The 51,105-nt window shown below is 60.5% G+C and overlaps 3 protein-coding genes across 4 annotated transcripts; 2 read left to right on the top strand and 1 right to left on the bottom strand.

Annotated features, from left to right (window-relative positions):
• Positions 1–11,044: 11,044 nt before the first annotated feature.
• Positions 11,045–13,852, top strand: LOC117888432 (galactoside 2-alpha-L-fucosyltransferase 2-like). Its single transcript, XM_034791795.1, has 2 exons — positions 11,045–11,251; positions 12,703–13,852. Exon 2 carries the CDS (start codon positions 12,738–12,740, stop codon positions 13,785–13,787), a length of 1,050 nt encoding a protein of 349 aa, XP_034647686.1. The 5' UTR covers positions 11,045–11,251; positions 12,703–12,737; the 3' UTR covers positions 13,788–13,852.
• A 988-nt stretch (positions 13,853–14,840) lies between these two features.
• ALDH16A1 (aldehyde dehydrogenase 16 family member A1) lies at positions 14,841–34,222 on the bottom strand. Its single transcript, XM_034791782.1, has 17 exons — positions 34,001–34,222; positions 32,378–32,480; positions 31,837–31,963; positions 31,405–31,583; positions 30,878–30,955; positions 30,237–30,421; positions 29,735–29,887; positions 28,874–29,071; positions 28,414–28,512; positions 27,834–27,970; positions 26,509–26,614; positions 26,266–26,426; positions 23,805–23,972; positions 19,919–20,123; positions 19,389–19,574; positions 15,967–16,092; positions 14,841–15,081 (listed from the first exon to the last, which is right to left on the bottom strand). The coding sequence occupies exons 1-17, from the start codon at positions 34,205–34,207 to the stop codon at positions 14,908–14,910; spliced, it is 2,592 nt and encodes an 863-aa protein (XP_034647673.1). The 5' UTR covers positions 34,208–34,222; the 3' UTR covers positions 14,841–14,907.
• A 231-nt stretch (positions 34,223–34,453) lies between these two features.
• Positions 34,454–40,311, top strand: PIH1D1 (PIH1 domain containing 1). 2 transcript variants are annotated; one of them, XM_034791793.1, is made up of 10 exons: positions 34,454–34,558; positions 35,091–35,196; positions 35,779–35,845; positions 35,936–36,121; positions 36,517–36,578; positions 36,724–36,808; positions 37,204–37,300; positions 38,293–38,383; positions 38,856–38,999; positions 39,863–40,311. In XM_034791793.1, exons 2-10 carry the CDS (start codon positions 35,113–35,115, stop codon positions 39,908–39,910), a joined length of 864 nt encoding a protein of 287 aa, XP_034647684.1. In that variant the 5' UTR covers positions 34,454–34,558; positions 35,091–35,112; the 3' UTR covers positions 39,911–40,311. The 2 variants fall into 2 exon arrangements, with proteins under 2 accessions (XP_034647684.1, XP_034647685.1); XM_034791794.1 differs by lacking the exon at positions 34,454–34,558 and adding an exon at positions 34,626–34,647.
• The last annotated feature ends 10,794 nt before the right edge of the window (positions 40,312–51,105 follow it).

The raw sequence follows: 51,105 nt of genomic DNA on the forward strand, positions 1-51,105 counted from the left end.
CCAGAGCTAAGCTGGTAGTTAAGCTTAGAAGTTTTCATGCAGGCCCCCACATTTGTACCCTAAAGTTCAAAGTGGGGATACAGCCTTGACATGGTGGTAGCGGTGGGATCATTTTAAACCCAAAAGCCAGTGAGATTTTTTTTTTCCTTCTAGCTGCTTGGAAAGCCGAGCTGGAGATAGATGCATATCTTATCTCTCCTTGCCTGAAGGCAGAGGTGTTAAGTTTTTTTAACAAGGTCTTTTGTTAAGAGAAGTGTTCAAATGAGCAAACAAAGGTAGAGGGAATTTACAAGCTGAATTGTTTTTTTTTTCTTTTTACATCCTCGGGAGTAGCTAGTTAGAAAGTCTCTGTTAACTCAGCAGCAGCCAGAGCTGAGAGCTTCCCAGTTTCAGTCAACTGCAGAGGGGGGTGACCCAGCACAAGAAAACAGGAAAATGACTACCAAAGAAGAAAAAGCCAAAGAGGAGGCCCACAAGAGAGCTATGGAGCTGAAAGAAAAAGAGATGGAGCTGAGAGAAAGAGAAGAAAAAGCCAAAGAGGAGGCCCACAAGAGAGAGATGGAGCTGAAAGAAAAAGAGATGGAGGAGAGAGAAAAAGAAAGGAAGCATGAACTGGAAGTAGCAAAGGCTAAGCAGGATGCACCAGCCAATGCTAACAACCCCCCTCCAGGTACCACTTCCCATCCCAGAAAATTCCCACCTACAAGGCAGGCGATGATACTGAGGCCTTCTAAGAAAATTTTGAAAGGGCCTGCCTGGGATACAGCATCACTGCAGACCAGTACATGGTAGAGCTGAGGCCGCAGCTCAGTGGACCCTTAGCAGAGGTGGCGGCTGAAATGCCTAAGGAACACATGAACAGTTATGAACTTTTTAAAAACAAGGCCAGACTCAGAATGGGGCTAACCCCCGAGCATGCCCGTCGGCGGCTCAGAGCCCTAAAGTGGAAACCCGATGTGTCATTTACCCGTCATGCCTACCACATTGACAAAAATTGTGATGCCCGGGTATCAGGAGCAAATGTTAAATCTCTGGAAGATCTGCTTTCCCTAGTAAAAATGGAGCAGTTTTTAGAGGGTGTTCCTGAGGAAATAGAAAGGTACATCCTAGATAGGAAGCCCAAAACTGTAACTGAGGCGGGGGAGATTGGAGCCCAATGGGTGGAGGTGGCAGAAAAGAAAAAAACTAGTAGCAGTTGGAGCGAATACCAGAAGGGGCAAGCCGAAACCAAACCTTACCGCCGGGGACAACCCAAAACCCCACCTACATTCCAAGGGAAACCCCAGATGCCTTCTCACCCCACCACACCAGTCTCCACCAACCAACCTCGTCCCGGTGATACCTTAGCAGGGCGATGTTTTAAATGTAATGAACTGGGACATATAAAGGCTCACTGCCCCAAGAACCCCAACCGATTACAGTTCATTACACCCCAATCACACCAAAGATCCCCAGACCCAGATGCCTCTCTCATACCCTCGGAGCGAAGGGAAACCTTGAGAGTGGGCGGAAGGAAGGTTACCGCTTGGAGGGACACTGGGGCTCAAGTGTCAACTATCCACCAATCCCTAGTGGACCCCAAACTCATCAACCCGGAGGCTCCAGTGACAATTCAACCCTTCGTGTCACAGTCTGTAACCTTGCCTACAGCCACGTTGCATGTCCAGTACAAGGGCTGGTCAGGAATGTGGACTTTTGCAGTCTATGACAATTATCCCATTCCCATGCTGCTGGTGGAAGACTTGGCCAACCATGTGAAGCTAGCCAAGAGGGTGGGAATAGTCACCCGCAGCCAGGCTAAGCAAGCTTTCACCCCCATCCCTGTTCCTGAGCCGTTCACCAGGGCCCCATCTGTGTTACCGGAGACCCAGACAAAGGTGGTGGAACCGGATCCCCTGCCAACGACTGCAACAGCTGTAGTGGATCCAATCCCAGAGACCCAGCCAAAGCCAGTCCCAGAACTGGAACTGGCAACGCAACCAGCACCAGAACCAGCATCACAACCAGCGCCAGAACCATTGCCAGCACTGAGTCCAGCGCTTGCAAACCCGTCTACAACTCCAATGCCAGAGGGCACCAGCGAGCCTGAACTGGCAGAAGCAGCAGATAACCCTACCCAAGAGGCTCAGCCAGAGCCTGAGATACCACATAGTGCACCAGTGGACAGCGGTTCACAGTCAATGGAAACAGCCCCAGCACCTGCATCACTTCCAGAGGGACCAAGCCCCAGTCCACAGTCCAAGGAGGAACTGATGTCTCCAGCATCAAGGGAACAGTTCCAGGCTGAGCAGGAAGCAGATGACAGCCTTCAGAAAGCTTGGGCGGCGGCGCGGAGCACCCCACCGCCTCTCAGCTCTTCTAACCGATCCCGGTTTGTTGTAGAACAAGGACTTTTATACAAGGAGACTCTTTCTGGTGGGCACCAGGGAGACTGGCATCCTCAAAGACAGTTGGTAATTCCCACTAAGTATCGGGTAAAGCTCTTGGGCTTAGCTCATGATCATCCCGGTGGCCATTCTGGGGTGAACAGGACCAAGGACCGGTTGGGGAAGTCCTTCCACTGGGAGGGAATGGGCAAGGACGTTGCTAATTATGTCCGGTCTTGTGAGGTGTGCCAACGAGTGGGAAAGCCCCAAGACCAGGTTAAAGCCCCTCTCCAGCCACTACCCATAATTGAGGTCCCATTTCAGCGCGTAGCTGTGGATATTCTGGGTCCTTTCCCAAAGAAGACACCCAGAGGAAAGCAGTACGTACTGACTTTCCTGGATTTTGCTACCCGATGGCCGGAAGCAGGACCCTTAAGCAACACCAGGGCTAAAAGTGTGTGTCAGGCATTAACAGACATTTTTGCCTGGGTAGGTTGGCCCTCCGACATCCTTACAGATTCGGGAACTAACTTCCTGGCAGGGACCATGGAAAACCTGTGGGGAGCTCATGGGGTGAATCACTTGGTTGCCACCCCTTACCACCATCAAACCAATGGCCTGGTGGAGAGGTTTAATGGAACTTTGGGGGCCATGATACGTAAATTCGTAAATAAACACTCCAATAATTGGGACCTAGTGTTGCAGCAGTTGCTTTTTGCCTGCAGGGCTGTATCACATCCCAGTTTAGGGTTTTCACCATTTGAACTTGTGTATGGCCGTGAGGTTAAGGGGCCATTACAGTTGGTGAAGCAGCAATGGGAGGGGTTTACGCCTTCTCCAGGAACTAACATTCTAGACTTTGTAAGCAACCTACAAAGCACCCTCCGACACTCTTTAGCCCTTGCTAAAGAAAACCTAAAGGATGCTCAGGAAGAGCAAAAGGCCTGGTATGATAAACATTCCAGAGAACGGTCCTTCAAAGTAGGAGACCAAGTCATGGTCTTAAAGGCGCTCCAGGCCCATAAAATGGAAGCATCGTGGGAAGGACCATTCATGGTCCAGGAGCGCCTAGGAGCTGTTAACTATCTCATAGCCTCCCCCACCTCCAACATAAAGCCTAAGGTATACCATGTTAATTCTCTTAAGCCCTTTTATTCCAGAGAATTAAACGTTTGCCAGTTTACAGCCTAGGAAACAGATGACACGGAGTGGCCTGAAGGTGTCTACTACGAAGGAAAAAAGGATGGTGGTGTAGAAGAGGTGAACCTCTCCACAACCGTTGGACGTCTGCAGCGACAGCAGATCAAGGAGCTCTGCACAAGCTTTGCACCAATTTTCTCAGCCACTCCAGGACGGACCGAACGGGCATACCACTCCATTGACACAGGTAATGCTCACCCAATTAGAGCCCCACCCTACCGGGAATCACCTCATGCCAAAACTGCTATACAAAGGGAGATCCAGGACATGCTACAGATGGGTATAATCCGCCCCTCTAATAGTGCATGGGCATCTCCAGTGGTTCTAGTTCCAAAACCAGATGGGGAAATACGCTTTTGCGTAGACTACCGTAAGCTAAATGCTGTAACTCGTCCTGACAACTATCCAATGCCACGCACAGATGAGCTATTGGAGAAATTGGGACATGCCCAATTCATCTCTACTTTGGACTTAACCAAGGGGTACTGGCAAGTACCACTAGATGAACCCGCTAAGGAAAGGTCAGCCTTCATCACCCAGGCAGGGGTGTATGAATTCAATGTACTCCCTTTCGGGTTTCGAAATGCACCTGCCACCTTCCAAAGACTTGTAAATGGTCTCCTAGCGGGATTGGGAGAATCTGCAGTCACCTACCTCGATGATGTGGCCATTTTTTCTGATTCATGGGCAGAGCACCTGGAGCACCTGGAAAAAGTTTTCGAGCGCATCCAGCAGGCAGGACTAACTGTTAAGGCTAAAAAGTGTCAAATAGGCCAAAACAGAGTGACTTACCTGGGGCACCAGGTGGGTCAAGGAACTATAAATCCCCTACAGGCCAAAGTGGATGCTATCCAAAAGTGGCCGGTTCCAAAGTCTAAGAAACAGGTCCAATCCTTCTTAGGCTTGGCCGGATATTATAGGCGATTTGTACCCCACTACAGCCAAATCGCCGCCCCGCTGACAAACCTAACCAGAAAGAAACAGCCAAATGCAGTTCGGTGGACTGATGAGTGTCAAAAGGCCTTTAATCAGCTTAAGGCAACACTCATGTCTGACCCTGTGCTAAGGGCCCCAGACTTTGACAAACCATTCCTAGTAACCACAGATGCGTCCGAGCGAGGCGTGGGAGCAGTTTTAATGCAGGAAGGACCGGATCAAGAATTCCATCCTGTCGTGTTTCTCAGTAAGAAACTGTCTGAGAGGGAAAGCCATTGGTCAATCAGCGAAAAGGAATGCTACGCCATTGTGTACGCGCTGGAAAAGCTACGCCCATATGTTTGGGGACGGCATTTCCAACTACAAACAGACCATGCTGCGCTACAGTGGCTTCATACCGCCAAGGGAAATAACAAAAAACTTCTTCGGTGGAGTTTAGCTCTCCAAGATTTTGATTTTGAAATACAACACATTTCGGGAGTTTCTAACAAAGTGGCTGATGCACTCTCCCGGGAAAGTTTCCCAGAGTTAACTGGTTAACAATTGTTCTTGGAATGAAACATATTGTTAGTTTTTATATAATCAGTAGTATGTCTAAAGGTACATGTGTCTTATTAACTCTGTTTTCTCCTAGAACTCCAGGAAGAAATCACAGCCAGTGTGGAACCGAACGTCCAACACTATCTGTGATTTGGGGGGCGTGTCATAACTATAAAGGGAAGGGTAACAGCTGTCCTGTGTACAGTACTATAAAATCCCTCCTGGCCAGAGACTCCAAAATCCTTTTCCCTGTAAAGGGTTAAGAAGCTCAGGTAACCTGCCTGGCATCTGACCTAAAGGACCAATAAGGGGACAAGATACTTTCAAATCTTGGGGGGGGAAGGCTTTTGTTTGTGTTCTTTGTTTGGGAGTGTGTTCGCTCTCGGGACGGAGAGGGACCAGACATCAATCCAGGTTCTCCACATCTTTCTAAACAAGTCTCTCCTATTTCAAACTTGTAAGTAAATAGCCAGGCAAGGCGTGCTAGTTTTCCTTTGTTTTCTCAACTTGTAAATGTACCTTTTACTAGAGTGTTTATCTTTGTTTGCTGTACTTTGAACCTAAGACTAGAGGGGAGTCCTCTGAGCTCTTTAAGTTTGATTACCCTGTAAGGTTAATTTCCATCCTGATTTTACAGAGATGATTTTTACCTTTTTCTTTAATTAAAAGCCTTCTTTTTAAGAACCTGATTGATTTTTCCTTGTTTTAAGATCCAAGGGGTTTGGATCTTGATTCACCAGGAGTTGGTGAGAGGAAGGAGGGGAATGGTTAATTTCTCCTTGTTTTAGATCCAAGGGGGGTTGGAACTGTATTCACCAGGAGTTGGTGGGAGGAAGGAGGGGAATGGTTAATTTCTCCTTGTTTTAAGATTCAAGGGGTTTGGATCTGTATTCACCAGGGAATTGGTGAAGGTCTCTCAAGGCTACCCAGGGAAGGAAATTAGCCTTGGGATGGTGGCAGCGGACCAGAGCTAAGCTGGTAGTTAAGCTTAGAAGTTTTCATGCAGGCCCCTACATTTGTACCCTAAAGTTCAAAGTGGGAATACAGCCTTGACAGCTCCTTTGTGACCACTCTGGTCCACCTCTCAACTCCGATGCACTAGTCAGGGCAGGAAAATCCCTGGGAACTTTTGAATTTCATTTCCTGTTTGGTCACCATCAGCACAGGTGACCATCAGCACAGTCCACCATCACAGGAGATCATGCAGTCCCGGATTCGCAGACGAGCTCCAGCATGGTCCGAACGGGAGGTACTGGATCTCATCGCATGTTGGGGAGACGAATCTGTTATGGCAGAACTACGTTCCAAAAAAAGGAACGTAAATACATACGCTAAAGTCTCCAGGGCCATGATGGAAAGAGGCTACTGCAGGGACACAGAGTAGTGTTCTACAAAAATCAAAGCGCTCAGGCAAGCGTACCAAAAAGCCAGGGAGGCGAACTGGCGCTCTGGGTCACAGCCCCATACATTCCGCTTCTACCATGAGCTGCATGCAATTATGGGGGGTGACGCCACCACTACCTCACCACTGTCCGTGGACACCTGCAAGGGGGGAGTTGCACGGAGCGAGGAGGAAGAGTCATTGGAGGATGAAGAGGAGGAGGAGGAGGACAGTGCACAGGCAGCAAGTGGGGAAATCTCTTTTCCCCCCTAGCCAGGAACTGTTCTTAACGCTGGAGCCAATAGCCTCCCCCCACTCCCAAGGCGGGCTCCCAGACCATGACCCTGGAGAAGGTACTTCTGGTGAGTGAGAGCCTGATCGGAGCCACGCGGTTGGGGGTGGGGGAAACCCAGCCGCGCTGGGCTGTTCGCGTTTAGTTTAAAGGGCTCATCCCTGCTCAGAGCCTCATCGGAGCCATGCGGTGGGTGCGGGGTGTGGGCTGTGGGTGTGTTCTGTGAAGCAATCATCCCAGAGAGCCCACAGGCCCCTCTTTTATATGGCAAACCCACCAGGCATTGCTTGCTATGGGAAAGGGGGCCCAGCAGTTTGAAAGCATTGAAATGAACGTAGAAGAAGCAGAACCCTGCGTGCCCCTAAGCTGCCTGCAAGCTGAATTCTGTTGCCCGCCGGTGCATGATGGCTGACTCATACCAAACTGGCAGGCACTTCAGTGTAAGAGGCAAACTGCTAACTTGTACAGAAAGAACATGTGCTGTGTACTATGAATTGCCTGTTTCACTGAGGAGTGCCCCCTTTGTTCTCTGAAATGTAGCTTTTAAAACACTACCCTCCCTTTTTCTCCTCCCGCAGGTGCAAATGTTTCAACACGGCCCCTATCTACTCCATCCCAGAGGCTGGTCCAGATGAGAAGGTGGAAAAAACGAACTCGGGTGGACATGTTCGCTGAGCTCATGCAGTCCTCCCGCACTGATAGGGCCCAGCTGAATGCATGGAGGCAAACAATTGTGGGGTCCCGTAAAGCATTACAGGAACACGAAGAGAGGAGGGACGCGTGCGATGAGAGCAGGCAGGACACTATGGTCAAGCTCATGGGGGAGCAAACTGGCATGCTCCACTGTATGGTGGATCTAATGCGGGAAAGGCAGCAAGACCACAGACTGCCGCTGCAGCCCCTGTATAACCGCCCTCCCTCCTCCCCAAGTTCCATAGCCTCCTCACCCAGACGCCCAAGAACACGAGGGGGAGGCTATGGGGACCCACACACTCAACCCCAGAGGATCGCCCAAGCAGCAGAAAGCTGGCATATGCGAACTTTTGATTTGGTTTCTGGACTTGTCCTTCCCTCCGCCTCCACCCCCCAACCCAACCCCCCCGCCCCCCCCAGTCTATCTTATGATTTCTCTCAATGTGTTGTGCAACAAATAATAAAGAATGGTTTTTAAACAATTTTGACTTTATTTCCTTTCATGTATATAGGGAGCGAGTAACTTCAAGAGAAACAAACACAACTGTCACACCGTACCCTGGCCAGTCATGAAACTGGCTTTCAAAGCTTCTCTGATGTGCAGCGCACCCTACTGCACTCCTCTAATCACCCTGTTGTCTGGCTGTGCGAAATTGGCCGCCAAGCGAGTTGCCTCAACCTCCCACCCCGCCATAAACGTCTCCCCCTTACTCTCACAGATATTGTGGAGCACACAACAAGCAGCAATTACAATTGGAATATTGGTTGTGCTGAGATCTAACCGAGTCAGTAAACTGCGCCAGCGCGCTTTCAAACGTCCAAAAGCACATTCAACCACTATTCTGCATTTGCTCAGCCTATAGTTGAACTGCTCCTTACTACTGTCCAGGATGTCTGTGTACGGCTTCATGAGCCATGGCATTAAGGGGTAAGCTGGGTCCCCAAGGATAACTATAGGCATTTCAGAGTAGCAGCTGTGTTAGTCTGTATCCGCAAAAAGAACAGGAGTACTTGTGGCAGGTTAGAGACTAACAAATTTATTTGAGCATAAGCTTTCATGGGCTACAGCCTACTTCATCGGATGCATGTAGTGGAAAATTACAAGGTGCCACAAGTACTCCGGTTCTTTTTATAGGCATTTCAACATCCCCAACAGTAATTTTCTGTTCTGGGAAGTAAGTCCTTTCCTGCAGCTGTTCAAACAGACCAGAGTTCCTGAAGATGCGAGCGTCATGCACCTTTCCCGGCTATCCCACGTTGATGTCGGCGAAACATCCCTTGTGATCCAACAGTGCTTGCAGCACCATGGAAAAGTACCCCTTGTGGTTTACGTACTGGCCGCCCCGGTGTGCTGGGGCCAAGATAGGGATATGCGTTCTGTCTATCGCCCCGCCGCAGTTAGGGAACCCCAGCGCATTAAAGCCATCCACAATGGACCGCACCTTTCCCAGAGTCCCTACCCTTGATAACAGCACCTCAGTGATTGCGTTGGCTACCTGGATCACAGCAGGCCCTACAGTAGATTTGCCCACTCCAAACTGATTCCCGACTGACCCATAGCTGTCGGGTGTTGCAAGCTTCCACAGGGCTATGGCCACTCGCTTCTCAACTGTGAGGGCTGCTTTCATTTTGGTGTCTTTGTGCTTCAGGGCAGGGGACAGCAAGTCACAAAGTTACATGAAAGTGGCCCTACGAAAGTTTCGCAGCCACTGGGAATCATCCCAGACCTGCCACACTATGCGGTCCCACCAGTCTGTGCTTGTTTCCCGGGCTCAGAATCGGCGTTCCACGGCATGAACCTGCCCCATTAACACCATGATCTCCCAGTTGCCACATGCCGTGCTTCTAGGAACGTCTGTGTCCATGTCCTCATCAGTATAGTCATCGCGCTGTCGTCGCTTCCTTGCCCGGTTTTGCAGGTACTGCACATACTGCTGGATAACGCGCGAGGCATTTACAATGGTCAAAACTGCAGCGGGCTCCATGCTTGCCGCGCTATGGCCCCTGCACGGCTAATCCTGGAAAAAGGGCGTGAAACGTAGGAGAGCTGTTCGGTTCAAGATGGGCGATAAAAGACGGGAAATGGTTGTCTTCTGTAGCTTTCACGGAGGCGGGAAGCTCGCTAGAGCTGCAAGAGCGGGAGAGCAGAGTTTGCAACGGAAGCTGTGCGGCTCAGTTCACAATGGCCGAAAAACAGCGGGGAATTGTTGCCTTCTGTAACTTCCACGGGAACCCAGGACAGACAACATAAGAACATAAGACCATACCGGGTCAGACCAAAAGTCCATCTAGCCCAGTGTCCTGTCTACCAACAGTGGCCAATGCCAGGTGCCCCACAGGGAATGAACCCAACAGGCAATGATCAAGTGATCTCTCTCCTGCCATCCATCTCCACCCTCTGACAAACAGAGGCTAGGGACACCATTCCTTACCCAGCCTGGCTAATAGCCATTAACGAACTTAACCTCCATGAATTTATCCAGTTCTCTTTTAAACGCTGTTATAGTCCTAGCCTTCACAACCTCCTCAGGCAAGGAGTTCCACAGGTTAAATGGGTGTTGTGTGAAGAAGAACTTCCTTTTATTTATTTTAAACCTGCTGCCCATTAATTTCATTTGGTGGCCCCTAGTTCTTGTATTATGGGAACAAGTAAATAACTTTTCCTTATTCACTTTCTCTACATCACTCATGATTTTATAGACCTCTATCATATCCCCCCTTAGTCTCCTCTTTTCCAACATGGAGAAATTAGCTAGCGATGCAAGAGCGGGAGAGCAGAGTTTGCGGCGGAAGCTGTGCTGTTCGGTTCACGGTAGCCGAGAAAAGGTGGGAAATGGTTAGATAAAAGAGTAGAGTGAATCCACCTCGCAGGTCCTCCCGTCTTTCTTAGTACCAGGAGACAGGCGGTGCACCGTCTGCTGGCAGTATGGCGTCTGCCGTAGCTTTCACGGAGGGAAGAGCGAGTGACGACACACACCCAGAAACACCCGCGAGAATGTTTTTGCCCATCAAGCACCGGGAGCTTAACCCAGAATTCCAATGGGCGGAGGGGACTGCGGGAACGGTGGGATAGCTTCCCACACTGCACCGCTCCGCCATTCGATGCTAGCCTCGGTGCTGTGGACGCAGTCCGCCGAATTCACGCGCTTTAGTGGGGGGACACAACCCCGAATGTATCAAATCGCTTCCGAAAATTCGAATCGAATAAGTTGGAATTAATTTCGCCCTGTAGACGAACCCTTAGACAAATCCGATCTGTCATTCCTGGTTTTCTGTTTTCTCTGACCCTTTGTAAGCACCAGGTAGGGGCAGAGAGAGGCCTGTGGTCAGAGAGGGCTGAGAACCAGGCAGCTCAGGTCATGGGGTCAGAGGGACGGGACCCGCCCCCACCCCGGTCGCTAAAGCCCAGCCTTGGTGCCCAGGAGAGAGCGCCCCCTGCTGAGCCCCCCGCTCCGCGCAGCCCCGCGCCCCCTGGGGCCAGCCCTCCCAGCAGCGCTAGCCAGTCTGGAGCTCTGAGCCCGGGGCAGGACCTGGGGCCCGAACCCCGGCCGTGAAGCCGCGCGAGCCCAGAGATAACGAGGTGTCTTTTGGTCCCTTCTTTACGGCCAGACGCGTCCCAGTTCCACTCGCCCGAGAGAGGCCAATGGCTGCAGCCGGCGCGCCGGAGCCGGCGGAGGAAGCCAGCTGTAGACAGGAAATGCGTCAGCCGGGCGTCGCCACGTGTGCGACTCAGGGTCGGAGGACCTGGAAGTGCCAGGACCAGGTTGGGACGCGGGACGCCCCCTGTCTGCGCTGAGCGGGGCTGCGAAAAGCATCAAGAAACACCCCCCCGGGCGAATGGGGGTGAGTAACGCCTCCCCTACCGGCGGTGACACTTCCTCACGTCTAGCTCCGGCCCAGGCGCTGGTTCAGGAAGCTGTGGCAGGATGTAACCCCTGCAGAGCAGCTCACTCGCACGGCAGCAGGCGACCTGACCCGGGGAACAGAGACGGGGGCAGGGGGAGGATGGGGACGGGGCCCCGAGAGCTGGGGGAGGAGGGTTGGAGCCCGGCAGCTTTGAAGGGGAGTCGCCCCATTGCCAGAGCCGGGGTGAGAACCCAGGAGTCCTGGCTCCCAGGCCCCCCTGCTCTGAGTGCTGTGGGACCGGGGCGTGGGGTGCTGACACTGGCCTGACTCGACTTCCCCAAACCGTCCGTCCGGGGGTGGCGACAGGCCTGGTGCAGCTGGGCCCAGAGACCCAGGGCTGGGACCTCGGCCGCAGGCCCAAGGGAGAGCGCAGGGGGGGTGTCACCCCAGCTCGGCCCCCAGATCCCTTCAGCCCCCAGACTCCCCGGCCCGGCCCGGCCCAACCCGGCTTCGCTCCTGTCCTGCCCCTCGGCTCGGAAACCTCCCACCCTGCCCCGCACTCCTCCGCTGGGGGCTACTTCCTTCCTCCTCTTCTGCCTCCATTTCCCCTCCCTGCGTCCCCTCCCGCATTTCCCTTCCCTCTCCATCCCCTCCCCCCACCCTTCCATTCCCGTGACCCCACATCTCTCAGTGCCCCCCCTGTCTGATACCCCATAGGTGCCGGCTGAGCCCCCGCCACTGCTGAGGTTCTGGGTGGGGGCCAAGGGCTAAAACTCAGCGATTCTAGGTAACCAGAGGACGTCGTCATCGTCGTCCCCCCACCCGGCCCCAGGGGGCGCTGGGTTGCAGGGAGTGGGGCAGGAGGCTCGGTAGGGGGCACCCTCCCCTGGCAGTCAGTGTGATCTGTGACCATGACAGCCCCCTTCTGCCCCAGTGACCCCCACTTCCCCACCACAGCTCACTAGGACTCCTGGGTTCTCTCCCTGGCTCTGCGTGGGGAGTGAGGTCCAGTGGTTAGAGCAGGGGGGGCCGGGAGCCAGGACTCCTGGGTTCTCTCTCAGCGGGGGGGGCTGCGGATCAGGCTGGAGGGGCACCAGCAGAGCTGGCGGGGGTGGGGGGGTGGAAACACTGTTGCTCTGACTGTTCTCGCCTGCCCCTGGGTTGGGTTGTGGCTGAAGGGGCCGATCCGGGATCAAGCAGTGGCTCTGCTCCCCCCAACAACACGCGTCCTGCTGGAGCTGGGGTCACCGGTCCCTCGGCTGGGCTGGGGGGGCAGCATGGGGGCGGGGCTGTGCTGGCAGCCGGAGGCCTTTTGGGAACAGAGGTACCTGGGCCAGGAAGACCCCCTCCCCCTTGTCCTCTAACCACCTGCCTATCCATCCCCCCCCTTTCCTCCCTCCCCTGTTCCCCCCCACACACTTTCCCTTCTATTCACCCCCCTCCCCCAGGCTGGGATCTCCTTCCCTCATCATCGCTGGGAGCCATGACTGCCCCGGGCTCCTGGGTCCCCTTCCGGACGCTCCTCAAGGTGACCGTCTGCCTGCTGGCCATCATGACCTTCTCCTTCCTCATCCACGTAAGCAGCCGGTTCCCCTCCGCATGGCAGAGGCTCCCCTCCCCAAATACAATGAAGGGGTCCCCAGCCATGCCTCCCGCCACAACACCCCCAACAGAGTGGGGCATGTGGACCGTGAACTCCATCGGGCGCCTGGGGAACCAGATGGGGGAATACGCCACCCTCTACGCCCTGGCCAAGATGAACGGGCGCCAGGCCTACATCCTCCCAGAGATGCACCGGCAGCTGGCGCCGCTCTTCCGCATCACCCTGCCCGTGGTCTCCAGCGACGTGGTCCGGAGCGTCCCGTGGAGGAACTACGAGCTCCACGACTGGATGTCGGAGGAGTACAGGCACATCGAGGGGAAATACGTCCGGCTGACGGGCTACCCCTGCTCCTGGACCTTCTACCACCACCTCCGGCAGGAGATCCTCCAGGAATTCTCCTTCCACGACCACATCAAGGAGGAGGCCAACCGGTACCTGGCCGGGCTGCGTGGGCAACGCCGGAAAGTGACCTACGTGGGCGTCCACGTCCGGAGGGGGGATTACATCCAGGAGATGGCCACGCACTGGAAGGGGGTGGTGGCAGACAAGGCCTACCTGGAGAAGGCCATGGGCTACTTCCGGGACAAGTACCAGGAGCCGGTCTTTGTGGTGACCAGCAACGGGATGGAGTGGTGCCGGGAGAACATCAACGCCTCGCGGGGGGACGTGTATTTCTCGGGGGACGGGAAGGAGTCGTCGCCGGGGAGGGACTTTGCTCTCTTGGCCCATTGCAACCACACGATCATGACCATCGGGACCTTCGGCATCTGGGCCGGTTACCTGGCTGGGGGGGAGACCATCTACTTGGCCAACTACACCCTCCCCGACTCCCCCTTCCTCAAGATCTTCAAGCCTGCAGCTGCCTTCCTGCCCCAGTGGATCGGGATCAACGCCGATCTCTCCCCGCTGCGGGGTGGTGCGACTGGCTAAAGGAGCTCAGCTGGTGGCCACAGGCTGCCAACGGGATCCACCCGCCAGGACTTGGCGAGGAGCCGGGGGGGGGGGGGGGGGGGGGGGGGGAGGAGAATAGAATCAGGCCACTAATTTGCATCTTCTGTAGAAGAGACTGAGAATTAGCTAAAAGGCAATATTTCTGTTTAACCTATCAGGAGAGGNGGGGGGGGGGGGGGGGGAGGGAGCTGATGGGGGGCGGCTGCCGTATTCCTGTGGCTCTTTGGCAATGTACAATGGTAAATTCTGGCTCCTTCTCAGGCTTAGGTTGGCCACCCCTGGTCTGGACTGTGGGTTAGAGCCGGGGGCTGGGAGCCAGGACTCCGGGGTTCTCTCCCTGCTCTGGGAGGGGAGTGGGGTCTAGTGGTTAGAGCAGGGAGGCTGGGAGCCAGGACTCCTGGGTTCTCTCCCCCTCTGGGAGGGGAGTGGGGTCTAGTGGTTAGAGCAGGGGGGGGCTGGGAGCCAGGACTCCTGAGTTCTCTCCCCGCTCTGGGAGGGGAGTGGGGTCTAGTGGTTAGGCCGGGGGCTGGGCGCCAGGACTCCTGGGTTCTCTCCCCGCTCTGGGAGGGGAGCGGGGAAGAAGCACGAGGCCTGGGTGTGTGCCAAGCCTGTAAGACGCAGGTGGGTTGGCAAACCACGATCATTATGACAGACAATAAAATTCGAGCTTTATAACTACCCTATTCCAGCCCTAGGGGCCGATTCTTCCGCCCAAGGTTTCTGCCCCCTCCCCAGGGCGCTCAGTGTTGTGGCATCAGGCCACAGCCCTTCCTGGGGGTGGGGGGGCAGTGATTTACACCCCGCCCACACACTCTCACCCACTAGACACCACTCCTTTCCCAGAGCTGGGGAGAGAACCCAGGAGTCCTGAGTTCTAGTGGCTTGAGGTCTGGGAGGGGAGTGGGGTGTAGCAGTTAGACCAGGGGGCTGGGAGCCAAGACTCCCTCTCTCATTCGTTCTCTCTCCCCCGCCTCGTGCCTGTTTCCCTTCTCAGGCAGCGACGCGCGGGCCGCAACAGGAGACGGACCAGGGTTAAACAATACCAAAGCCTTTTTATTATAGCCCTCGGGCTGTGTGGTTCGGGGTGGGGACCCCGGCTTCAGTTGGCAAAGATCTCCCCCATGGGGATCCAGATGTTCTTACACTGGGTGGCCTGGTACAGAAACTCCTCACCTGCCCCCTGGGCTGGGTCCTCCCACCGCCGGGGGGCCCCGTGGCTCACCCAGGTCCGCTTCAGGTTACCGGCCGAGGCCCATTCCACAAATTGGGAGCCCTGTAGGAGAGAAAGGGTTAAAACAGGAAGTGGGAGGTGGGGCCTTTCCCCTCTGGGGGACGCCGGCTCCCATCCGGCCCCAGGGCGGGGACCTGCTGGCTCAGGGGGGTGGGGAATGGGGCTTGGGGCCTGTCCCCTCTAGGGGGCGCCGGCTCCCACCCGGCCCCAGGGCAGGGACTGGCTGGCTGAAGGGGGATGTGACGAAGTGGGACTGTTCTTAATGTTTCCTCTGAATACAGTGTGGGTGCCTCAGTTTCCCCAATGCATTTCTTAAGTCTCCAGTGTGCACAAATGGCCGACACTCTGTATCCTGGCAACAAATGGCCGGGGCCCTTCCCCCCTGCAAGGGAATAGCTAAAGGTGAACAAAGAGATCAGGTGACCTCCTGGCCCAGGAAAGAGACAAAGGCCCGAGAGGAGGGGCTGGAGGGGGTTTCAGTTTGGAGCTACCTGGGGACAAGGAGTGAAGTGCAGACGTGGGTGTCTGGCTCGCTGGGCCCCAGAATGGACCCGGCCGAGGGGTCCCGTTCGCCGCTGTACCTACAAGCTCTGTTTTAGACCATGTCCCTGTCATCTAATAAACCTTTGTGTTACTGGCTGGCCGAGTGTCACGTCTGACTGCGAAGTGGGGGTGCAGGACTCTCTGGCTTCCCCAGGACCCCGCCAGGGCGGACTCGCTGTGGGAAGCGCACGGAGGGGCATATGCTGAATGCTCCGGGAGAGACCCATGAGGGTGAAGCTGTGTGAGCTTCTTGCCCTGAAGACGGTCTGCTCCGAGGGAGAGGAGGCTCCCCAAAGTCCTGACTGGTTTTGGGGGGAGCAGTTCCAGATCATCGCCCGGGGACTCCGTGACGGGGGCACGCGGTGGGGGCAGAATCGCTCTCACCTGAGGAGATCCGAAGTACCACATGGCGTGAACATCCTGGTGCTGGGCCAGCGTCCGGCTCAGATGGTCCCGATTCCCCGTCACAATATTCACCACCCCCCCGGGGACGTCCGAGGTGTCGAAGATCTGAGTGGGGGAGGAAGCAGATGGGCCCTATTAGCTGCCGGAACCAGCGGGGGTGGGGAGCCAGGACACCTGGGTTCTATCCCAGTGCGGGGAAGGAAGTGGGGACTAGTGCTTAGAGCAGGGGGGAGAGTTGGGAGCCAGGACTCCTGGGTTCTATCCCAGTGCAAGGAGAGGAGTGGGGTCTAGTGCTTAGAGCGGAGGGGCGGGGGGAGTTGGGAGCCAGGATTCCTGGGTTCTCTCCTGTCTCGGGGAGCTGGTTGCGTAGGCCAGGACAGAGAACCAGAGAACTGACTGGGGGGGTCGCACAGACAAATCCCTGGCGGACGCCATGGGCCGAAGCAAGAAACATTTGCGTGGTCGGATGCAGCCACCGAAGGGAACACGTGGCCTGTGCCTGGGGCCGGGCCAGCGGGGTCCACATGGGCCGGCGTTAATTGTTCCCAGCTCTTAGCAGCAGAAACAAGTGACTCGGGAAGGCAATTAACGGGCTCCTTAACGAGGAAGTGAACGGAAACGCTCCACTTGCACCGCCCCCTGAGGTCACGCTGGCCGGGAGCTGCACTTTGTGCGCAACTTCTGCCGTATTCGGAGGAGTCCCCTGTGCGTGCCTCAGTTTCCCCATCGTTTTGCAGTGCTGCTGTGACGAACTGGGCCTGTTCTCACTGTGGTCTGTGAATGCTGACAGGGGAGTGTGCTGGGATAGTCTGCATTGCAGGATGGGATCTGCCCGAGGGCGCATACCTGAGTGTGTAACATGAGAACCCAGGAAGGGGTTGAAGGCGAGGCGACTCCTTAGCCCGGGAAACTGAAAAAGGCTGTGGGAGGGGTCGCTAAGAGCAGAGTGCTGGAAGCAGGCTGGAGAGATGGCTGGGAGGCAGAGATGGCTCTGACCCCCCAAGGGGGGCTGGGCTGGGATGGCCGGGGACCCCAAGATGGACCTAACTGAGGGGGTCCCTGTTGTCTGTGCCTGCAAGACCTGTCTTGGACTGTATTCCTGTCATCCAAATAAACCTTCTGCTTTACTGGCTGGCTGAGAGTCATGGTGAATCACAGGAAGCCGGGGGTGCAGGGCCCTGAGTTCCCCAATACTCCGTGACAGCTGCCCAGTGGGTGTGAAAGCGTTAAAGCTGCTCCGTGCAGGGTGACTATGTTTGGGCCCTACCGCCATCATGGATCGTGAAATCTCACCCCCCCGGGACATCTGGCTGGTGTAGGGGAGACCAGATTTCACAGATCTGGGTGGCCAGAGAGGAGCGGGTGCTCCTAATGTGCTCTGGGCTCCAGACGCCCAGCTCCGAGGGCAGAAGTAAGGGCGGCAATCCCGTCACTCCCCCCAAAATAGCCTTGCGGACACCCCACCTTCTTTTGGGTGTCCCCCTCGCCCGCGTCCGGTGACAACACCGTGAGATTTCAGATGGAAAGATCTGAAACCGTGAAACAGACGCTGCGAAAAATCCGACGACCGTGAAACGGACCCAAAGGAGCCGGGAATTTGGTAGGGCCCCACCTATGCGCTGCAGCCGCCGAACAATTTCGAACCCGTTTCCTCGTGTCGAGAGGAATCGAAGCGTCGATGCCGAGCGTGTGTGTCTGTGGTTACCGAGCTCCTGGGAACCGGTTACCAATGCCATCAAAGGAGCCGGGAGGTGCGAAGTCCCTTTCATGTCTTAATGGCCTCTAGATTACGCAGGTGACTGTTGTCAACCATAAGATCAAAGATGTGAGACTCCTTTGACCGACATTGTCTTCACTTAACGATTCCGGTTCTAATGAACGACCGCCTCATGCCGGTCCCCAAACTTTTGAGGGTGGGCCCCCCTTACCCACCTTACCCATATCCGCGCGCCCCCAGAGCTGGGGCTGCGACTCGGGGGGCGGGGGCAGGGGTAAGGGGGCCGAGGCTTGTGGGGGGGGGTCCTGGGGCCGTAGCCAGGGGGCGGAACTGCAGCAGGGTTTGCCCCCAGACTCGGCCCTGGGGCCAGGTAAGCGTGCTGGCCCGGGCCCCGCTGTTGTCCCCCGCTGGATATTCGTTCATGCCCCCCCCGCCAGGGGGTACGCCCCACACTCTGGGGACCTCCGCCTTATGTCAATGAGTGTAACGAGGAAATTGAACGGCTAGACACAGAACAGGGCTGTCCCACACGGGGCTCAAATTCCGGGACAGCGAGACAAGAGAAACCACCGGCCCGAGCCGGCCACCTCTGGCTTGTGACCGGGGACAAGCCACAGGCAGGGGCCTGGGGTCTTCAAGGGCTCGGCCGCCCCACCTGCACCACCCCTGGGCTTCTAGGCGGTTGGGAGCGTCCCAGAGAGACGCGTGTGCCCGCCCGGAGACTGCAACACTCTGCTTTAAGGACATGAACCCGCTCGTAACCTACGTGGTTCTTTCCCCCGGTTAGTAACTCTCTGCTTTTCTGTTTTCTTCCAAATAAACCTGTTCGCTAGTTGGGCCGGCGGGATGTTTGGGTGAGATGTGAAGTGACATGGACCGGGGGGTGGCAGATCCTTTGGGATCAGTAAAATCTGGTGCATGGGGAATTGGGTTTTTAGTAACTTCTCACTATAAAAACCCGCTGTGTGGCCGGTGAATCGGGCTGGAAATGCCTAATGGGGGATTGTGTTTTGGCTTCTTGTGAACCAGCGGGGGCCTGCATAAACCCGTGTTACTGGTTGTAAACCACCAGGTTTTGGGGGTGGCTCCCCTGTTTCGTGCAGTCTGCCCTGAGCGTGGCCTTCTCAGTCTTGATCTAGGTGTGTAGAGCCCGGCAAATCGGTGGACAGCTGCGGACCATGTTTGCGGATCGGACGCGGGTCCAAATGTAGCCCTGCAGGGCTCTGCACAAGCATCGGGGTAACGCCTTGGGGACCCTCGCTTGAGATCGGGTGAGGGGAGGGGTCTGTGCAGCGCCCGGCCCAATGGGGACCCCGATCTCAGATGGGGGGGATGGGTCTGTTTCAAGCAGCATAAGCCCGGATTGGTGTGTGGGTTCGCTCCCAGCCGGGGCAGCGCAGAGGGGGCGGGACAGGAGCCGGCACCAACAGAGCTATGGTTACTGCTCTCAGCTCTGGGAGGGGAGCGGGGGCTAGTGGTTAGAGCAGGGGGGCTGGGAGCCAGGACTCCTGGGTTCACTCCCCAGGCAGAGGGTCTCAGGGTCCAATGGCTCATACGCTCCCAGTAGCTACTTTTCCATCTCTCAACAGCCATGTCCTCCCTAGGGTGGGGTGATGACTCCCTTTTTGGCATGGGGAAACTGAGGCACGCGGGGGGCGGGGCTAGCGGACTCCGGGGCGGGTACCTGGCAGAGGTCCAGGGCGGGCAGCGGGTAGTGTGAGCTGGGGACCATCACCACGGCGTTTCCCCGGGCCACGGCGGGGGCCAGCAGGCTGAGGAAACTGAGCAGGGGGCGCTCGTCCGGGCAGGCGACCCCCACGACGCCCAGGGGCTGGCGGAGCTGCAGGGTGGTGCCGTGCAGGGGGGTTTCCTGGGGGGAGGGGCAGAGCCAGGGGAATGATTTGGGGGGGGGTCCTCCTCCCCACTTCCAGCCCTAGCGACAAAGTAAACCCCGCCCCCAAGCACCTGCTGCTCTGTTCAGCCTGTGGGCAGAGCCCCCACCCCCATTCCTACCCCACATGTCCCACCCCCTCCTGGGTCCACTCCCAACCTTACACCTTCCCAGCCCCTCCCCCTGTTCCCGTCCCTCTATCCCTCACCTCCCCAAGCCCCGCCCCCCCACTGCGCCCTACCCCCACTTCCAAACCCACCCCACCCCCGCCCCCTGGTGTTCCCCGCCTGCCCCGTGGCCAAAGGGGGCGCTCTGGGGCCCACCTGCACGGCGCCCCCGGATTTATCGCAGAAGGCCGCCCAGTGGAAGAGGCGCTCCAGGGCCAGGTCCACCTCCCGCTGTGCCTCCTTGGGGGGGGCCCCGGTCAGCGCCCCCAGCCTGGACGCCACCTCCTCCCGCCGCAGCTCCAGGTTCTCCGCCACGTAGTACAGCACTTGCGCCCGGGCGTGGGCCGCCCGCTTCCCCCACCTGCCGGGAGAGAGATGGAGTCGGGATAGAACCCAGGAGTTCTGGCTCCCAGCCCTGCGCTCTAACCACTAGATCCCACTCCCCTCCCAGAGCCGGGATAGAACCCAGGAGTCCTGGCTCCCAGCCCCACCCCCACGCTAACCCAGTAGACTGCAGAGTTGATTCCCATTCTAACAGTGTTTTGCCCCTCCCCCAAGGAAACAGCCCCCCCCACCCCCAGCCCAGTGCCCCTCTGAATCTGATTGGTGGACGAGGCCTGGCCCGGGAGCTGCCCCCCAGCCCCGATCAGATTACGCCAATCAACCCCCAGGCAATAAAGCAATAAAATGTAAGTGCCTCTGGGCTCCTCTCTCCACCCGGCTGCCACACCTGGCCCCCACCCTCCTGGCCAGGGCCGGCTTTAGGCCGATTCAGCCGAATTGGGCCCCGCGCCAAGAGGGCCCCGCGCTGCAGCTCTCCACCCCGCCCCCAGCTCACTTCCCCCTCCTCCCCTCCCCTGAACGCTCCGCCCCGTCCCCTGATTCGCGGGAAGTCTGAAAAGAAGAGGGGCGGGCCGGCAGCACCAGGGAAGCTGGGGTGGTGGGGGCACGAGAAGGGCTCCGGGGAGGCGCCGCCCGTTCCCACCGAGCACGCAGGCCCCAGCGGCTCAGCTCCGGCCCGGTCCCTGAAGCGCGGCTCGGGTCCAGCCCGGCCCCGGCCCGGCCCCCGCGGCGCAGCTCCGGCCCGGCCCCCACGGCGCGGCTCCGAATCGGACCCAAGCCCGGCAACCCCGGCCGAAGCACGGCTCGATTCCTGGGGGCGGGGCTTGCAGCAAGCCCCGCCCCCAAGAATCGGGCCCAGCTCTTGCTAAAACCGGCCCTGCTCCTGGCCCCGCTTTTCCCCACCAGCCCGGAGGTCGAATCCCCAATGCCCCCGTCCGAGGCCCCCCCTGAATTTCAGGGGCCGTCACTCAGCAGAGCTGGGCACGGCCCTGTGCATTGGGGGGGCCGCTGCAAAGCAGGGCTAGGAAGGGAACTCCCCGCAGGTCAGAGCGGGTGGGGGGTCTTCGGGGGCGTGGCTCCCTGCTGGGGGAGACATAGTCCAGGAAGGGAGCCCGCCCACCCTAGAGAACTACAACTCCCATGATGCACCACGGCTGTCTGGTCGAGAAGGGACCCTGGCGGATCCCGGTCAGCGGTGCCGCAGGGCTAAGGCAGGCTAGTCCCTACCTGTCCTGGCACCAACAGGTCCGACTTCTGGGCGGGGGGGCCATGGGGCTCTGTGCGCTGCCTCTGCCCCAAGCACCGGCCAAGGGGAGCTGGGTGGGGCGGGGGGAGCCTGCCGTAGCCCTGCTGGGCCACTGACTGGGAGCTGCCCGAGGTAAACCTGTGCCCCAACCACGAGCTCCAACCCCCAGCTCTGAGCCCCTCCAAACTCGGAGCCCCCTCCTGCACCCCAAACCCCTCATCCCTGGCCCCAGCTCAGAGCCCGTACCCCCTCTCACATCCCAACCCCTGCCCCAGCCCAGAGCCACCTCCCACACTCTGAATCCCTCTGCCCCACCCCCAAACCTGGAGCCCTCACCCCCTCCTGCACCCCAACCCCTTATCCCCAGCTCCACCCCAGAGCCCTCACCCCCTTCTGCACCCCAACCCCCTGCCTCAACCCCCAGCCCCCTCCCGCATACCAAATCCCTCAGCCCCACCCCCCAGCCTGGAGCCCCCTCCTGAGCCCCAAACCCCTCACCCCCAGCCCCATCCCAGAGCCCGCACCCCCTCCCACACCCCAACTCCCTGCCCCAGCCTGGAGCCCCCTCCTGCACTCTGAACCACTCAGTTCTGCAGAAAAGGACCTGGGGGTCACAGTGGACGAGAAGCTGGATATGAGTCAACAGTGTGCCCTTGTTGCCAAGAAGGCTAACGGCATTTTGGGCTGGATAAGTAGGGGCATTGCCAGCAGATCGAGGGACGTGATCGTTCCCCTTTATTCGACATTGGTGAGGCCTCATCTGGAATACTGTGTCCAGTTCTGGGCCCCACACTACAAGAAGGATGTGGACAAATTGGAGCGAGTCCAGCGGAGGGCAACAAAAATGATCAGGGGTCTGGAGCACATGACTTATGAGGAGAGGCCGAGGGAACTGGGATTGTTTAGTCTGCAGAAGAGAAGAATGAGGGGGGATTTGATAGCTGCTTTCAACTACCTGAAGGGGGGTTCCAAAGAGGATGGAGCTCAGCTGGTCTCAGTGGTGGCAGATGACAGAACAAGGAGCAATGGTCTCAAGTTGCAGTGGGGGAGGTCTAGGTTGGATATTAGGAAACACTATGTCACTAGGAGGGTGGTGAAGCACTGGAATGGGTTCCCTAGGGAGGTGGTGGAATCTCCATCCTTAGAGGTTTTTAAGGCCCGGCTTGACAAAGCCCTGGCTGGGATGATTTAGTTGGGGATTGGTCCTGCTTTGAGCAGGGGGTTGGACTAGATACCTCCTGAGGTCCCTTCTGGCCCTGATATTCTATGATTCTATGATTTCTGGCCCCACCCCAGAGCCCGCACCCCCAATTAGAGCCCTCCCCCCCCCACACCCTAACCCCCTCCTCAGCCCAGTGAAAGTTAGTGAGGGTGCGGGAGAACGAGCCACCAAGGGAGGGGGAATGGAGTGAGCGGGGCGGGGCCTTGGGGAAGGAGCGAGGCAGGGGGCGGGGCCTCAGGGAAGGCTAGGGTGTTCGGTTTTGTGCCGATAGAAAGTTGGCGACCGTAACCACAGCCAGGGGTTCCCATTATGCAACCCGCCCCCAGACCAGGGCGAGCAGGGGTGCATCATGGGAGATGATGCACGGCCAATGGAGGAGACGGTCTGAACTACAACTCCCATGAAGCACTGCAGCATCTCAGAAAGGGAGGAAAGCTGAGGTGCATGATGGGAGATGCAGTCCAACCAAGGAACCCCTAGAGGAACAGGGGGCATATGAACTACCACTCCCATGATGCCCCGCAGCCAGGGGCTCCCATAAGGCCGAGCAGCAGCAGTTCTAGATCTAAATTGTCCCTTTCTGGGAGGCGGCCAAAACCATCCCAACTTCTCCAGCTTTCGCCCCAAACAACAAAATTGTCATTTTCCCTGGAAAATTTAGGCAGAAATTATTCTCCCCCAGTTTGATCAGATCTCAGCTCTACGGGACGCGCTCCCCGCCCCCGCCCTCCCCCCCGATGATGAGGAAATCATTCCCCAACAGCATGAGATTCCGGGCAGGTCCCAGCCGTGATAAGCCGGGGTTCTCAGGGACTCTGGCCGCCTGTGCTGGTGAGGGAGAGATAAGAGAGGCGAGGCCGGGGAGTGGGGAGTTTATCTTCACCTGGCAGTGGGCCAGAAAGCGGGTGACACTTTGCTCCAGGCTGGCACCACCTGGCCTGGGAACTCAGAGAGGGCCCTCATACGGCGAGCAGCGATCTCGCTCGGTACACGGGGAAACTGAGGCATGAAGGGGAAACTGCGAGTTCAGGGGCAAAGCCAGGGAGAGAACCCAGGAGTCCTGGCTCCCAGCCCCCCCAGCTCTAACCACTAGTCCCCACTCCCCTCTCAGAGACAGGGAGAGAACCCAGGAGTCCTGGCTCTCAGCCCTCCCCCGCTCTCACCACTAGACCCCACCCCCCTCCCAGAGCCGGGGAGAGAACCCAGGCGTCCCGAGCTGCTCCCCATCTCACCCCGGCGCGGCCTTGTGAGCAGCTTCCACAGCGTTGCGGATGTCCTTGGCGCTGCCGTCCGCCACGTACGCCAGCACGTTGCCGGCAGGGTCGAGGACGGGGAGCGAGGCCATTCCCTCGGGTCGCTTCTGAGCCCCTCCGTAGTACATTTTGTAGGTCCTGTCCACCCTGCAGAGACACAAGAGGGAGGGGGGGTCAAGGTGATCCCTGAACCCTCACGCTCATTGGAAAGCCCCCACGCCCTGCCCCAGCGGGGCCGCGTCCCATCGCTGGGCTGGGGATCCCTGTCTACCCAGCCCCTGCGCTCCACCCCAGGGGGGTCGCATCTCGGCGCTGGACGAGGGGTCCGCGTCTGTGTTCCCTCTAAGGTGCACACACGGGTGAGTGTGGAGGATGTGTCGGGTGGGCGGGAGCAGTGGGGTGAGGTAGGGGGGTGGTGATGGGGCTTTGGGGGAACTTGGGCCATGCAGGGCTGGGGGGGGGTAGAGATGCCTCTCCCCCGGCCCCAGCCCCGGGGCTGCAGCAGGGACGGGAGTCCTCTCTCCCCGCCGCAGCCCCAGAGCCTGGGGAATGAAGAGACTTTGGGTCTTTCCCCAGCTCTGCCACTGAGTTTCTGTGCGGCCTTGGGAAGTCACCTCACCCCCCACAGTGCCTCAGTTTCCCCATTTCCCAGAGGGGAACAATGCTGTAAACCCCTTTGAGATTTACAAACGCAAAGCGCTAAAGAGCGTTGGCTTTTCGGTTTGGGTTTTAAACGGAAATGACCAAAACAGAAAGGTCTGTGTCTGATTTCCAACGACAACCATCCCCCTTGGTGGGTTTAAACTCCCCCTCCCCGTGTTTGCAAAGTTTTTCATGGGCAGTGTCACCGAGTGCAGGGGGAGTCAGGGCCCTGCATCCCCCACTTCCTGCAATTCACCGGGACTCTCAGCCAGCCAGTAACATTGGAGGTTTCTTAGCCGACAGGAAGACAGTCTAGAACAGAGCTTGTAGGTACAGAGAACAGGACCCCTCAGTCAGGTCCCTCTTGGGGGGTGGGGAGCCCAGATCCCGGGTCGGCACCTCCCTCCATTTCCCCAGCCAGCTCCGAACTGACACCCCCTCCTCTGGCCTTTGTCTCTTTCCTGGGCCAGGAGCCACCTGATCTCTTTGTTCTCCAACACCTTCAGTTGGCACCTTGCAGGGGAGGGGCCCAGGCCATCAGTTGCCAGGAGACAGGGCGTCGGCCCTTCTCTGTGCAGACACCATCACACCTCCCTCTAGGGCTCTGCAACAATCACACCCTCTTACCCTCCCCCCACCTAAGAACTGCATAGGGGAAACTGAGGCACCCCTCCAGTATTCCGAGAAAACATTAAGAACATTCCCACGTCATCACAGGCAGCAGGAGACGGGGTTTACCTACAGGCCTGACCCTGCAGAGTTTTTCTCACAGAAAGGAGCGTGAGAAAAATGTCACGTCAAGTGAAAGTCTGCCCGAGCCCACGTGTTTGGAAAGTGCCGTGTAAACATAGCGACCTATGAGTTTCACTGCAATAACCGAGACACTGGGACATTGTGTGCGGGCAGGAGATCCAAAGGTGAACCTGACTCATTGGCCGAGCTAATCCAGCGGAAAACACGAATAGCGAACGGGGCTTTTAAAGTGCTTCATATTGTTAATACAGGAGGAGGGAAGTTGAGTTTTTAACAATTATTTTAAGCCTTAATGTCTTGATTTAGAAACGTTTACTTGGATTTCAAACGTGGCCGTATTATATTTTACCTCCAGAGGAGACTTTGACAGCTGAAGCCCGGCCTGAACATTAAATCGCTCCAGCATTTTGCATAAGAGGAAAAGACACTTCCTATCCAAAATTCCCCGTCTCTTTCCAAACGACTGCCCGGGGCTCTCTGTGCTAGCTGGCTGCTGATTTCCCTCCCCAGAGGAGGCTGCATTTCATCCTCGTGGAAGGAGGCTGGAGGAATGAACTGTCTTCGGCTGCAGACGTCACCCGAAGACAGACCTTCCCTGAGACCCAGCTAGGGACGAGCTGCGACCTCGCGGGGAGATAAGGGGTGCCCGAAAGTACGGAGGTGATGGCACAGCCGCATGTCAACGCCCTAGTGGTGCTTCACAGAACAAAATTCAGTCCGCACGTGGATGGAAAAATTTAGAGGGAACATTGGTCCCTGTATAACGAGCCCCCCGCACTCCACCCCAGAGGGGCCCGCGTCCCAGCGCCGGGCGAGAGGCCCCTGTGTACCCAACCCCCGTGCCCCACCCCAGAGGGGCCGCATCCCAGCACCGGGCGAGGGGTCCCCGTGTACCGAGCTCTCGCACCCCACGCCAGAGGGGCCGCGTCCCAGCGCCGGGTGAGGGGTCCCCGTATAACAAGCTCCCCGCGCCCCACCCCAGAGGGGCCGCGTCCCAGCACCGGGCGAGGGGCGCCAGGTCTGGAAGACCAGGAGTCGTTAGTACCTTGGCATGTTTTCCTCCAGTTCGGGGCGGGCGACCCCACTGTGCCCGGGAACGGGAGGCGGGGCGGCCCCAGAGGACGCAGCAAACGTTTTGTAGTCCAGCTCCGCGGGGCCTGGCCGGGGCCGGCTCTGCCAGCTCGGTCTGACATACTCGTACAGACCCTGGGAGGGGAAGGAAGGGACAAGTGAGCCCCATGGGCCCTCCAGCCTGATATCTCCCCCTTCCCGGCCCGGCCCCACGCACCTCCTTGCCTCCATCCCGGCCGTTCCCGCTCTCCTTGATTCCCCCGACGCCCGCGGCCGCGTCAAACAGGTTCTGCCCGTTGATCCAGACGGTGCCGACCTGCAGGCTGCAACAGAGAGCGAGATCGGGGGGAAGGGGGAGAAGGGGGGGGGTTGGTCAGAGCCCAGGGACCCCAGCCTGGCCCCACAGTGACAAATGGGCGCGTTTCCCCTGCGAGATCCCCCACACCCCCGCTGCGGGGTCTGACAGAACGCACCAAACTCGCCGCTCGTCTTGGGAGACCGAGAAAAAGCCGGGAAAGCGGGGGACCGAGTGGAAGCTCAGAAATCGAACCAACGTGCAGAATCGGGGGCCAGCAGCTGGGAGTCGGGGCGCGACACCCTCAGACTGGAAACAAGACGTCAGTTTCTGACGGTGACCGTGATTAACCCCGGGCACGATTTCCCCAGGCTCGCGGGCGATTCTCCATCACGGGCAATTCTGAAATCCAGCCCGGCTCTTTCTCTAACGGATCTGCCCCTGGGAACACGTCTCCGGCCGGTTAGCCAAAGATCTCTCTTCTCTCGGCTGGCCAGGCGCCGCCCGGACCGACCCTTGGGGGAGAAATCTCTCCTGAGCCAGGAGGAAGGTGCAGGCAGGTGGGGGAGGAGGGGTTTTTCCATCTGCAAACACCGCCCGCCCGCCCGCACCAAGCCACGGAAAGATTTTCCACCGAGAGCAGTCGAAGCGTAGGGCCAGGCCACGTGTGAAAACCCTCGCGGGGGAGCTGGCTTCCGCTGCAGACTGCCTCACGGGTTCAGACTGTAACTCTAGATCTCAGCGGCTGCGGGGCGTTAAATATCGGTCGGCCAGCGCCCCCGTGCGACTGCCAACGTGTCAATCCAGCCAAAGAGAAACCCCCAAAACCCGCTTAAATCCCATAAGTCTGCCTGTGAGAGTGAATTCAAAAATCAAACCGACACGAGTGCCGTGCGTCTACACGATACCCAAATGCAAAGCGGATTCTGCCACGCTGGCTTCTCCATGAATCTTCGTCTTCTGCCGCGGCCAATAAACTTCGCTTTGGTTTTACTGCGGGGACCTCCCGGTGCCGAGCGCCCGGGTGAGGGTTGAACTCAAGGGACGCTAGTGAAATTGGGGCGCTGTGACCCCGGAGATTCGAGCGTAACCAAGTGGGGTGGACAGACAGGCCTGGGGGAGACCTGTGGCGCTGGGACTGAAGTTTCCTTGGCAGAGGGGTGGAAACTTGAACCGGATCCCTGCGGCTCTGGGAGCGGATTCACGGGGTGGGGTGGGGGGAGCCGGACCGTGGGCTCAGAACTAACCTTTGCGCCACCTCCATGGCCAGGGGCAAGTTCTCGGTCCAGACGCTGGCTGCCAGCCCGGAGGGGCGGTTGTTCCCCAGTGCCACGGCCTCCTTGGCGGTCCGGAAGGACAGGACCACCAGCACCGGCCCAAGGATCTGCAGCAGAGGACAAGAGAAGTCTTGGGAGGTAGGGGGTGCTGGGCTGCAGAGGGCGCTGGGCTGCAGGGAGGTGCAGGGGGCTCAGCACGGGGTGCTGGGCTGCAGGGCAGGGGACAGCAGGGGGCAGGGGACAGCAGGGGACGCTGGGCTGTGGGGCGTGGGACAGCAGGGGGTGCTGGGCTGCGGAGAGAGGAACAGCAGGGGGTGCTGGGCTGCGGAGAGAGGGATGGGGACAGCAGGGGGCGCTGGGCTGCAGGGCAGGGAACAGCAGGGGGCGCTCTCCTCTGGCAGGAAGGGCTGAGGGAAAATCAAAGGAAAAGCAGAGAACGGCAATTCTGATCGTGACCACCAGAGGTCACCACTTCCCCACGCATGGTCCGGCCCGCAGGCGGTGGGAGCCCGGGGTAGACCCCCAGGCAGGTGGGGGGAGCGCCCCCTACCTCCTCCCGGACGCAGCGCGAGGTGGTGGCCGCTCCGGTGATCATAGTCGGGGGGTAGAAGGGCCCTCGGGCCGGGAGCGCTGCCCACGCCTGGAAGATCTGTGAGTGGGGAGACAGCAGCACATGAGCTCCAGAGACAGGCACTCCCCTCCCAGAGCCGGGGAGAGAACCCAGGAGTCCGGGCTCCCAACCTCCCCCCCATGCTCTAACCACTAGACCCCCCTCCCCTCCCAGAGCCGGAGAGAGAACCCAGGAGTCCGGGCTCCCAACCTCCCCCCCATGCTCTAACCACTAGACCCCCCTCCCCTCCGCGAGCTGGGGAGAGAACCCAGGAGTCCTGGCTCCCAGCCCCCCCTGCTCTAACCACTAGACCCCACTCCCCTCCCAGAGCCAGGGATAGAACCCAGGAGTCCAGGCTCCCAGCCTCCACCCTCTCTACACACTAGACCCAGCCCCTCACCTCAGCCCCCTCTGCCCGGGCCTCCTCCACGTAGGCCTCTATGGTGCCCCGCTGGGCTTCGTCTGCCAGGGCCCCCCCGTCCATGGCCTTGTCCAGCGGGTCCCCGACACGCAGCTTCCCCAGCCGCGCCCTCAGCCGCTGCAGCAGCGCCCCGGCCACGGCCTCCTGCACCAGCAGCAGCGCCCCGGCGCCGGGAGCCTGGGGGGGAAAGGGGTTAATGACACACCAGCGCCCCCTGCAGGGCACAGGCCCTCACAGCAATGCAGGCACAATCCAGAGGGGGCCTGTTCCCTGCCCCCGAGCCAGCCAGTCCCCACCCTGGGGCCGAATGGGAGCCAGCACCCCTTAGAGGGGACAGGCCCTGTGCCCCATTCCCCACCCCCCTGAGTCAGCCAGTCCCTGCCCTGGGGGGCAGATGGGACCCAGCGCCCCCTAGAGGGGACAGGCCCCGTGCCCCATTCCCTGCCCCCCTGATCCAGCCAGTCCCTGCCCTGGGGGGCAGATGGGACCCAGCGCCCCCTAGAGGGGACAGGCCCCAGGCCCCATTCCCTGCCCCCCTGATCCAGCCAGCCCCTGCCCTGGGGGGCAGATGGGAGCCGGCGCCCCCTAGAGGGGACAGGCCCCAGGCCCCATTCCCTGCCCCCTGAGCCAGCCAGCCCCTGCCCTGGGGGCAGATGGGACCCAGCGCCCCCTAGAGGGGACAGGCCCCAGGCCCCATTCCCTGCCCCCCTGATCCAGCCAGCCCCTGCCCTGGGGGGCAGATGGGACCCAGCGCCCCCTAGAGGGGACAGGCCACAGGCCCCATTCCCCACCCCCGCGACAGCTGACACTCCCTAGAGGAAGGCCGCGCTTCCTGCTCACCGGGCCCCGCTGGCAGCTCACGGCATTGCTCAGCCCCACGGCAGCTCCATCCAGGTCGGCCGAGTCGAAGACGATGGCCAGGGTGTCACCCCCCAGCTGCAGCGAGAGCCGGGGGCCCCTGCCGGCCGTGGCACGGCGCAGCGAGCGCCCCACCTGCAGGGAGGGGAGGGGGAGCGCTGGGAATGGGGCCAGGGCAGCCCCCAACTCCACCAGCCCAGCAGCCCCCATGGCCTAGGTCCCCAGCCCCCCACCCTAGTCCAGCTACCCCCGGGGTCCAGCCTCCTCCCCCCGACCCCTCCAAGTCACAGCGGCCCCCTCCCTTCAGGGCACCCCACTCCCCTCTCAGCTCAGCTCTCCAGAGCCCCCTCCCATCCCCCCAGCCTAGACCATGGCAGCTCCCCCCAAGAAACCAGCCCCCCAAATTCCACCCCCCCCACAGACCAGCCCTCTGGCACATGGGGTCAGGGGGAGAGCCCCCCCACCCCCTCCTGGAAGCACGTACCTCCACGGAGCCAGCCACGGCCACAGCGTCCACCCCGGGGTGGGCAGCCAGCCCCCCGGCCAGCGCCCCCTCCCCCGTCAGCACATTCAGCACCCCTGGGGGCAGCCCGGCCTGGGCCCCCAGCTCGGCCAGCAGCAGGGCAGAGAGACGGGCATGGGGGGGTGGGAGGAGAACCACGGTGTTCCCTGGGGGGTAGATGGGGGTCAAGAGGGGGGCACATGGAGCTCAGGGCAGGGGGACCCCCCACAGAGGGGGCCTACATGTGGGGGGCTCAGGGCAGGGCCTGCAGGGGGCTCAGAGAAGGGGGACCCCCAAAAAGGGAAGAGGGGGCCTCGGGACCACACGGGGCAGGCACAGGGGGACCCCCAGACAGGGACAATCACAGGGGGGGATCCCCGCTGGGCGACCCCTTCCCCTTAGAAGGGGGGTGTGGGGAAGCTCTGGGGGAGACACACAGGAGCTGGGGGAGACTCAGAACCACGTGACACCCCCCAAGAGGACCCGGGGGATAGAAATATGGAGGTGGGGGGGTGAACTCCGAGCGAGAGGGTTGGGCTGGCCCCCAAGAGGGGCGAGGGGATCCCAAGGGAACACACATGGGGGGCACAGAGTGGGGCAACCCCTCCCACACACACACCTACCCATGGCTAGAGCTGGGCAGATTTTCCAGGCCAGCGACAGCAATGGGGAATTCCAGGTAACCACGGCAGCGACCACTCCTGGGGGAGGAGGTAGAGGAAGAAAGAGGTCAGAGCGGGTAGCCAGGATTCCTAGGTTCTCTCCCCAGGCCTGAGGGGGAGTGGTGTCTAGTGGTTAGAGCAGGGGGGTGTTGGGAGCCAGGACTCCTGGGTTCTCTCCCCAGGCCTGAAGGGGAGTGGTGTCTAGTGGTTAGAGCAGGGGGTGATGGGAAACAGGACTCCTGGGTTCTGCCCTGGCTCTGGGAGGGGAGTGGGGTCTGGTGGTTAGGGGGAGGGGGGGTGGCTGGGAGCCAGGACTCCTGGGTTCTTTCCCAGGCTCTGGGAGCAGAGGGGAGGTCAAGCAGTTACACACTCCTAAATCCCCGTTCCCACATCGGGCCTCAGTTTCCCCCACGTAAACAGGCGCACGGCTCCAGCACGGGGCGAGGGAACCCCGCCGCGGTCCCTCACTCTCTGGGCGAGATACTCACCCAGGGGCTTCCAGCCCCCCATCTCGGTGCCCATGAGCTGGGCCCAGCCGGCGTGGTGGTAGAAATGTCGCACGACCAGGGGCAGGTCCCGGTCCCGGGCTTCCCCGATGGGCTTGCCGGTGTCCAGGCTCTCCAGGAGTGCCAGCAGGCGCTGGTGTTTTTGGATGGTCCGGGCCATGCTGGAGAAGGGAGGGGGCCGGGGTCAGGCTGGGGCTGGCGTCCCCGCAAAGCAGGCTGCGGCCAGCGGGTGGCGACAGTCGCGAGCCGAGCGTGCCAGGCAGCAGGGGGCGCGGCGACGGCTCCGCGGGCGCCAGGCAGGCTGCCGTCACTAGGTGGCGACAGAACCACATGTGCAAACCGGGCGGGTTTCTCCCCCACCGCCCCAACCAACGCCCCCTCCCCGACCCCGGCACCCTCGCGGCCGGCGCTGACTTGTGCAGGTGTCGGGCTCGGGCGTGGCACGGCAGCCGACTCCAGGCTTCGAAGGCTTTCGCGGCAGCTTGGACGGCAGCTTCGACATCCTCCGGCGCGCCCTGGAGGGTGGTGGCCAGCAGCTCCCCTAGGGCCAGGGAGAAAGATCCCCACTTATGCATAGCCCCCCCCACCTCCCCCCCCCCCCCGAGAGACCCCCCCCCCCCCCAATCGCCACCCCATGGAGAGATCTCCGTGCTTCCTCCCCATCCACACAGCCCCACCCCACCTCATCCCTCCACTCTGCTCAGAACTGAGCTGAGACCCAAACAACTCGGTTCACACATGGACTCACCAGCTGGGACGGGAGTCGGCGCCCCCTAGAGGCCCCGTGTCCCATTTCCTGTCCCCTTGAGCCAGTCAGTCGCCCACCCTGGGGCCGGATGGGAACCGGCGCCCCCTATGGGGAGAAGCCCCCCGTCCCGTTCCCCGCCCCCCTCTCAAGATCCAGTTTAACCCTTCAGGGTCAGACACGGCGAGCTGCTGCGGCCTGGGCTCGTACCGGTGGCTGGATTGGTGCTGCTGGCGGTTTCTCTGCCTTCCGGCATCAACCATTTGCCGTCCACGAAGTGCGCAAAGCTTCGACCGTGAGTCTCCAGCCAGGCCTGGGGTGGGGGGAAGCAGGAGAAATACACACCCTGGAACGGACAGTCAGACCCTCGGCAATACACCATACACCCACCGGGGGCAACCGGCCCCACGCTGCCCTCTAGTGGCTGGAAGCAGAACGTGGTCACCGCGGGTCCTAAGCCCTATAGTGCAAAAAGGGGATTCTCTGCAGAATGCCCAGTCAGGTGCGGGAGGGGAGGGGTCCCGCTGTGGCAGGGACAGGGGGTGTTCCCAGCAGGATTGCGGTGTTCTGATTCTTAGCCCAGCATAACAGACGCACCCCTGCGAGCTGAAATGAAACGCTACCCACTGTTTGATTAAACAGACGGGGAAACTGAGATACGGAGAGGGGGAATGGACTTGACACACAGCCACAGAGGGTCAGACCTGAGCAGAAAATCCAGGAGTCCTGTCTCCCAGCCCCCCTGCTCTAACCACTAGAACCCCCTCTCTTCCCAGAGCCGGGGAGAGAACCCAGGAGTCCTGGCTGTCAATCATTGGATCCCAGCTCTTAGCAAACTCACTGTGATGTGTTTTAACATGGGCATGTTTTGAGGATGGGAAATTAGGCAGCCAGGACTCCTGGGTTCTCTCCGCAGCTCGGGAAGGGGAGTGGGGTCTAGTGGTTAGAGCGGGGGGAGGGGCAGGGAACCAGGACTCCTGGGTTCTCTCCCCGGCTCAGGGAGGGGAGTGGGGTCTAGTGGGTTAGAGCAGGGGGGCTGCGAGTCAGGACTCCTGGGTTCTATTACTAATCCTGGGAGGGGAGTGGGATATACGAGGGAGGTGACCGGGTACCAGGATACCTGGGTTCTATTCTTGTACTGTTGTCCCATCCCTGCCCCCGCCAGGGACGAGCTCCTGAGTCTGGGTGCGGTGTCAGCGCAGCAGGACAAGAGCTGGGGCTGCAGTGGAAAAACCCAGGTGGGACGGGACAGGCCCAGGGCCCGGGCTCTTGGCACAGTGCAGCCATCACTCCCCCGCCCCGCCCTGCGTGCTGCCTCAGCTACACCAAGGTCAGGGCCGCGGGCGGGGGTAGGGAAGGGGAAGTGGAATCGGAATCTCGCTGTCTTGGCAATTCTGTGTTGGCCGAAAGCCAGCCTGCCAGCCAGGCCCTAGCAGCTGAATCCCCACAGCCTCCTAGGTGCCAGCAGGGCTGTCGTCGCCTGTGGGGAAACTGAGGCACACACCGCTGGTGGGACTCAACCACCTTAATGCATCCTGGGGCAGAGCTGGAGAGAGAACCCAGGGGTCCTGGATCCCAACCCCCCACCACTACTACTAGCCACCCCTCCCCTCCCAGAGCCAGGGAGAGAACCCAGGAGTCCTGGGTCCCATCCTGCCCTGCTCTAACCACTAGCCCCCTCTCCCCTCCCAGAACTGGGGAGAGAACCCAGGAGTCCGGGCTCCCAGAACTGGGGAGAGAACCCAGGAGTCCGGGCTCCCAGCCCCTCCCAGCACTGGGGAGAGAACCCAGGAGTCCGGGCTCCCAATGTGTGTGTGTGGGGGGGGGGCTTACCTGGGCAGGCCCCGCCCCCTCTGGGGCAGGCCCATACTCCATGGAGCTGTAGATGCCCCACACGGACGGGCGCCCCCCAGCAGCTCCAGCCATTGACTCCCCGCCGGACTCTGCCCCCAGGCAGCCCGCCCCTGGCCGCTGGAGGGACCCAGCGCCACTTCCGGCCTCCGGAGCATCATAGAGACTAGGGTTTCGGGGACGGGCCATGACCTATCTCTGTGACTTCCGCCGGAAGAAGGTAAAACCGCGCTGCGAAGAGACCGGAAGTGTGGCGGACCGCAGCCGGAAGTGTGGCGTCCAAAAGCCGAAAGGGGGGGGGCCCTCTCTGAAATTGACAAAGAACCAGTCAGTGAATCGCCGCCAGTCCCACCTCCTCCGCCCCGTGATAGGAAATGTGGCAGAAGACGGGAAGTGCGGCGAAACCCCTACCCCGGAAGCGATACTGTCCTTACCGGAAGTGTGGCAACAGACACCGGAAGGTGGTTTCACGCTCCCGGAAGTGGGCGTCGCAGGCTTGGGCCAGGGTTGCCAATAGCAGCGGGGAGGCAAAGGGCAGGGGTCAGTGCCCGAGGGGCGCGGGGGAAGCTGGTGTGACCTCTTGCCCTCCCTGACCCCGGACTCCTGGGTTCTCTCCCTGGCTCTGGGAGGGGAGTGGGGTCTAGTGGTTAGAGCGGGGGGGCTGGGAGCCCGGACTCCTGGGTTCTCTCCCCGGCTCAGCGGGGGATGGGACCTGGGGGCTGGTATCACAGCCTCCTCTGGGCACCCTGGGCTGGCAGCGCCGGCAGCCTGGCATGGTGCCGCGAGGGGTGACACCTTGTGGGGCGCTGCCGTCCCTTAGTCTGCATAGATCACCCCAGGGGCCAATGCCCCCCGCTGCCCCGATCCGCTCCGTGCAGCCGGTGGCCGGGCCTGGTGCTCCAGCACTGCTCTGGAGTCTGCGCTGGTGGGGACCAGGCCTGGCTTGGGAGGCCGCGGGCCCCTCTGCCCATGGCGGTAGGGTGGCGGTTTTGGGGCTGGCAGGGCTGTGTGGTCCCTCGCTCCCACGCCACGGGAGTGGGCACATCTGTCTGAAGCTCTGTCTGCTTTGCAGCCCCGTCCCCGGAGCAGAGCCCATGGCCTCCCAGACGGACAAGTCCCTGCTGTCGGCAGAGCTGGAGGAGGAAGACGATGAGGAGTTCAGACAGCTGCTGCTCCAGGTCTGTGAGCGGGCCCAGCTCCTGCCCGCACCCCCCCGGGTGCAGGGCTGCACTGGGGAGCGTTGTGGGGGCAGCAGGCTGGCTCTGCTTGTGGGGCCCTGTGGGGGAGTAGCAAGCCCTCGGAGCCGGCAGGGCTGGGTCTCAGCAGGGATCTCTCGGTGCGGTGTCGACCCAGTGGCCTCTGCTCCCTTCCCACCTGCAGGGTTTGCAGCACTCTGATAGCTGTGGTAGGTGGGATCTGGCCAAGGGAGCTGACAGAGGAATCAGCCCCTGGGAGGAGGAAGCGGGGGGCTGATGGGATCTGGTGGGGCAGGATCAACCCTGCGAGGACTGGTGGGATCGGATGGGGGAATCGGTTACTGGTGGGATCCCCCTTGGAACCACTCTCGTTCTAGGTGATGCAGCGATTGAGTTGAGGCGAGCTGGGATCCGGGGTGTGTGTGTGTGTGTGTGTGAGGAGTTGTGGGTTCATTCACAAGGACCTGTCTGTGCTGGGCCCTCATCACAGGCGTGTGGGTCTGGAGGGACCACTGGGTGGGTGTGGTGGGGTCCAGTGCCTGTCTCATCCCCCTTTCCCTGCAGGCCACCCAGAAGATCCAGAGCGCGATGCCTTCGGTGCGCGACTCGAAGCCGATCCAGCCTCAGCCTGGTATGGAGTTTGGGCCGGGGGAGCCCAGGGCTAGGGGGCTGCGGGTCGGGAGTGAGGGGCACCAACCCCTTCCTTTCCCTCTTTCTCCAGGCTTCTGCATTAAGACCCACGCGGGCTCCCAGGAGAAGGTGTTTGTGAACATCTGCCGGTCGCTGCACATCCCGGCGCCCCCCGACCTCAGCCGCCAGGAGCTGGAGTGTCTGATCGAGTCGGACAGCGCCTCGTCCTTCCGCATCCCCATGAGCCTTGGGGAGCCCCACGCCGAGCTGGACAATAGTGAGCCACCCCCCACCCCCCGCTGTGACCCCACAGCCCTATGGGTGGAACCTCCCACGGTGACCCCTGGCCCCCCCTGCATACAAACACCTACTGTTGGGATCTCTGTGACCCCCGATCCTCAGCAAGGATTCTTATCCCTTAGGGGGCCCCAGGGCGGGGACTGGCTGGCTTGGGGGGCAGGAAATGGGACACATGGCCTTTCCCTCTAGGGGGTGCTGATTCCCACCTGGCCCCATGGTAGGGACTGGCTGGCTCAGGGGGTGGGGAATGGGGCACGGGGCTGTTCCCCTCTGGGGGCGCTGGCTCCCACCCGGCCCCAGAGATCAGGCCGCACTGGGTCTGAGCCCCGGCCGCGGAGAGCTCAGAGCGCTCACAGTCATTCTCTGTCTCAGGCGGGAACGGCTGCATCGCGTACGACGTGGTCATCAACTCCGGCTTCTTCAGCAAAGTGGAGGTAAGCGCCCCCTGCCGGCCCCCCCCCCCCCCCACAGCTATGGGGGAGTCAATGTGTGGGTGGCGGGGCGGGGGGGGATGCAGCTCCCTAGTGGTCCCCAGGCTGTCCCCTGGGACCCGCTGACCCTGCCCTTTCTCTGTGCCAGGCTGACCCCTTCTTCAAAGAGTTCTTCATCACCGTAGCCCTGGAGGGGCTGGCAGACAAGTACAAGATGGACGTCAATCACCCGGGTACCGTCCAGGGTCGGGTGTGAGCAGCACCGGCAGAGCTGGGGGAGCCCAGGGCTGGGCTAGCAGGGGCTGCGGGTTGGGAGTGAGGGGCAGGGGCAGGGCTGGGCTAGCAGGGGCTGCGGGTCAGGAGTGAGGGGCACCAGCAGGGCTGGGCTGGGCTAGCAGGGGCTGCGGGTCGGGAGTGAGGGGCACCAGCAGGGCTGGGATGGGCTAGCAGGGGCTGCGAGGCGGGAGTGAGGGGCATTGGCAGGGCTGGGGGGGCGCAGGGCTGGGCTAGCAGGGGGCTGCGGATTGGGAATGAGGGGCACTGGCGGGACTGTGGGAGGTAGGGGGGCTCTTATTCCACTGCCCCCAATCTGCCCCTCCCCATTAACCCCTTCCCCACCACTCTGTAGGGTGGCGAATCCTGAAGAACCGGAAGTTCATGGGCTCCATCTCGGGACAGACCATCCGCACCAAGTCCAGCCCCGTCATACAGGAGATGGACTTCAGGTGAGTGGGAGGTGTCTGATTACCCCCCCCCCCCCCCCCAGACTCTGCCCCCTGGGGGTCTAGCTCCTTGGGATGCTGTGGATTTTTTCACCCCCCCCCCCCCTCCCCCCCCCCCCCCCCGACTGCTGTTCTCTGATTGCGGGCTGCTGCTTTGAAATCCAGTGGCAGAGAGTTCCGCTGGCTCCATGTGTAGTGAGGAAAAAAGCTGGTGTGTCTGAACCCCCCCCATCCACCCAGGAGTGCAATGGGCTCTCCCCCATCTGGCACGCACCCAGGGATGGAAAATACAACTGTTCTGAGCCAACCGTGCCCAGCTCAAGCGGGGTGGGGGAAGCCTAGAACCATGGGTCTCTTGTGAGCCTGAGGGGCTACAAAAGATTCTCCAGCACCCCCAAAAAGCCCAGCACCCCAGCTTTGCGCTGGCCTCAGGCACAAGGGGCTCCGGGCAGCGGGATGGGAAGGGCGGGGCGGTGAAATCCAGTGCGTGGGGAAGGCGATGTGGTAATCAGACTGACGTGATTGCAGGGGTCTGGCTGGCCTGGTTGAAATGGTTCCCTGGCTAGTTGATTGGTGGAGGGGGCTGTGTATGCTGGGGGGGGCGGTGTGTGCCTGTGGGAGAGGCTGCTAAAGGCCCCCCCTCCCATTGCTGAAATTGACATGGCGAGAGAAATCGACCAGAGGGCCCAGGCCTGGGCGTGTCCCCTGTGGGAGACAAGCCAGAGCCCGATGGGGTTGTGCTGTCCCCAGACAGACTCGGGGGGCTGGGTCCATGGCCGGGCCTTGGGGCAAAGGGGGATGGGGGGGGCAGACAGGGATTTTTACTGGGTGCTGAAATCCCCTCCCCCCACAGCTCCCTCCCTCTGCTGGGTCCCCCCTCACCGCCATGCGACCCCTCCCCAGTGGGGCACTGGCTGTTGTGCCGTGTGGAGCAGGGAGCTCAGACCTGGCCCTCTCTGACCGCCTGCCCTCCCCACCCCCATTTCTTTCCACAGCTCCCCTGTGCTCCCCAAATTCACCATCCTGGCAGAGCCGGCGGGTGGGTCCCCCGAATTCCTGCTGGCCGAGATCCACCTGCCCAGAGTGGTGAGTTCTGCTGGGGGGAGTTCCTGGCTGCTCTAGCCTCGGGTCTGTTTGTCTGTCCCAGCAGGGGGGGCGGGGTGCTGGCTGGGGGGGCGGGTCTGTCCCAGCAGGGGGTGGTGGGACGCTGGCTGGGGGCCGGGTCTGTCCCCGCAGGGGTGCTGTGGGGCGGGGGTGCTGGCCATGTGGCAGGTCTTGGGGTGCTGTGGGGCAGGGGTGCCAGCTGGGGGGGTGGGTCTGTCCCCTCAGGGGGCGCTGTGGGGCGGGGGTGCCAATTGGGGGCAGGTCTGTCCCCACAGGGAGCGCTGGGGGGCGGGTGTGCTGGCTCTGGGGCAGGTCTCTCCCCGCGGGGGGGGGCGCTGTGGGGCGGAGGGTACTGGCTGGGGGTGGGTCTCTCCCTGCAGGGGGGCGCTGTGGGGCGGGGGTGCTGCCCGTGGGGCAGTTCTCTCCCCACAGGCTCTCATGACCCCTCCCGCAGGGCTCGGCACGGGAGCTCTCCCTGGAGCTGGGGCAGGACCGGGTCGTGCTGCGGGGGGGCCCGGACCCCTACGTCCTCGACATCTACATCCCCCACGACATCGTCCCGGAGCGCAGCCGCGCCCGCTTCCACCGGCGCACCGCGGTGAGCCCCCCCGGGGAACTCCCATTGCCCCCCGCCAACCAGCCCCCTGGGGAACCCCCCATTGCCGTCTGGGGAGCCCCCATTGCTTCCCGCCATCTAGCCCCCCGGGGAACCCCCCTATCCCTGCCCCCCTGGGGAATCCCCCATTGCCCTCTGCCATCCAGTCCCCCAGGTATCCCCCCATTTCCCCCCTCCATCTAGTTCTCTTGGGAACCCCCTCGTCCCTGCCCATCTGAGGAACCACCCTATTGCCCATTGCCATCCAGCCTCCTGGGAACTCCCCATTGCCCACCGCGCCCCCTGGGGAACCCCCCATTGCCCCCCGCCATCCAGCCACCTGGGGAACCGCCCTGTTCCTGCCCCCCTGAGGAACCTCCCCATTGCCCCCAGCCCCCTAGGGAACCACCCCGTCACTGCCCACCCCGGGGAACCTCCCCATATCCCCCTGCCATCCAACCCCCTGGGGAACCCCCTGTCCCTGCCCCCCCCGGGGAGCCCCCCATTCTCCCTCCTGTCCTTGCCCCCATAGGGAATCCTGCCCCTCTGCATCAGGGTGAGGCAAGCTCTCATCCCCTAGGGCAAAAACTCCCATACCACAAGACAGTGACCCCACCCCCAATGTATGGCTCCTCCCCCGCCCCAGGGTGTGACTCCTCCCCCTCTGGCTGTGGCCTCGCCTTCTGTGGCCCCCTCTTTTCTGTCATGACCCCACCCCCTCAGGTGTGCCCCCTCCCACCAGGCTGGAACTCCTCCCCCTTCTCAGTGGCCCCTGCCCCATGAGCCTGCCCACGCCTCGCTGCTCAGGGGTAGCTCTACGCCCCCCCGACCCCCTCCCCACTCATCGCCCCCTCGTCTCCCCACAGGTGCTGACTGTGAAGATGCCCGTCCAGCCCCAGCTGGGGCCCCCCTGAGCAGACCCCCCCTCTGCCCGCAGGAGAGACTCCAGGATCCCGAGTGGGGGGGCCCCCACCAGGCCAAGGGGGAGCCGGCACGTGGGGGGTTGGGGCTGTGATGCCCAGCAGCAATGGGTGGACAGAGAAAACCAGGACTCCTGGGTTCTTTCCCCGGCTCTGGGAGGGGAGTGAGGCATAGTGGTTAGAGCAGGGGGGTGGGGCTGGGAGCTAGGACGCCTGGGTTTTTCTTTCCAGCTCTTGCTCCTGGCCTGCCCAGAGACCAGCTGTCCGTGGGGGGCCGGGACCCTGCTGCCCTGGCGTGGGGATGGGGGGGGGGCAGCTGGCTTGTCGGGGGGCTGGCTCGTGCCATGTCAGATCTGCACCCGAAGGAGCGGAATAAACAGTGCGACGGAACCACAGCGGCGTCCGTCTGTGCCTGGCCGTGCCCGGCGGGGGAGGGACGGGGCAGGAGCGCCGGCTGGGGGGGCAGTGCCCGGCCTTGTCCAGCTGGGGATGCTGGGGGTGGACGGGGCAGGAGCGCCGGCTGGGGGGGCAGTGCCCGCCTTGCCCAGCTGGGGGTGCTGGTTGGGCTCAGTGTGCGCGTCTCCAGCTCTGGTTTCTGTCCCAGTCCGGTTTTCTCTCCCTCCCTCCTCTGTGCTGCCAGCTCCGCCTTCCTCGCGCTGTTTTCTCACCTTCCCTGCGTACAGCCTGTTCTCCCCCCTTCGCAGTCAGCCCCCTCTCCGCCCCCCAGCCATCTGCCAGCCGCAGCAGGATTTTCTCTGCCGCCCCATGCGGGGCCTTTTCCCTCTGGCTTAGGGGGGTGGGGAATGGGGAGCGGGGCCTGTCCCCTCTAGGGGGCACTGGCCCCCATCCAGCCCCGGGGCAGAGACTGGCTCGTTCAGGGGGGCAGGGAATGGGGCCTGTCCCCTCTAGGGGGTGCCAGCTCCCATCCAGCCCCGGGGCAGGGACTGGTTCAGGGGGGTGGGGGCTGGGGCCTTTTTCTTGGGAGGGGGGGGGGGGCCCCCCTGCCCCCCCCCCCTGAGACCAGTTAAGGCCTCATGGCGGCGGTGGGGGGGGGGGGTGTCTAATGGTGTCCCTGGCTCCTCCCCCCACCCCAGAAACTCAGACTAGGGGGGCCCCAAGCCTGTTCTCTCTCTTTACTCCCAGACCCTGTCCGCACTCCCTCTGTGCATATATTTGCATCTCATTATCCCACCCACCCATTCAATCTGGTGCTGGATAGTTTCCATTGCTCCTGGGAGGTAATTCTCACTGGTGGTTGGGGAGCGGGGGGGGGGGCGCAGGACTCCTGGGTTCTCTCCCTGGCTCTGGGAGGGGAGTGGGGGCTGGTGGGTTGTGGGGGGCACAGATTTGCTCAAGGCTGCTGGCTGCTCCCCCCTCACCCGCCAAGGAGGGGCTGTGCCCTGAGTAGCTCGCACCATCTGTCTCCCACTGGGGCACGTCCCCCCCCACACACCTAGGTCTGGGCAGCTGCCTCCTGGCCGGCTGGGGCTGCCGACAGCTGGCAGCTCCGGGGCCCAGGGGAGGGCGAGCTCGGAGCTCGCCAGGACCACTGCCTTGGGAGGGGAGCAGGGTCCAGTGGTGAGAGCAGGGGGGGCGGGGACCCAGGACGCCTCGGTTCTCTCCCTGGCTCTGGGAGGGCAGTGGGGTCTAGTGGTTAGAGGGGGGGGGGCTGAGAGGCAGGACTCCTGGGTTCTCTCCCTGGCTCTGGGAGGGGAGTGGGGTCCAGTGGTGAGAGCAGGGGGGCTGGCAGCCCGGACTCCTGGGTTCTATCCCCAGCTCTGGGAGGGGAGCAGGGTCCAGTGGTTAGTGCAGGCGCGGGACTGGACACCTGGACTCCTGGGTTCTCTCCCTGGCTCTGGGGAGGGGAGTGGGGTCTAGTGGTTAGAGCGGGAGGGGCTGGGAGGCAGGACTCCTGGGTTCTCTCCCTGGCTCTGGGGAGGGGAGTGGGGTCTAGTGGTTAGAGCAGGTGGGGTCTGGGAGGCAGGACTCCTGCGTTCTCTCCCTGGCTCTGGGAAGGGGATGGGCTGCAGAGGTTTAGAGTCCTGGAAAGAACCCAGGAGTCCTGGCTCCCAGCCCTCACTTGTCCCCCATGGTCTCCTCTCTGGAAGAACCCGCTCCACCTCGGAGCTGTCCCTGGTGCTGCTCCCGGCCCCTCCCCGTGGCCTCGGGGCTGGCCCGGCAGAGCCTGGGGGGGGGGGGGCAGAGCCGGCGGCAGCGTCCCACGCAGGATCGCCTGGATTGAGAGCCAGTGACGCGGGAGGCTCAGCGTGGGGCGGGGAGGGGGACCAGCTGGGGCTGGGACAGATCGGTCCTGGGCAGCCGGCGGCTGAGAGCTCCTGCCGTGCTCGGGAGCCAGCGAAGGGCAGGAAGGAGAGAGCGAGAGAAAGGAGGAGAGAAAAGCGAGGGAGAGAAGGAAGGAAGGAAAGAAGGAGAGAAGCAGTGAGAAGGAAGGAAAGAGGGAGAGAAAAGCGAGGAAGAGAAGCGGAGAGAAGGAAGGAAAGAAGAAGCGAAGGAGAGAGAAGGAAGGAGGCGAAGAGAGAGAGAGAGAAGAGAAAAGGAAACCGAGGGAGGAAGGAGAGAGACAGACCCCCCCAGGTGCCGGAGCCGGAGCATGGTGCTGTGACCTGGCCCGGTCCCGCTCGCCGCCATGCAGTTCAACAAGGAGGAATTCCAGAAGTTGGCCGGGAAGACCCTGGGCCAGGTGCACAGGTGAGGAGTGTGGGGGGGGTGTCAGGATCGGGGCCCCTGTGGGGCCAGGATTGGGGCCCCGGTCTGCTTTGCTGGGATCGGGCCCTGGCAGGCTGGGGTCGGACGGTGGCCAGCGGGTGGCAGGTTACTGCTTGACCCGGGCTGGGTTATGAGCCCCGACCCTCTGAGTCTTCGCCTGCCTGCCCCCCACATTCACCCCCTCCCTCAGGCTTCTGCCCCCCAAATCCACCCCCTCTATCTCAGCCCCCGTCCCCAAGATTTACCCCTGTCCCTCAGCCCCCTGCCCCCCACATTCACCCCCCTCCCTGAGCCTCCTGCCCCCCAGATCCCCCCTTCCCTGATCCCCCGGACCCCCAGATCCACCCCCTCCCTCAGCCCCCTGCCCCCCACATTCACCCACCTGCTCCCCAGATCCACTTCTTCTCCATCAGCCCCCCCACCATCTCCTCCCCTCCAACCCTGGATTTAGCCCCTCCACACTGCCCCCTAGATTTACCCCATTTCTCAACCCCCCACGCTCACCCCCTGGATTCACCCCCCATCGTTCAGCCCCCCACTCTTAACCCTAGACTCCCCCTCCGCACTCCCATAAACACACTCAGTCACCCCACCCACACACTCCCACCCCCCATCTGCTCTTCCCCACGCACGCCCCTCCCTTCCCAACCCCCGCCTTGATGCCCAGGGCCAGATGCCAGGGACTCCCCCCCCCCCCACACACACACACACAACTCTTTGGGGTGGGGTGCAGGGGCTGGCGATTCACTTGGGGGTGCGCCCCAGATCTGCCTTGGGAAGCATCTCCCTCCCCATCAGCCCTTCCTGGGGCGGATGCGATGGAGGGATATTTGCTTTCTATTTATAACCTTCATCCATTCATCCCCCCTTGCCCCCCCCCCCCCGGCCCTCTCTAATCCCCCCGCTGTGGCCTTCTGTAGCTCGGTGCAGTTTTCCCCACCCCACTCCCTTGATTCAGTTTGAACCCTTCTGTGGGTCTGGCGGGCGGTGGGGAGGGGAATCGGGGGGGGGGGGAAGGCCCATTGAGTTGGGAGATCTGGGGGGGTTGCGATGAGTGTGGCGGGGATCACAAAATATTGGGGTTGCCCTGCAAGTGGGGGCGGGGGGAAGGGAGAGGGAGAGGGTAAAAAAAATGCGAGAAGAATATTGCAGGTCATGGAGTGGCCGGAGTGGGGCTGGGATAGGGCCTGGTGTGGGTCCCTGCTGCCCCCTGCTGGAGGGGACGGACCCTGCGCTGTGTGCGTGTTGGCGCACGAGCGTGTGCATGTGGGTATCTCTTGGGAGGGGGGTGTGCTGGGGGTTGAACAAGGTTGAACGTAAGCCGTGAATTCCCGCCTCGGGCCCCAGCCCCCCTGTCTGGTCCGTAGCCGGCCGGCGCTGCTGCACCCGGGGGAGGTGGGGCGGAGGCAGATCGATGCCGAGCCGGGACATCGTGTTGTTCGCAAACCGCCGAGCGAGCAAAACAGATCCCGGCGCTGGCGTGGAGAAGGACCCCGGTGCCCTTACGTAACTGGCCTGGATTCCAGTGAAGAGTGGGTCCCGCCAGAGCCAAACCTCATGAAATATGCACCAGGTTTATAAATGGAGCCCGCACGATTTATTTATACAGCGAGCGAGAAACCCCGCGCGAGAGGCTCCGGCCAGGAGCTGTGCAAAGCGGGCGGTGGTTAGAGCGAAGGCCTCCGTGTGTGTCATAAACATTTCTGTGCGTCTGATAGAGACACGCACTTCGAGATCGAATCAGATGTGTGTAGATTATATAATCATCCCATCGGTGAGCGTATCTGTGTGTTACATACGATAAAATATACACCCACCGATGGGATGATCTGTCACACGTACCTAGCTACACAAACTTTTGCGCAAAGACACAGATGTCTGCCTGTATGTATATAAAACACCCTAAGTGCATGGGTGTGTATGTAATTGATATGCGCACACACCCAGATTTGGTTATATATCATATACGTACACGCGTAATAAAAATGACGCAAAAGACACGCATACATATATACGCACCCGTGTATATATGGAGATGTTCCCAGGTGTGTGTCTATGTATTGTATATAGAATGGGAGGCGTGGCAGGGACCGCGAGGGTCGTCTAGACCAGTCCCCTGCGCTCGCGGCAGGACTAAGTCTTATCTAGAGCAGTGGGTCACGGCGGCTCTGGTTAGCACCGCTGACCGGGCCGTTAAAAGTCCCGTCAGCGGCGCTGCCCGGCTCAGGCAGACTAGTCCCGACCTGTTCTGACACCTCGCTGCGCACCGGAAGAGCCCAGCAGCAGGTCCGGCTCCTAGGCAGAGGGGCTACAGGGCTCCGCGCGCTGCCCCCACCCCAAGCACTGGCTCTGCACGGCCAATGGGAGCTGGGAAGGGGGTGTCTGCGGGCGAGACCCGGGCGGAGCTGCTTGCACGCCTCCGCCTTGGAGTCAGACCTGCTGCTGCCACTTCTGGGGCGCAGCGCGGCTCCCGGTGCCGGGACACGCGGGAAACTGCTTCTGCACCCCTGCTGCGCCGCTGACCGGGAGCTGCCTGAGGTAACCCCGCGCCCCGATCCCCTGCCCCAGCCATGAGCCCCCACAAACCTGGAGCCCCCTCCTGCACCCCAAACCCCTCATCTCTGGCCCCACCCTAGAGCCTGCATCCCCAGACCAGAGCCCTGACCCCCTCCTGGACCCCAACCCCCAGCCCTGAGCCCCCACAAACCTGGAGCCACTTCCTGCACCCCAAACCCCTCATACGCGGCCCCATCCCAGAGCCTGCACCCCCAGCCCAGAGCCGTGACCCCCTCCCACACCCCAAAGCCCTCATCCCCGGCCTTGCCCCAGAGCCCTGATCCCCTCCCGCATCCCAAACACCTGCCCCAGCCCTGAGCCCCCCCAAACCCAGAGCCACCTCCTCCACCCCAAACCCCTCATCCCCAGCCCCACCCTAGAGCCCTGATCCCTTCCCACACGGTAACCCTTTGCCCTAGACCTAAGCTCCCCCTGCACCCCAAACCCCTCATCTCTAGCCCCACCCCAGAGCCTGCACCCCCAGCCCAGAGCCCTGACCCCCTCCCATACCCTGACCCCCTCATCCCCAGCTCCGTTGGGTCGCAAGCATCAACAATTTTCTTCAACTGGGTCGCCAGAAACAAAGTTTGAAAACCACTGGTCTAGACCTTTTATCCGTTGTATGTATAAAATCATGAGTACGGACAAAATAAAACCTATTTGCATAGATGTATCTCTCTCTATTACATGGACACGCCGATTTGAGAGACATACAGACACATGCATGTGTGTGAAAGTGTCCGTAGAATAGAGATCCACACACACCGTTTCTTATCTATAATTATAATATATAAACACACACCATACACTCTGGCTGTGAAGCTCAAGCCAAATCTGTGTGTAGCTACTACAATCCGGTGGGGGGGGGCACAGATCTGGGTGCGTATCTGTTCCCTCAACTAAAGCGCTGGATGCGTGTGGATGAAACCGGCGTTAAAAGACCAGTTGAAGGTGCTTCGGCGTCCTTAATTCGGGTCCCCTTGTGCGCCGGCCTTTCCAGACCGTCCTTAACTCCGGCCCCACCTGCTTCTTTCAACACCGGGCACGGCCGGGGCCCGTCACAGGGCGGCTCTTCCGTGCCGAGTTTTGGCCTCGTGGCTCGACGTTCGCTTTTCTCTTCATCCCTCCGCGTGTGGCCTCGCGCCTTGTTCCCGGCGTGTGGTTCACGCCGCCCCCTGCTGGCTGCTCAGAGCTTGATCCCTTCTGGGCCTTCCTCCGAGACCCGCCAGCGTCCCACAGGTGGGTTCCTTTCTCCCCACGCCGGCGAGGGACCGAGCCCGGTGATCGATGCCGGGGAGCTGAGACGCCGGGCAGGAGCATCCGCTTGGCGGGGCGTAGGGCCTGCGTGTGCAGGGTGCTCCCAGCACGGCGGGCACCTGGAGGCCCTGCCTGGCCTCTCCCAGGAGCTCCAGGGCAGAGGCTTCTGTCCCTTCCTCCAACGCACCGCCGCATGGCCCACCCGGCTCCTGGCGTCGGCAGCAAACCTGGCAGGGGCCGGGCCGAGTCGCCCCCGGAGCCGGGCTGGCGCGGGAGCACGTGCACCGGGGGCGTGGATAAGGTCGCACGGCCCACCTGAGTTACGGCATCGTTGACGTCACACCCTTAATGAGGGGCTTTTCCTCCAGCTGGTTTAGACTCTAATGAAATCGCCCTGGGGACTGGAGCGTGTCCAGTGACTGGGGGTGACAAAACATCCACCCACTGTCTGGCCATCTATCCCCATCCACCCCTTTATCTATCTATCTATCCCCATTCACCTCATCTATCTATCTATCTATCTATCTATCCATCCACATTCACCTCCTCTATCTATCCATCTATCCATCCACATTCACCTCATCTATCCATCCATCCATCCATCTATCCACCACCACCACCACCACCACCACCCCCCCGTTTCTCTCACACACACAGGAGATTTTTGCGGGCCGTGTTGGGTCGTTTGCCAGCAGCCGACACCTTTCAGGGTCACGGGAGGCCAGTACGAAGCCGAAAGGCCGCTCGATATTTTTCCCTTCGCTGCTGTGAACTAGACAGCTGGGCCAGGGCTTATCCTCCAGCCCGGCTCCCAATGTGAAATTGCTTCTTGTCGTGTGCCAAGGCCGGATCCTGTGTGTGCCTGTGTCCCGGCCTCCCCCTGCTTGAGCGGATGAGTCCTGCTCTGTGTGTGTGTGTGTCAGCGAGAGAGAGAGAAATTGGGCCCAAATTTCCCAAGAGATTTAGGCACCCAAAGATGCAGCAAGAGGCACCCCAGGGGTTTTGACAGCACCTCGGTGTCTGGCGACAGTCTCTGTTTCTCTCCAAATCCCCAGCTCCCAGAGTCCTGGGATTCTGTGAAAATGTCAGCTTCCATTTAAAAAAAAAAGTAATTGTTTTAGACATTCTGGGGGGGTAAATAGAGGGCGTGAGGCGCCCAGACGCCAGGGCAGGAGTCGGGTGGGTGACCCAGGTAGATTCGAGCAAATTGTCTCTGGGGGGAACTTGAAAACCTGCCTCGTGGGTTAAACTGTTAACACCCTAGGCCGTGAAAACTACCCACAACCGCCAGCCATGTTTGGGGTGACTCCCCTGGGAAAGGGGCTGGGAGCCAGGACTCCTGGGTTCTCTCCCTGGCTCTGGGAGGGGAGTGGGGTCTAGTGGTTAGAGCAGAGGGAGCTGGGAGCCAGGACTCCTGGGTTCTCTCCCTGGCTCTGGGAGGGGAGTGGGGTCTAGTGGTTAGAGCAGAGGGAGCTGGGAGCCAGGACTCCTGGGTTCTCTCCCTGGCTCTGGGAGGGGAGTGGGGTCTAGTGGTTAGAGCAGAGGGAGCTGGGAGCCAGGACTCTGGGGTTCTCTCCCTGGCTCCGGGAGGGGAGTGGGATCTAACGGTAAGAGCGGGGGGGGGGGGCTGGGAGCCAGGACTCTGGGGTTCTCTCCCTGGCTCCGGGAGGGGAGTGGGGTCTAGCGGTTAGAGGAGGGAGTGCTGGGAATCGGGACGTGTGCAACCTTTCCCCTCACTCCAAGGACTTTCGCCAAGGCAGGGAGAGGCCCAGGTTCCTTCCGACCAGCCCGTCCAGGGCGTGCTGAATAATTCAGGCCTTTTCTAGCAATAGCTGCATCCTGCTTCATCTATATTTCATGGCGCTGAAGTTGGCTCCAAAGACGTTTTTTTCCTTCCAACACCCTGTGTCTAAATCTCACCACTCTGGGAATCCCTGAACCTGCCCAAAGCCCCGAGCAAAGAACCAGCCCTGATTTCAGCTCCATTTGCCTCCCTGGAGCATTCTTGTCATTGGACTGAAGGGTTTAAATTGTCTTTAGAGCAGGGGAGGGGTGGGGAGCCAGGACTCCTGGGTTCGATCCCTGGCTCTGGGAGGGGAGTGGGGTCTAGTGGTTAGAGCGGGGGGGGCTGGGAGCCAGGACTCCTGGGTTCTCTCCCTGGCTCCGGGGGGGGAGTGGGGTCTAGTGGTTAGAGTGCGGGGGTGGGGCTGGGAGCCAGGACTCCTGGGTTCTGGCCCTGGCTGTGGGCAGAGGAGTTTAGTACTATTTTGTTTGAATTTGAGTGTCTGTTTTGTGTGTGCATTGAATTTTCTCTCCTTTGACTGGAGAATTTGAACTATGTTTTTAATATATCTATATCAATCTCGCTCTCTCTATCTCTCTATCTATATATTGCAGATTTTTTTTCAATCGAGCACAACTGCCTTCTGGTTTTTGGTTTTGAAGAGCATTCGGTTGTTTTTATTTGATTCTGGTTGCTTAGGGTTGCATTTGGCTTTGAGTTTTAATTTGTACAGCCAATTTCGTGGTTTTCTTCCCTTCTTCGTTCGCGGCATGAGGATTATTTAATTAATTAGCATCATTGGCTATAATTAACCACCTCATTTAGACACTTTTATTGAGTTCGTTAGCTTAATTTCAATTGTTTCCCGCCCTGTTGATTTTGATTCATTACAGTTGTGCTGGTTTCTTATTTGCATGCTGCTTAATTGCAGTGAATTCATTTATGATGTCATTGGGGCGCTTTCGCACGATTTAATTTGATTTCGCCATCATGTTCCTTCACCGCCGTAGGATTACTTTGATTTGATGGATCGCCGTGACTGAAATCCGTTGTGGTGGCCTTTGATTGCTTCGGCTCGCTGGGGATTGTGAATTTTTTTCTCTGATTTCATTTTTATTTTGATAAATTCGGATCAAATCGAGTGGCTTTTGGGCCATTTTGTCCTGGCCAATTCCAAAGAGTTCGTTGCCGATTTATCGGCTTTCGGGAGGCTAATGTTTCATCCTGATGGGTTGGTTTCCTTTAAGATCCCCGTCTGGGTCTCCCTCTGTTTCCCCAGCCAGCTCCAAACTGAAGCCCCCTCCAGCCCCTCCTCTGGCCTTTGTCTCTTTCCGGGGCCAGGAGGTCACCTGATCTCTTTGTTCTCCAACACCTTCAGTTGGCACCTTGCAGGGGAGGGGCCCAGGCCATCAGTTGTCAAGAAACCGGGTGTCAGCCATTCTCTGTGCAGACACCATCACACTGGCCATCTCGGGCTCTGCAACAATCACACCCCCTTATCCCACCACCTAGATCCTTAAGAACTGCGCAGGGGAAACTGAGGCACCCACCCAGTATTCAGAGAAAACATTAAGAACATTCCTGCTTCGTCACAGTTCGCCAACTCCGTGCTGCCCAGGCTGGCCTTGCCGCGCTTCCTCGCTGCTCCTGCCCCGTTCGCTGCGTAGAGCAGAAATGGGATCCTCGTGGGCACTAGCAAGCAAAGGTCTGTCACACCCCAAATGGCTGGAAATCGGGTGCCCATTTTCCCCAGGGACGGGAATTAACCATTGGACCAACCAGCCGAGGGCTGTTTTGAAACGCCAGGGATTGAGTCACCCCTGTGGCGTCTTCACTTGAAGGCAGGTTTTGCAAACTTTTCGGGCCCCCGGCAGCTCCTCTCTGGACACGCTCCGGCTTCTCCAGTCTGTCGCGGCGCTCACCCCGGCTGTCAGACAGCCCCGACGTGCTGCACGCTCAACCTGGGGCAGATCCGTTTGGAAAAAAACTGTCCAGCACCATCGGAAACTTCCCAGAGTGGATACCCCTGCAACGCTCGGACCAGCCTGGCTTTTGTGATGCACGCAGCCAGCTTCACACCCAGCGTTTTCCTTCGCTTCAGGACTCCTGGGTTCTCTCCCCGGCTCTGGGAGGGGAGTGGGGTCCAGTGGGTGAGAGCAGCAGGGGCTGGGAGCCAGGACTCCTGGGTTCTCTCCCCGGCTCTGGGAGGGGAGTGGGGTCCAGTGGGTTAGAGCAGCAGAGGCTGGGAGCCAGGACTCCTGGGTTCTCTCCCCGGCTCTGGGAGGGGAGTGGGGTCCAGTGGGTTAGAGCAGCGAGGGCTGGGAGCCAGGACTCCTGGGTTCTGTAGCAATGCCCTGAATTAGTTCCTGCTCGGCTTTGGGTTTGATTTTGGGGCCGCACGGCCTAGTGTGTGATGCCCTGGACCGGGTGCGAGGCGGTATGGTAATCTGATGGGTGAGCTTCGTCGGGCCTGGCTTTCGTTCCACTTGGTTGTGAGGCATGCGGAGGTGGATACGGATCTATTATCTGTATTATGGTAGCACTTAGGAGGCCTGGTCATGGAGCAGCACCCCCATGGTGCGAGGCGCTGCGCATTATTATGTGTATTATGGTAGTGCCTAGGCGCTCCAGTCATGCATTGTGCTAGGGGTGCTGTGAATTTGTATTGCTATTAAGTGTATTACAGTAGCACCCAGGAGCCCAGAGACAGCCCAGGACCCCACGGTGCCAGGCGCTGCACATTATTAGGTGTATTACGGTAGCACCCAGGAGCCCAGAGACAGCCCAGGACCCACGGTGCCAGGTGCTGCACATTATTAGGTGTATTACGGTAGCACCCAGGAGCCCAGAGACGGCCCAGGACCCC

The sequence above is a fragment of the Trachemys scripta genome, chromosome 16 (genome assembly GCF_013100865.1).
Source record: "Trachemys scripta elegans isolate TJP31775 chromosome 16, CAS_Tse_1.0, whole genome shotgun sequence".
Classification (NCBI taxonomy): Eukaryota; Metazoa; Chordata; order Testudines; family Emydidae; genus Trachemys; species Trachemys scripta.

Excerpts from the sequence above, each read along its gene's own strand:
- ALDH16A1 (XM_034791782.1), bottom strand. The coding sequence starts at position 34,207 with ATGGCCCGTCCCCGAAACCCTAGTCTCTATGATGCTCCGGAGGCCGGA. Across the intron at positions 31,964-32,377 it reads CAGCACCAATCCAGCCACCG|GGGAGCTGCTGGCCACCACC; the intron begins GTACGAGCCCAG and ends CCCTGGCCCTAG. Across the intron at positions 29,888-30,236 it reads CCGTGGCTGGCTCCGTGGAG|GTGGGGCGCTCGCTGCGCCG; the intron begins GTACGTGCTTCC and ends CCCTCCCTGCAG.
- PIH1D1 (XM_034791793.1), top strand. The coding sequence starts at position 35,113 with ATGGCCTCCCAGACGGACAAGTCCCTGCTGTCGGCAGAGCTGGAGGAG. Across the intron at positions 35,197-35,778 it reads TCAGACAGCTGCTGCTCCAG|GCCACCCAGAAGATCCAGAG; the intron begins GTCTGTGAGCGG and ends CTTTCCCTGCAG. Across the intron at positions 39,000-39,862 it reads GCTTCCACCGGCGCACCGCG|GTGCTGACTGTGAAGATGCC; the intron begins GTGAGCCCCCCC and ends GTCTCCCCACAG.
- LOC117888432 (XM_034791795.1), top strand. The coding sequence starts at position 12,738 with ATGACTGCCCCGGGCTCCTGGGTCCCCTTCCGGACGCTCCTCAAGGTG.